Below are 65,088 nucleotides of genomic sequence, written 5' to 3'. Positions count from 1 at the left end.
TCTTTCATTCAGCTTGTATGTATATCTCTTGAATGTTTTGCCTAATTCCAGAGTTTTACCGCTATAGGAGTGATATATATATATATATATATATATATATATATATATATATATATATATATATAAAGTAGGAGGTCTCTTACTGTACTAGGTTAAAAAGAAAATGCCTTACTTTCAGGTACTGTTTATTGGTCATTTCACCTCAGCTGTGTTTTCAGGATCAAAGGATGTCACTGTCTACTAAGCATGTCAGTAATTCGGGGGCCTGCTTGAAAGAAGGGTGAAGAAGAGGAGAGGAGTATCACTCGAGGTGAAATGACCTGGCAAGTGAAGGACTGCGTACAAATAATATATACAAAGAGAGATTAATTTAACCTAGTACAGAACAAAATATGAAATACAAGTTTGTTATAATATGTGATTCTTTCGTAACTGCACATGAGACCTACAGCTAATGGAAGCGCAAGGCAGAAGATGTATGCAATTATTTTGTTAGGTATATAAGCACTTTACATTCTTTCTTCCCTATACTTCCCATGTTTAATTAAACGCAGCTATTATGCAGAAGACAGGTTTTCAGTTTTGAAAATAATACAAATACTAAATAATTGTAGTAACTTAGATACCAACTTTCTGTTCAATGTCATATGTTACTGCTTATTCCTTTCAAACATAAAGCACTGAAGGAAACAAGGAAATTATACCATACAAAAAATGGATGTTCTGCTCCTTGTAAAATGTTGAATACAGTATAATGACTAGTTTCACAGTCAATATTTATGGATACTTTCAAACTCCAAAATTAATTCACAAACAGCTTACGCCCAATTTAAAACCTGCCCTCAGAAGATCATAACCTTGTGCAATAACACACAAATTTCACCTAGTTTCTAAAGAAAGCTTACATTTGCCGTGCATTGAAACATGTATTCAAACATCAAGCATGTTCTTACTATTTACATATGTTCTTACTATTTACTATTTGCTGATGTGGGGCTTATTTTGTTACTGTAAAAGCATATTATTCTGGATTGTGTCAATTTGATATTTTATTATTTTAAATATATCCTACAATATGTTTCTAATTTTAAACATTGAAATGGATACAAAAAAATGTAATAACACACCCTATCACATCACTGGGTAATCTTAAAGTATGCCACATTCTATGTAATTTCTATGAACTCCATTTGCAAAATGTTCAATTTTCACACTAAGTCTTATAAGCCGTCAGAGAGTGTGGTTGTCATGGAAAAAACAGGTCCTTGTGAATCCATAATAAAAAGTGCTGGGGTTGTATGTTTACATAGAAAGCAATCTTAGCCTGAAATGCCCTCTACGGTCTTTACATGTGCTGTATTATCCTGATTAAGTATTGCTAGTTGAAAGTCATTTTCAACACTCTATTTCTTTGCAGTATGTACTTAACGTTTGTCTTTAAGGTTTCCTAATAACTATTATAGCTTCTGTGCAGGTAGATTGTGACTTGACTTTTAATAACGTATCTTAAATACCTACAGCCAAGGATATCTGTTGTATGGATAAGTTAAAATGACCCACATATTATTGCATGCTTTAATCAGTTACTGATACAATATTTGTATTTGGGAGAGTCATTTTCATTGGAACAAAATTGTTAAAAAGATCTACCAAGTATTAATTCTACTGTTAATGTTGATACAATGAATTGTTCTAAAGTTAGCTTTGCTAGTTCAGTGAAGTTCCAAGAGCTAGTTTTTAAACTCATTGAGCTGGTCGTACAAGAGACTACTGGTTTAAGTTATTTCAGCGAAGAGCTAGTTATTTCAGTTAAAAAGATTTGCAGAAACCAAAACACTTGTGTTTTTAATCCTCTATTCCTGCTGTTCAATTTCTCTACATTTTTGATCAGCTGTGTATTCTAGTTTACCCAGATTTCTTGAGTTATAGTTGGAAGGATATGAGGGTACCATATTTAATATCTGGCACGGATTGCTATTTTATCAAACCAAAACTGGATTTACTAATCTTTTCATTACATACCACCCCACAGTTGTGTTTGTTTTCTATCATCTGAATAGGCAGCCAGAATGTGGTGCTTGGATGCACTGGCCTCTTGAGTTTTCAGCAATAGCATCATCATTCTGTCAGTTTTAATGTCAGTGAAGTGCATGGTACCTTGAGACTGCAGAGGGAAAACATTGCAATTAATAATCTACCCATTTTAATAGATTTTGAGTTGGTCCTTGCTGGCAGGGATATGCATACAAAATAACACTTTGTGACTTCCATGTTTATTCAGTGACAGCATGATAGATCCAAAACCAATGAGTCATAATGGGATTGTAATTCTGATGTGACAGCTGTGTAAGTCATGTTGAAAATGAGCAGAGTCGTGCTGTTTGTTCTTGGAGTTTCAAGTGAGAAAATGGATGCTTCTCGTGTTTGGGTATTGACGACGGCAATATAATACCCAATAGGTCTTATTATTTTAAGACCGTGTTATAATTTGTGTCAGTTTATTAAAAGCTAGTTTTTTGTTTTCCACAAAAGACCTTTGTAGTTGGAAACTGAAGCACCATTCATAACATTTTCAACTGTATGCATTTTTTTTCCAACATTACATTAGTAAATTGTTTGAACTCTGCATTGCATATTCATGTTCCTATTTTGTCTGTGATGTTGCAGTCGGTTGCAGAAAATGTGTAAGAAAAGGAGTCATGACATTAGAACAGTATTTGATATGTTAATAACAGTATTTCTTTTTTATGTTTGATAGTCATGAAGTTGTTCAATACTGTTAATTAATGAACCGAACAGTTTGAAATAATGATTGGAATAAGGTTTAAAGATTATTAGATATCATGTATAAAAGTACATTTATATACAGTAAGCATGGATGTCCCCATATCTCACGCAAAGAAAGTATTTGTTCATGTTTTTTATTTTTAAAAAAGCATACTGTTAAAGTTGAATTTATTGCACATAGTCATGTATTAGATAAGAAACAAGTATACATACATTCAGTATCAGGAAACTACAGATACATTTAAAAAATATATTTTAATTTCATGATAAGCCAGCAGTTGTTGTACAACCAACAGGATAAAATGACCATTTAGTTATTTAATCCAAATCTCAGTTGTTTTCAGTCGTATTTCCCTCATGAAATACTTGTGTAGTGTGGAGTTTGGTTTAATTGATTACCTCTGTCCACTCATTGTAACAAGTGTGTACTGATGCACCGTCTTTGTTTACTGTGATCTGGCTCCAGCTCAGTTAATCTAGTCTATACTCTACATTTCTCCAGTAGAAATATGACGACACTAGAAAACAAGAGGTACAGTTTAACATGTCTCTGGATGAATTTGCAGCCTTCTGTGTATGAGGTGCTATAGCTTTAAATGCTTGAAAATGTCTTAATTTAACCAAATCACAGACTTGGGTTAATTGGCATAACCTGAAAGAAAAAGCAAGGGCATGCAGATTCTATATAGTTCACCCCTGCTTCCCCTTCTGGCATCTCAGTGGGTAGCAATAATCAGATAATGACGTGGTGCTATTATACTTTTACTTTCAATCGAACCATTTGCATCTTCTCCATGGACTACCTTCAATGATTCCTGTCTTTTTAGATGTTGAAGATATTGACAAGACAATGATCTTTCATTACTACACAAACTGTGTAGATATAACGTTTGTGAAATGATTTATGATTTTTGTTATATAAATTGCCAATGGAAATTGTGCAATGAGTCACATTGTTTTAGGTAATCCCATTAGTGTTCATTATATAGTTTATTAGTTGATAAAACATATCAAGGACATGAGTACATTTAAGATAAATGACAGAAAAATGACAAAAACATGACAGTGTGATGATTAATAGCGGGGCCTATTCATAATACTTTAACACTTGCTGTTTTTCTTATGTGTGCTACCTTTCTAGTCTGCCGTCAAAGAAACCAACAGGTGTCTAGAACAGTTTCAATACCAAACTTCATTTAATTCATCAAAAACGATTAAAAAAAATATTTGTCACACAAAAACACATTTCAATGGAAGTATAATACATTTAAGATTTTAATGGGAGTCCTGTTGTCAGGCAGTACATCTGTAATATACAGTTTCATTTTCATATATATATATATATATATATATATATATATATATATATATATATATATATATATATATATATATATATATATATCCTTTTACACTTTGATCATGCTTGCAATTATTCTGATTCTTGAGTTCTAGTTGCCTACCCTAGAGATATGTAACCCAAGTGCCAGTGCCATCTGCCACTTGGCATCAAATTGTCTTTTATTTTGCTGGCAGTCCTGTGCTGTGCACTAGATGGTGCTGGTGCTTTCTAGAGGCAACTAAAACTAAGAGCACGGCCTGAGTGAACTCAAAGAACCCAAAGAACCTTAACAGACTGAAAGTGATTGAAGCTAACAAAATAGTTCCATACATTTTCTCAGCCATGCATACCTATTCATTATATAGGTCTGAAATGTGCAGTTTTGAAAGAAATACATATGTTTTAGCAAGCATGTATTTTAATTTAAAAACATGATATCTGGTACAACACTAGGTTAAAGAAATCCCTGTGTGTAAGCCATGATTTTAGACTGTCTTGCACTTCCGGGTCATTTGCCCCCACTGCATTGCTGACTTCTTTCCTGTCAATAACCAATTAGCTGTTTCCCCTATTGACTGACATACTAGTCAGTGACATGCTTTGACCCAGAATACACAGCTGAGGTGAAATTGCCCAGTAACTGCAAGGATAACATTTTTTTTCAATGAAAAGGCAAATATAATTTTAAAAACAGCACACCTGAGACCTATTTAGCTAATACAAGTGCAAATCAGGTAAAGTTTGTTAGTTACAATTACTTTAAATAATAAAATTATAAAGTTAATTGTAAGATAAAAGACATGTATGCAGTACTAATCTTTTACCACTAATTACATCACAATAAGTAAACGTACAAAAATCATTGTATGAGCGAGGCAATTTAGGTAAACTATTAATTGTTTATACCACTCTTCTAAAGAATACCTCAACAAATGGTTACTCCATTATTAATCCCTTTAACTGTGGAATCTTAGGCCAGTGTACACAAGGTTTCTAGTTCTGCACATGGGCACTTTAAAATCAGTGTTGCATGCATGCAATCACTGACTTGTACTAAACTTGGCAATGTACTGTAGGAGGTTTTCACATTGATCTTATTGGAGGTTAAGGGGTTAAGTGACTAACCCTTCTTGAAGCCAGCTTCATTTTCTATATATAAATGGTGGAAATTCACCTGTGACCCATGTTATATGACATCACTGTTTCAGCAGCTGATTAATTATATGATTTACACTTTAAAATAAACCACAGTAAACAGAGGCCACCACAACCCAATTGCTTGTTTTACAACTAATATTTTCAGTACAGGGGAACAAAAATTTCAAATTAATTTTATGTTTGAAATGTTTCAGGTAGAGTAACCAACATTTCACTGATTGACCATGACATGTCTTTGTTATATTACAGTGAGTCCTGTATGTTTACTTTTTGATAAGAATATTGGTAGATGAATATCTTATCAAACTTTTTCCAAACACATTCTGAGAAACAGTTTGACATCCCCCCCCCCCCCCCCCCCCCCGCAGTATGCTCTAAGACTATATATTGAACTTCTTTCCCATAGTACCTGGGGGTATGTGGCCCAGCTGTACCCCTTTGTTAGTTACTATGGTTACCTTCTGCTGCTGGTGGCACCCATCTCCACTTATGATCTGAGACCCAACTGTAGTCCCTGATATAGCATCTACATTCAGCCAGAACATATGTCACACTTGCACTGAAACTAAAGCAGCTGATCAGGAGTAAAAACCCTGATCTTAGATCAAGTTTCTTTTTGTTTTGCTGGCAATACACTGCTGTACACTAGATAGTGTTGGGACTTGTTAATATAAAGGCCATTTGGCTGATCTAGCATACATTACATGGATATGACAGGCAGCTGGAAGTGAAGAGCAGCTCCTGAGCTTATTGTAAAAGCACACAAGGGAACAGTAAAAAAGAAAGAAAGAACATGTCATTTTAAGCTTCTCACTCTTTAACATAGCTTCAAACAAACCCTTCATGTGCCATATTGTACAGGACAGTAGTAATTCAAGCTATTGCTATATATATGTATTCTGTGTGTGGCTGGTTGGAATGTACTGATATCAGACAAGCAGAATCTGTAATCAACTTCCCAATGAAAGAAGAAAATGTATCAGTTTTTCTGTAACCTTTGAAGTCATTACTTCATGTACAGTATTTGATTGTGAACAAATTATATAAAGGTATATTTGTATAAAAGTGTTTATTTTCATATTATAAAATGTAGTATTGTGTATGGACAAAGAGAATTTTGTTTTTTAAAACGCTGTCTTTTTAAATAAATAAATAGACGTGTTTAAATAAGCTGAATATTATACAGTATGCACATCGTATACACGATGTGTTTGCAGACAGTGAATAGTTATTTTATCATTAAAAATCTGTGAAAGTAAAAGTAATTTTAAATGTATGGCACCGCAGATGCAAAATGTACAGTTCTCCAGCCAGTAGATACATCCTCAAGGAACATCTCTAAATTGCTATGATAATTGTGCATATCACACGGGCCATTAAGCTTAATTGCAAGCTGACACATTAAAATGAAAGTTGAACTCTTACATAACTACCTGTCCTTCCACTGAACTTAAAGAGCTAAAAAAAGTTACGAAAAACAATTCATTCAATTCTTGTATCCTGTATACTGTATAAGGTGAATAACATTGTGAAGTACAATGCAGCAGAGCTTTGATAATGGATGTGCATTAATGTACAGCCAGACCTGTCACGTCATGTAAATGTATGAATTATTTACATACACGTTTCAGATGTACTCGCATATATAAGGTTTTGATTGATTGATTGATTGATTGATAATAGGAATTCGCTGACATTATGAAATACAACAATATGCTGCTCAACAAAATCTAGGGATATTAGAATGTACTCTCTCCACAACTAAACTACTGTAGCCTTGAACTTATGGAGGCAGGTGTACCGTACTGCTAAACAATATACCTGCAGTTGGATTGTAAATGTGTGCAAACCACATTTAAAGGCAACCTGTTAACAAGATGGAAGTTCACAGGCGATAAGTCTACCCACCGAAACTGTTGGAATATGAGGTCTACCATGGAGGTCTATCGGGATGCTTCACTGTGGTGATACACAATCTCTGGGGGCATAAATTGTGGACGTGTCACTCACTGTGGCATGCAGACTTCTACCATGTATCCAGCTGCCATCAGAACTGACTTGAAATCAGACTTGTTTATTGCCATCATCAACAGATCAAATGGATTTCAACTGGGAATCCCTCCGATAGAATTGCGGGTTCTTCGACTCTAATGAGCATCTAATGAATTGGAAACGAGAGGCAGGTTTTAAATCATGAAGGTTGTTAATATATTATACCGTCAGGGAAATATGTGAAGTTGGTGAATTAATGAATAAGTAGCAGATTGGATTGTAGACTGGAGATGACAGCAGCCCCATTTTGATATTGGAAACAAGAGATTGAGATTGTGTTTTCCAGACTGGTTTCATGGTGCAGATGGAAAAGTGACATTTGCCACTGTGTGAATTACAAGAAAGTTCCCGAAGATCATTTTGAGGTCCTGTCATAGCCCTGGCAGCATTCTCTTGACCAGGCTGTCATCCATTGAATATCTAATGGCAACAGCTGTGACACACTTGTCTTGGAAGCAGGAGCCCAAGGACAAAGACTAATCATCTGTCTGTCACCATTTTCAGAGATTTGTTTACTGGAAGAAATGCAATATTATTTGGAATAACCCTAGATTGTTGTGGGGTAGTATATTACAAAGAAGCCCTATATATATATATACAGGATATGAAAACCTGCTTCTATTGCTTATATATAAATTTAGAATTTCTATTAATTTATGGAAAACAAAGAATTTTAGGAAAAACAATTTCTAGCAAGTTTTGCTTTTGTGGATGAGGGAAAAAAGTGACAATAAATAAATGTCTACAATTATTTATTTCAGCAATTTTTTTGCAAAACTCCAAAAATGCTAATTCAAAAGTATTCATACCCTTTGATGCTATGTTAGTATTGCCTACAGAAAAGTCTAGAAAATGCTGGATTGTAGGTGAACATTCTTAGAGTATAAAAGGGTTAGGCATAGGATGATTGCTGTCATTACCAATAAGTCAATATGGAAAAAAGTAAATAGCTATCTGAAGACCTTAGGCAGAAAATAGTTTATTATCATAAAGCTGGAGAAGGATACAAGAAGATTTCCAAGCATTTGAGTATCCCAATTTCAACTATTGTTTCTATTATAAAGAAGTACAAGACTCATGGTACTGTCACAACGCTCCCTGGGTCTGGAAGAAAGTTGTTTTGTGAGGAAGGTTAATAACAATTCAAGATACACATACTAAAAGATATTGGCCAATCATCTGAAACCCTCTGGTTTAAAGTGCAAATGGACATTCTAACACGACAACGATCCAAAGCACACATCAAAATCTACTTCAGAATGGTTAGAGAAGAATAAAATCAAGGCTCTGGAATGGCCTAGTCAGTCCTGATCTAAATTGGATTGAGAATCTTTGGTATGAGTTGAAGAAGGCTTCTGCACAAGAGAAGTCCTCGGAATTGGAATGAACTGGAACAATTTTGCGTTGAAGAATGGTCAAAAATCACTACAGAATCATGCCAAAAGCTCATTGATAAATATCATAATTGTTATTATTAGGTTATTATTGCTAAAGGTGCCTGAACTAGCTATTAATTTCAATTTCCTTGTCTGGGTATGAATGTTTTTGAATTGGCATTTTTTGAATTTTTCCCCAAAAATTACTGAAATAAATAATTGTAGGACATCCATTTCTTGTAACTTTTTTTCCTCATCCACAAATGCAAAACTTTTGCTACAGAAGATTTTTCCTATAATTATTTGTTTTTGAGAAATTTCTGGAAGTTATACATTTCCATTGGGGTATGTAAACTTTTGACTACAACTGTATGTGTGTGTACCTTTTATTACACACAATAAAATGTTGCATGTTTCAAAAGCTACTTTAATATGATAAGAAATGCAATAGAGTTATATATTATACACAGCACATAAGGTAAGCAACTGAGTATAACAAAGACATTGTGGACTTACTTGATTTATGAATCTTGTCTGATATCATTTGTAGAAAAAACATTTTTACAGCCCGTGGAAGATTTTTTAAATCACTGTAGTCCACAGAAATCCACGTGGAAGATGAAGAGCCGGTGTGAAAAAACAAACTGCAAATACTGTACTCTCAGTCAACCATTTAGTTTTTTCATACCATGACATTTAAAAGGCAATTTTGTTTTGGTCCTCCCTGTTGAAGAAGGTCAAATTTAGGTCAAATTTAGGCTTTGGACAACTATTATTGTTATTTTTTATTCTTATTCTCTCCTCAATTTAAAGTGAGGAAAATGGTATATGAATTTAAAAAGATCTACTATGTTATAAAAAATATAGTACATACTGTATGCGGAAATCAAAACTTAAGGGAGTAGCCACATGCGACCCATAACCTGCCTGGCAACAGACATGTCAAGATGAACTAATTGTGAGTGGTAGAGGCTAGCCGCAAGTTTGCATCGTGCAGCCAATACAAATACAGTAAAACTGGACAGACAGAGGGTGATTGCAGGTGGAAAACACACAGAATCCCACCCATTTTGAGGCTACATGTTAGCCAGTAGCAATAGAGTAGACCTTGGAAAGCATGAAGTAAGGTAAGCTTTTTTTACTTTTACAAAATTACGCGTAGGCTTAGCCTCCATAGCCTCTTATGACGAGCCACCACTGATATACTGTATATTAATTTGTGACTGTGTCAGTGCATAAGAAGTATAAATGATCCGGTAAACATAAATAATAATCACAACACTCATACTTTGACGGGATTTGTTTCATTATTAGGCTTGGCTGCATTTAGCAATAGCATCTGGTTGAATTTGTTTTCTGTGTTTGAAATGGATACGTTTCTTGCAAAAGAAAAACAAAGGAAGAAAACACAAGTCTACTGAAAGTGCAAAACAACAGAAAGTTATCAGATCTGTCAACTCTCCCTTATTTGACAGGATTCTTCCGTTTTTTGGACACTTCTCCCAGACAACTCCTGATGTTGTGCCAAATAGTGTCATCGGAAGAATAGTGTCTCATTTGTAGTCAGAACACATGTGCAGTCATGCAAATTCATTTGCACATGTCTAGAATATTTTTTCCTCCATCTTTGCCAAAAACTGTCACATTTCATTTTGAATCAGTACATGAAAATGGACGAACTGGTTTAAAAAAAAAAAATACATTTTTTAACTGAGAGTAAATACCCTAATAATTGTTGCAAAAATCAACAAAGAAGTTTAAAGATATGCTGACAAGTTCCCTTTGGAAAGTAACAAAGTACAGTTTGAAAACCTTTTTACAGAATCCACCAGATTAGTCTGCAGATTAGTTTTCCGTTTTTCTTTACCCGCCAGATTAGTCGGCCATTTTTCTTTTAACAATTTGACACCTTATTAGAATAGTCTTATTCTATATATGATCTGCTCATAAAGATATTGGGATTTCACTGTCTGCTGGGCTATTGGTTGTCACAGGTAACAATAGTAAAGTTCATAATTCAATTATCGGAAGCGATACTTAGACATTGTTGATTGGGAAACCCTTTTAATTAAGAAGAGGAAGGTACCGTCCACACAAACCAACAAATGCAGTTCTAGAAATTTGCACTATTATTAATTTAGATCATTGAAATAACATGAACATTAAGTTATTAGACTATTTGAATGCAAGAGTTGTCGCTGTATATAAAGCCCAGTTTTGTCAACTTTGTTTTACAGCAGTCCCTGACAATGATCGGAGCTTCCGATCAAACATTGGAAGGGATTTTAAAGGTTGTTTTTAGGATTTGTCCTACATTTGAGTAATTTGAAATATCACTATCATCATCATCATCATCTTCAGCCTTTTTCAATCCACTGCTGGATGAAGGCCTCCCCAAGAATCTTCCACAAAAGTCTGTCTGCTGCGTCCCTCATCCACCTTGCTCTGACATGTTTCCTAATTTCGTTTTGCCATCTTCCTGGAGGTCTCCTTCTTGGTCGCTTCATATCTCTTGGGATCCAGTCTAGTATCTCCTTGATCCAGCGATGGTCTGTTCTTCTTGCTACATGTCCAGCCCATTGCCATTTCAGTTTTTTCGTTCTTATAATAACATTGCATACTTTTGTTTGCGCTCTTATCCATTCCTTTCTTTTCCTGTCTCTCCTTGTTATTCCCAGCATGCATCTTTCCATACTCCAGCGTGGTTTCGTATTCGTAAGTTAGCACTGGCAGCACACATTGGTCGAAAACTTTTCTCTTGAGGCATAAGGGTAGTTTCCCTTTCAGAACCATGCTTAATCTTCCAAAGGCACTCCAGCCCATTTTTGCTCTTCTGTTGATTTCGCAAATTTGGTTCTACGTTGCTGAAACTAACTGTCCTAAGTATACGTAGTTATTGACTTCTTCAAGCTTGATCCCATTGACTTCAATTGTCTGTGGAGTGGTACATTTATTGAACATGACTTGAGTCTTCTTCAGGTTAATTTTCAAACCCGCTTTGATGCTAGCCTCGTGTAGTTCTTGTATTCTTGTTTGTAATTCTTCTGGGCACGTTGTAAATATGAGGATGTTGTCAGCAAATTGTAGGTGATTCAAGTAGGCTCCATTGATATTCAGCCCCTTATTTTCCCAATCCAGTGTTTTGAAAACGTCTTCTAGGGTGGCCGTGAAGAGCTTTGGGGAAATTGTATCTCCTTGACTAACTTCATGCCTAACCGGCCGCTGCCTTTGTCGGTGGCAATCCAGCCTCTGGGGAATGAGGGCAATGTTTTTGTCTGTGCTTTCATCATGGGGTGGGGGGGGGGGGGGGTTGGCCATAACTCACCACGCTGAGTATGTTACTCAAACTTTCACAGCATGGTTGAACCTGCCAGAGTCAGGGGACCTCACTGTACTTCGTCTTGAGAATCCGTTGTCACCCTCCTGCCACTGAGGCAGTGGAAGTTGGACTTTAGGAGGGAATTTGATATATATATATATATATATAAATACTGTAAATAGATAGATAGATAGATAGATAGATGGATAGATAGATAGATAGATAGACAGATAGATAGATAGATAAATAGATAGATATAGTATATAACAGAAAAAAACAAGCTAGCTGATGAAGGACTTATAGAACCTCTTTTTCATAAAATGAAATCTCTGCTCCCAACGTCTAAATCTGTAACTCTTGTATAAGAGCCTGTTGCTGGGTATCTCAACTTAAATACATCTTTACTTTAGGTCTACTGTTTAAATAAAACTATATTTGTGTCAGAGAGAACAATTTGTGCACCCTCAGCACATGATTACACACACTGAAAGGTAAATGTAGACAATATTTTGCTAAGCTAAAGAAGTAAAAACACTAATTAGCAGTACAATGTTCTTTGATATTCAAAAACAATGAATGCAACAAAATGAAAATATCAAATCAATATGATGGTTAATTATACAATCTATTGCCCATTGTTACTTTTGTCGTAATCTTCAGTGAGACACAATTGTGCTGGTGACACTATTTGGCAGGGAGACAGTATTTCGCACTAATATTGCCAAATACTACGAGGTGACACTATTTGGCATAACACTGGGACCGATTTGCTCCCATATTTTGCTCAAAACTCTACTGTTAAACCCCAAATATGTCTGCAAACCTTAACTTTCAGCAAAAGTCATGTAAGGCCATGTGGGTACTGCAATCTCCGTCTGTACAAGGTTTAGGACCCAGGGAGGCTCGTGGCAGGCATGCATTAAGTGCACAAGGCAAGCTCACATGCTTCACCATCTACGATGGCTTCGTGTGTGATAAACCTTCCCGGTAAAAAAAAAAATCCTTTTCATCCTTTTCATCTGAAATTACTGGATAGAATATAAAGTTTGTCTGGTTAGGCATTCAATTTGAGGCTCAATAATATTTGTTAAAGTTTGGTAACCACCAATTCACAAAAATAACGTGCAGCCAACATGTAGGTACAAGTTGAAAATATGAATAGTGATGACGCCGCGATAATAAATATACTACCTACTTACAGTTTCCCTTGAGTCACTGGCGAACACTGCAGCTTGGATGACCTGTTTTTCATTGTAGTAAATTACTGACAAAGAAAGAGGGCACTCGCGTTCAAGCGAAAACTCATGCTGTTTAATCAGTGGCGAAGCAAATATCACAGCCAAGTTGCCACAGACTGCGTTGTTGAAGAACAGACACATTGCTTCACAGATTCAGGTATGTCCTTTTTCTATGTATTTAAAGCTACTACACATTAATGCGATTGATATATTTAGAATATTTGGGAATATATTCAACACGCATTCATCTATGACTGTAAAATAAATAGTTGCTTCTTCTATGGTCTTATCGTCATTGCATGTTCTTTGAGTGTGATCACTGAATTGGTGAACACAACTAAGGGTAAGCAAATGATAAAATTCAAATTAATATCGGTTATTGTTTTAAGTGTTTAACACCAAAATAACCATATGGGTAATAAAAATAAAAATAAAAATAAAAAAGCGAGCTGCGATTGGCTTTAAAACCATCTTTAATTGCAAGTTATCTTTGCTAGTTGTATCATCTTCAAAAAGCCATTCCAATTAAAGGGAGAAACCTATTTTTACACTGAACTGTCTGTGCACTTTCCAAGGTGCTGAAACATCGCTCACTTGCAAAATGTGTTGAGAGGATAGGGGGACGCAATGAAACACTCTTGAATAAAATTGCTTTGATTGTTATTCACAACTAACAAGTTAATCACAAAAGATGGTAAGAATGATTATTTTTCTATATTGAAATGTAATCTTTTTTTTCGGACCTAATGCAAGTAAAATTACGTTTATTATTATTATTATTATTATTATTATTATTATTATTATTATTATTCTGTCTCCACAGCTGATATTTGCTTAAGGAACAGTAAATAATAATAATAATAGCAGCAAGTCCATTGTTTATATATATATATATATATATATATATATATATATATATATATATATATATATATATATGGAGTCGCAGTTATGATGGATGATATCTTCTTGTTCATTTGTTGTGTTTCTACACACTTTTTTACAAACACGAACTTAACAGTTATTCATAAAAACAGATGTTTTGCAGCATACATTCATTTTACATTATTTGAGAAATCCTTTAATTCGTGTACTGTACCTACGCTATTGTTGTTTCTTAAATCAGCGATTGTTATGGGAAATACAGTAAAAAGCTGTGTAATTCGAAAACCTTTGATGCAACCAATATACTGTATTGCACATCATGCATTTAAGGAACACTTTACGCTTATATATCATTAATGTATATTAAGTATGTTTCAACAATAATAACATTTTTTTTTTATTCCTATACAGGTATTTGAACCTAAACTTTGTTTTGAAAATGACCCTTTATAATAATAATAATAATAATAATAATCCTGGTCCCTTTTAAAAGTTGGATATTTTGAGCAGCAAACAAGAAACGCTACCAACCACAAGAAATGGATATGATCAGACAAGGGTCGTCGTAGACATGATTTGGATTGCATCATATAAGAAAATGATTTTAATTGTGGTGTTGTTATTCCCTGCATTCCTTTTTCAAACTGTTTTCCCTCATAACAATATTTATGAAAGGTCGCTGTTGACGATGGCCTCTTCCCAGCGCGCTGTTGCTAGATTAGACGGGGATATAATTATCGGAGCCCTTTTCTCCGTCCATCACCAACCTCCGGCTGAAAAAGTCCCAGAGAGGAAATGTGGGGAAGTCAGAGAGCAGTATGGTATCCAAAGGGTGGAAGCCATGTTCCATACATTGGACAGGATCAATTCTGACCCTACCCTTCTGCCAAACATCACCCTGGGTTGTGAGATCAGAGACTCTTGCTGGCACTCTTCGGTGGCTCTGGAACAAAGTATTGAATTCATAAGGGACTCCCTTATCTCAATTCGGGATGAAAACGATGGATCCAGATGGTGTCTTGATGGGTCAACCTCATACCTCCCCCCAAGAACGAAGAAGCCGATTGCTGGAGTCATTGGGCCAGGCTCTAGTTCTGTGGCTATCCAAGTCCAGAATCTACTGCAGCTCTTCAACATTCCTCAGATTGCTTACTCTGCAACCAGTATTGACCTGAGTGACAAAACCCTCTTCCAGTACTTCCTAAGGGTTGTGCCCTCTGATACTCTTCAGGCACGGGCCATACTGGACATTGTCAAACGCTACAATTGGACCTATGTGTCTGCAGTCCACACTGAAGGTAAGATCAGCCAAAAATATTAGTATTTTAGTAAACGTACTGTTTTTTTTATGAAATGTATCAAGATTATTAGTCATGTATAAAGAATAATCTAAAACGCCCTTTTAAACAGGTGGGTTAATTGCAAGACCCATTGCTAAGGGTTCTTCACAGTGCCCTAATGGGTTTCCATAAAAGGGATAGGTAAAATAGCTTGTTCTTTGGCAATACTTTTGTTCCCGAAGAGAAACTTAAGGAATTTCGTAAATCACACCAAGGTCAATCAGTTGCTTAAATGGTTTTCTATGGTCATCAATTTCTAGTTTTAAATGAACGGTACAGGGGTCCTCATTTGAATTGGCAAGTATATTATAACACTTAAACTGGTCACAAATGTCTACAGCTTGGCATATATTCCAAAAATCGTTAAGATATTATTATTATTATTATTATTATTATTATTATTATTATTATTATTATTAATAAAAAGTAAAGTTATACAAATAAACATTTGATAGCTTCTTCTTTCAGTTGTTTTCAGACACGTTAAGCAGGGTTGTTTAGGAATATTTTGAGTTCAAGATAGTAAAAAAAAAAGTGTCATTCATTAACCAGTATGTGCGTTGTGCCTAGATATTAAAGTACAATAGGGTTACATTCATAAAACAAATCAAGAGTATCTCAATGAATGGTAAATGTTAACCTTAAACCCATCGATTAAAATATAAAACATAATTCCTCCCACAACTACAACAGCCGTAATTATGTTAGCAATTTTTAAATTGCCCGTACTTTATTGATTAATGAATGTTTAATGTATTGATACTGAAATAATATATTTTAGTACTGAGTTGTTAATGTCTTATTTTTAGGGCTTGCTACACTATAATCATAACTGCATGATGGAAAGCCAGTTAACTGATTCAAGTCAGCTGAAGAAGAAATGATTGAATGGCTCAGTATACTGTAGTGCATGCCAAGCAAAAGACACCTTTGGCAGAATTCTATAAATAAGAACCACTGGAATACATCCACCTCTAAGTGTACTGAAACCAGACATCTCTGTGAGCTCAATCACCCATCCTCCAAGGATGTTTTTAATAAAGTGCTCCACATTTGCTTGTTAGCACTTTCTAAGTTAAGGTCTACAGAATGCTAATTTTGAAACTCTACAAAGAAATAGTATTTTGGACTACAGCATTTACTTAAAGTATGTATAAAGAAACAAATTACCACTGGGCTTGCAAATGGGATAATGTGAAATCGTTGTGTCATCTTCAAAAGTTCCAATTACATGATTAAAAAAGAAATCTTCATGAACCTGGTATTGCGTTGTCCAGGGTGCTGAAACACCTTTTTTGTTTTGTTCTTGACAGAAACATCAGCATTCATTATACCTAAACAACTACACTTATTAACTAATACACAGTAAATGTACAGCAGTCTGTCATTATACAAATATATTTAATGGACTACATATACATAGATGTATGCAACACATCATCTTTAATATTAAATCATTTACATAAATAATGGGTCCAAGTTATTTAATCCAATGCCCAGAAACAGAAAAGTCTGATACTGTATTGTTTTACGAATGTAGAAAAAAATGCATTCATGTATATAACCTGCATATTATGTTCGATTAAGTGCATTAGGAGCCTATGTGTTACCTTGAGGTAAGAATTGGGATTTATATAACCTTTACTGGTGCTTTTCATGACAGAGGCCATAAGAGTGAGTTTCACAATGGAATCTTATATTTAAGCTAAGTTCAAGGTGTTCCTTATTCAAAACTGCATCAAAACATTATATTAATTTTGTGCAGCATTCACTACCTTATTGCAATCCAAACATTTATTTAAGCACATTTAATTTTCAACACAGCTCTTGTGTGAAATTTCCTGATGAGCATTTGAACAAGAAAACTTTCCTGCATTCTGTATTTCCATAGACTGTAGGAGGCAATCAGTTGTTCTCACCTGTATAATGTCACCTGCTATCTTGTTTAGTGGAGGTTTGGCAGTACAGAAAGACAAATATTGTACAGCACAGCCCCAATTTCACTCTGTGGGTATTGTTGGTGCAACGTATAACTGAAAGTGACAGCTGGCAGCTTGGTAAGGCTTAGATGGCCAAACTACTGTTGTTTTTTTCTCTTACAGATGGGATACTAGCATGGGTGCATGAATGCGCTTGCTCGTGTGGATTTTCATTGCTCAGTACTCAAGAGCCCTCAATGTAGCACAAAGCAGATGATAAAAATACAAGAAAGTGACAGTTGATATATAAGACCACTGGTCCCAAATCAAACTCCCAGGAATCGTATTGTTTTAGGATTCATTTATTGACACCACTTACAATTCAAGCAGATACTGTAAAACTAAAAATGTAGTGTACTGGCACTAAAGTCCCCTGAGAAATAATTTCTTTTTAGAGTATGATATAAACATCATATTTGCATTAAAAATAGCTAAATGAGTCAGTGTTTACCTAGCATAATAGCATTTTTATTTTTATTTACATGGCATAATAGCATCAAGACACCAACCATGTGCTAACAAGAGATTATCACACACTTAGGGCATACAAGATACAACGCCATGCATAATTGTATAAATATGCAATATATGCTTTCTAAAAATGAGTACATACTCTAATAGTAAACATGCATGTTGACAAATATATCTATTTTATAGGATAAAAGATGTAAAGATTACATTATATTAAATTATTTATACTGTATATGTAAATAAAGATCAGTGTTTTCTTAACAATTACTGTAATTTAATTGGACTCCATTCAATTTGAAAAAATGGTTTCATGTAAACTCTTTTGCATGTGACTTCTTTTTGTTATCATTTATACTACGATACGAGGTAGGACCTCATCAAAGTTCTGATATTATATTTATGATTGTAATAGTAAAGAATGACTATTACATTATTTTCAGTCACGCTATTAGTAGGGCATTTGTGAATTAAATTAGAAAAGTGAAATGAAGGTCGATAACAAGTTGTTTTAAACGTATCGAGCCGACTCATGTGTTGTCTTTAAACTACAGAATGAGTACGACTATATTTCTAGTTATGTTTGAGTTTTTGTACTGTTACTAAAAATGTCTATTATCTCAAGTAATTGCTTTTCTGTGTGCTAATTGGGACATTTTTCATTTTCATATATAATGATTAGTTAACATTTTCAGCTTGAAATTATAAACGTTATATTTGGTCGAGTCCAATATGCAAAATTCATCATCAGTAATAATAATAATATGCATTGTGACATACACCCTGTTCAAACTACATAAATGAAGAGCAATCAACATTGCTTTTTGCAGGTAGTGTCAATAGTGTAAGTGTTTTATTTCATTTGACACCAGCTGTAGAAATGTATTTAAACCAGCAGGGTCACAAAATCAGGTTTAGTTGTATTTGGTGCCTGTGCACTGCCTTCCTTTATAGTCTAACCAACTGTGCAGTCGACTTCATCAGAAAATACTGATGTCCATTTTGATTTGGTGAGCTTATGAGAGAGTTACCGTATAATGCATTACATTACATTTCCAATCAGCTATAGTAAGAGGGGGGCTTTTGACAGAGAGGCAATTTCTGTGATTTAAAGTCTACTTCAACAATGTAAACTAAAAAGGCAAAAAAAAAAAGAGATACATTTTAATAATAAATGTATACTCAGTGTGTTCAGCAATATATGTACAGATTCTGATAGGGTTACTGTTTGAGGGAGTTGTACAACAATGTGATGCTAATATACTGTTAGGCTGGAGATACACAAGATGTTTTTTAAGCAATTGTTTGCTTGTGTATCTCTGGCCTTAGTTCAACAACTCCAGGTGCACGGTGCCTGTTTTCTGAAAGTGCAATGATCCTCTTCCACAATTTAATACATTGGCCTTACTTGTGTATAAGATGTCATAATCAGTTCATTGTCTCTAGTACTGTTAGTTTTATAGTAGACTCACAGACCTCCAAACCAGTTGGGTCCAGACCCTGGTCAGATAAGTGATTTACTCAAAGTACACAATCAGTATCATGCTTAAGAAGTCCTTGTCTAGTCTTTGTTTAATGTTTTTGATGCTCTTTCAACTATGGGGTCAGGATTAGAGAGAGCATACTGTAACAACAAAAAAATCAGTAACTAGCACTTGTATTCTCATTATAATGTGGACAAACTGCACGGTCTGTTAACTATGGTTCCCTACCACAGTGTTATAAAGGCGGAGCATTGTACAAATATAAATTGGAATATAGTTGTTCATATGTGGAAATCACCATAACTGTATGTTTCCTTCATTGGAATACAGGAAATAATTTATTTCATAAGCAATTACAATTGAATTAATAGTGCTGTTTCCAAGACCTGATCAGAACTGAATCTTTTCAGGCTTTGTGTCATTTAAAAACACCTGCTGTTTCATGATATGGAAACTGTCTTAAAAATGAAGAATAGAAAAGTCAGCTGCTTGTTAGATTTATCCGCCAGAGACTCATTAGGAATATAATAATAATAATAATATTATGCTATTTTGTTTGATTGCATCTCTGTAAGTACACCAAGTAGAAGACTGATCTGCTGTTATGTGTATTTATTTGCTAATTGGCTACTGTCTATTACTGTAGTTCCAAAATACATCGAGGGCTCTCATTGAATCAGTGACCGTCTAAGATTAAAGGAGTTTAAAGGACATATTGCTTAAATTCCATTTAGAAGTTAACTGCATTAATAAGTTCTTGCCTCCTGATAATAAAACCATACAGGATTTATTGTCCTCAGATGAATATTGTGCACAATTAACTGAAACCAATGAGTCTAACCTGTATTGTTTTAATATAAAGTTTAAATGTAGTCAATATCTATTAATAGTTAATATTGATAATTGTTAGCTGATTAATCTCTATTTCCGATCATCTGTGCAACAATTCGAGGTTGTGTTGTGTTTGCTACCACTCTGTCTTGGATTTTATCCACTTGGAAGACTATTATTGTTCCATGCATCCTGTAGTTATCGCTTATTTAAAGTATAAAAATAAGTTCCTTAGAATATTTTTAGTATGACATTCTACAGGATTGTGTAAATCTGAAGTTTGTTTTATCATCAGGACCCTTTTAGCTGAGTCAAGAGCATCTTTGTGACCAAAGCTATATCTGTTTTATGCAATGCAAGAACCCCTACGAATCTACCATCATTTGAATTCGACTACCTCAAGGGTGAAGCAGTTGTTATCTGTACAAGCCATTATACATTTGCTGCAAACTGCATAACTGGGTTTGACAGACAGTGCCAGATGGGTGCCCAATTAAACAATCTTAAACAATGTTGTAGAAAACCTTGCAATTAGAAAGTGGACAAGCTAACGAGGTGCTATGGAGCAAAAAAAATAAGTGAGCTTTTCTGCAGTCAGAATGAGGTCATCATGGTTTGTCACATTCAAACCTGGTTAACATTTTCAGTATATATTTTAAATAGTTAGCACATAAAATGTTCTTTAGACATAATTAACATTAGTTAAAGTGTCTGTAATAGTACAGGTAATGCACTATTTAAAGTGTCATTAATTACAATGTACTTACACATGCACATTGAACTAGTGAGCACCCCAGCATAACTTTATGTTGACTTTGTAATCCCAGTGTAGGACATCTTTCATTTGGAATGTGACCTTCCTTAGGACAGTCTTTTTAACTGAAATCTACAGGGAAAAGCTCATGATTTGAATGTTTTTATGCAACACCAGGGCTATCAAGGTGTTCAGGCAAGAATTTTATTTTATTAATTTACTTATTAGGAATGTTTAAATCTGAATTTAAACAAATGCAGGCAATAAAAACGTTTATTATAAATATCATATGGGAGATACTGAAATTGAAGAAGGAATCTATGAAAAAGACCTAGGAGTTTATGTTGACTCAAAAATGTCTTCATCTAGACAATGTGGGGAAGCTATAAAAAAGGCCAACAAGATGCTCGGATATATTGTGAAAAGTGTTGAATTTAAATCAAGGGATGTAATGTTAAAACTTTTCAATGCATTAGTAAGACCTCACCTAGAATATTGTGTTCAGTTCTGGTCACCTCGTTACAAAAAGGATATTACTGCTCTAGAAAGAGTGCAAAGAAGAGCGACCAGAATTATCCTGGGTTTAAAAGGCATGTCGTATGCAGACAGGCTAAAATAATTGAATCTATTCAGTCTTGAACAAAGAAGACTATGAAGTGATCTGATTCAAGCATTCAAAATTCTAAAAGGTATTAACAATGTCAACCCAGGGGACTTTTTTGACCTGAAAAAATAAACAAGGACCAGGGGTCACAAATGCAGATTAGATAAAGGGGCATTCAAAACAGAAAATAGGAGGCACTTTTTTACACAGAGAAATGTGGGAGTCTGGAACGAACTCCCCAGTAATGTTGTTGAAGCTGACACCCTGGGATCCTTCAAGAAGCTGCTTGATGAGATTCTGGGATCAATAAGCTACTAACAACCAAACGAGCAAACTAATACTAATGAATATAACCTCTAATTTGTATATTAATGAGCCATATTCTCAAGCCGTGGCATTTTGGTAAGTGCATTGCCAGTTTACTCCTTGTGTGTCTCCCTGCCCTGTTGAGGCTGCCTCCTCGCTGTCCTTCCTGCTTGCATTAAACCCCAAGGGAACTCACTTCTCAGAGACATACGTGATGCAGTTGCAATTGTTTCTGAAAACATACCTAGCTTCAAGCTGACTGCACATTACTTTGAGATACAAGCAGCGAAGATCCTTTAAGAATGGGAATTGTTTTGCTACTGCTTTATGAATGCAACCGAGTTGTTTGGGATTCTTCCATTTATCCTTTTTAATGTATCAAGTTGCTAAGGGGAAAAAGCCATCGTTATTATGAAAATATAATTGGGCATTGGGGGCTCAGTTTTATCCTGTCCCTTTGGGCACAGTTGTCATGCTCAGGGGCATGCTGAAGCAGCGAAACCCAATCTTCTGTCCTGCCAAATCCGTTAGGCCAAAAAATCCCACTGATTTTTTCTTTACATTGAATTTGTTTTAGATGGATCATTTGTAAGCTTTTGTCTTTCATAGACTACAGTGCTCCCGAAAACAAATCTATAGTCTGAATACCATTTCAGAGGTAAAATCAATATATTGGATCATTAATGTCCTTGTGTAACAATAGCGCTGTGGAAGAAGCTGTAAATGTAAAATGAAGTTCAAGGCTGTTTCATTTTCCTTTTCATTCGTAGCAATCTTTTTCTGTTCAGTTTCTGAGCACAATATCCTCACAAAATAAAGTCATTACAAACTAGGTAATTTTATATGTAACTTCCAGTGTTTGTCTCCGGCTGACAAGCACCCTGAGACATCCTTATGATCCAAAATGTTCTGGATGATTTTAATCCATTCCAACAGTGGGAAATTGGAGACAGATGTCCATGTTAGGAGAATTCAAAAGCCTTAATTTAAACTTGATATTCAAACAATAAGATTAATTAGTTTCAGTTAATTGTGCAAATTAATCATCTGAGGACAATGAATACTGTATGGTTTAATATGTGATGCAGGTATTAAGCTTTCTCTTTAGTTGTCTTTAGGCAAAATCATCATGTTTTATGTGTTTTGTTATCAGTAGGCAAGATAACATTAATGGAGATAACTTATAAGTGGGGGATAAAGGACATGGGATCAATGCATTTTTACATTACATGTGCAGCTGAGGAGGAATGTGTTAGAAAAAGCAAATAAAATGTATTTTTTTCCTCAGGCTAGTATTGGTCATAATACAGGTGTATCCCATTTATAAGCCACATCAGCTTTTTGGAGATATACATTTATGAAAAAATAATTTTTATTATGTATTCAATTTACATCATATAACAAACGTTTATACTGGAGAAGGTTTGGTCAGAAGCAAAGATGAAAAGTATACTTTTAAACATCTTAGTTTTTGTTTTGTTTTTCCTTAGGAAACTATGGGGAGAGTGGAATGGAAGTTTTCAAGGAGCTCGCCACCCAGGATGGTCTGTGCATTGCCTACTCTGATAAAATCTACAGCAACGCTGGGGAGAAACACTTTGACAGACTGCTGCGGAAGTTGAGAGAGAGGTTACCTAAGGCCAGAGTCGTTGTGTGTTTCTGTGAAGGAATGACAGTGAGAGGGCTGCTCATGGCCATGAGGAGACTGGGGGTGGCTGGAGAGTTTCTACTAATTGGGAGGTAAGGCATATATGGCTGAATTGTACTCCTGAAGGCATTTGACTGTGTTGGCTTTTTTTAATATATTCTCTAGAGTGCATAAATTAAGTGAAACATGATATGATATTAATTCACTGCCATCCTGCCTCCCCTAAACCCCAACAGTTTTTTTTTTAATGAAGCACGGAACACAGTAGTGTAATGACTTACTATTCCCAGTGTCATGTGATTTTTTAAATTTTTTTTGTGATTAACAATGAAGGAGTCGCTGACCCCTGTAGGAGTAAGCATGAATTCAACTGTTCTAGGTTTAGTTGATGTCCTGGTTAATAATAATAATAATAATAATAATAATAATAATAATAATAATAATAATAATAATAATCTTTATTTTATATAGCACAATTCATGCAACACATCTCAAAACGCTTTTACAGTCCAAGAATAATAATACATAATCATAAATAATCACAGCAGACTATACACGTAATAAAAACACAATAATACATAATCATAAGTAATCACAGCAAGCTATATACGTTAAAAGAAAACACACAAAAGTACTGTGCAAACTCATAAAAAGCCAGTTCCTTACACAGGCTGAAATGCCAATTAAAAAAAAAAAAAAAAGTGTTTTTAAGTGTCTTTTAAAAATATCCACATTCTTTGAATCCTTAATTATCTGTGGAAGACCATTCCAACACTTAGGTGCATAGCAACAGAAAGCCTTATCTCCCATAGACCGGAGGTTTATGGGACTCTTAAGAGCCCAGCATCAGCAGATCGCATGTTTCGCACAGGAGTATATTCAATTAATATATCGGGGCTGGAACCTGGTGTCAAACCATTCAAGGCCTTATATGTTAAGAGTAACATTTTAAAATCAATCCTGAACTTAACCGGTAGCCAATGCAGGGATGCCAAAACAGGTGTTATATGTTCAAATGATTTAGATCTAGTTAGGACTCGAGCCTACTGTACTGTAGCCTATTAAGAGCATGTTTTGAGGCACCAGCAAGCAAGGCATTGCAGTAATCAAGTCGAGAGGAGACAAAGGTACGCATGAGTCTCTCCGCATCTGTCATCAGTGCCATTCATGCAGTGTAAAGCACTGCTCATCCCTGCAGGTGAAACACAGTACTGGGACACCACCATGAAAACCAGCACTCAAACCTTTAGGGGGTGGTGTAAGGATATGTGCAAAGTGATTTATGGGTGCAAACCCTCCATAATGCTGCCGTAAATTGTGTTTAGTAGCCATAAGGTCTGTGCTCATTGAGACTCTCATTATCATAATTGCGGATCATTATTTGTGCATGTTGAGTAATTTGCATTGCTCTTAAGCTTACATGGAGCGCAGTGCAAAATAATTGCCTGGCCGCAATGCAATTTGAATTTTGCATCTGCAATTATTTGCACTGTGCCTATACTCACATCACCCCCTTAACCTGAACATATCTAAATATTTGTTTTGAGCACTTATTTATTTTAAAATCGTCTCATATATGTAATCTTTGCTTTGTGATTTATAATAAGTTAGTATGTCTTGTGTAGGGCGTCTGTCTATTATTATAACAGAAAACATACTCACAGTTTGAGCTGAGATGACAACTGTTATATCAATGTATAAACTTATAGGATAACATGGTAAAAATAAGCCAAATATAATATAATCAATTTTTTTTTTAACCTTAGAAGCCTATTTTATGCCGATTTACTAATAAAATATAGTTCTTGGTACCTTAATTTATATCTGCATTACTTGAGAGCTGTAACGAACAAATGTTCAGGGGGAAGGCTGAAAGTAAGGCTTGCAGAATAAACAAGATTTCAATTTCAACAGCTGGTATTTTTATCCACTCGTAGGTGTTTTTTAATGTGGTTCATTAGAATTGAATCACGATGTGCTAAACGTGTATTAGCATTGTAAGGCTCAAAATTAATTTACATTTCTCATTAAAAGTGCAGTGTCTCCTTCATTCCAAACATACATTTTGAAAAACATATTTATCAATTACTAGTAGGCTGTTGAATAAAACAGTGTTTTGTACAATGTAATCAAGATTTGATTTCGATTACACGAGAGTAGATGTTAAAACTTCATGCTGATTTGAACTCGGCTCTTGCCAAGATAAGCACCAACTAAGACATAGCTTTACAGTAAACTAATGTGATCCATCTGTGTCTCCATCCATTTGCGCTTCCTTCCATATGATGATGTAGATATCCTTCTGTCTGGTGTTGATGGCTGAAGTGTAATACTGGCTCCAGGGATCAGCTTATTTTGCCTCCCTAGCGCATCAGCACACACAACGGCTGCGATGCTGGCTCTGGGGATCAACCACAGTGCGGTCTCCCCAGCGCATCAGCATGACAACTGTCTGGATTGAGCTAAGTAGGGTACATCTCTTGGGTCTTCAAGTGGGCACCTTCCATCCTCAGTGTTTCGTCGACTAGCCCACGACACCTCAAGAGGGCTCGACGGTGATTTTGGCGTCCCAAAAAGGAGATGTACCACACAATTGAACAGAAATTCACACACAAAATATCTATAAAAGTCTACTGCTGATTCCCCTTTTTTATAGGTTCAGCCAGTCTTGCTGTGAAATATAATGACAAGTAACTGAAGGGGAATAATTGTGCCAGAACTATTTTGAGAATTATAAATGTGGTCCAGTTTGCATTTTAGTTGAGAAGCAGCATTGTACAACAAGTAATAAAAATAAACTTAAGTAGTTCTCTTCAGGTTTTTTTTAATGTTAAAAGATATTGGTCATGCGATACTTAAGGAGTATGAGTCACTGTTCTGTGATGTGCTGTGTGGAATGTCGACTTCCAGCAGCATTAATACGACCTGTCATATTCTTGCTGATTTTTTTTTATTATTAAAAGCTGTAAAAGCTGCCTTCATAACTAAGAATGTATGATGGCAGAAGCTAGGGCTCTTCTTCAATCACAAGGCAAATCCAGTCATTATAAAAAGGATTTTAACCACTGAGGAGTATGGGCATCAGTATTTACAGTGTTATAGGTCTATGGAGCAAAGGTTATTCTTTGATTCCAGAAGGCTTAAAATTGTATACCATTGTCTGTTCTGAGGGCATTGGTTTAACTGACTTGCTTGTAGGAATGCAATCCTAGCTGCAGTCCAATAGTAGGTAAAGTCTTATGTCGGTTCAGTCCTAATTGGTGGTTTGGTTGGATCCCAAGGGTTGGAAGAGAGTGATTGGGAAATGAAGCATTCAAATGTTGACTGCCATGGGAAGGGAAAGCCTGGATTCAGGAGATTTTAAATCTAGATACACAACAGAGTGAGCTATTGTGAATAAACATTTAATTATCATAATTGTCTGATAAAAGATAAGCATGTGCCACTTTTTCAGGGTTCGTTGTTAACCTGCTTCAGTTTAAAAGGGAAGGCTACTGAACAGATTGCTTGCCGGTTTAAATACTAATCTCAAAAATCAAGTGCCTTTCAAAACGAGGACTGTTAAATATGCTGTTGATTGTTTCAACAGCACCCACTTTAGAAAAGTACCGTTTGATACATTAAGTGGTGGAGGTACTCATCATTACTCCATCATACGTAATATGTGCTATTGGTCACATGCAGTCGTAGATTTTACACTGATGCCACACATCATTATGTCACTGTGCTCGTATTTATTTATTTATTTGGCAGACACCTTTATCCAAGGTGACTGTTAAATGATATATAAACACATTCTACTTTGAAACTCAGTTTGAAAGATTGTAGTCCCTGCCAAGAATCGGTGTAACCTATTGAGCCAGGGCAGAGATAGCCAGTTGCTGCAGTTCCAGGTTTTGCAACGCAGCCATTGACTTGAATGAAGATGACATGTGAAGCAGTTGCACTGATCTGATTGGCTATAGGTTGGGGCATGTGGAGGCTGACGTCTAAGAAATGTGTCTGGTGTAATCTGATAGGTTGCCACTGTGCTAGGCAACGTTTCATTGACTGAACACACTATTCAATCGTACACAATTGTTTTTCTATTTACATCTACTTGCAGAATAGGCCATATCAAAGTGTTACAGAAAAAATGCATTACTTCTGTCTAAAAGTCCTGACCATTAAGACTAAAACGTGATGCGAAAAGCTTTCAATTCTATTAAATAAAACTAAAGTTAACACATAAATTAGTAAATCTCTGAATACATAAAACTATCTACACTAATATACCCATTTATATCAGTGTGGCGGCAAAAAAGAATGTATAAACATTTTTTTTTTTTAAGTTTGTTTGTTTTGATGATTCTGAAAGTAATGTGAACCTTGCAGTTTCTTAACTTACTTGTAGATTTCCAAATGTTCCAGGAAACTGTCTTAACAATCATATCACCCACAGTACAAATAATGGATGAGATTAGGGTTGCATTTATTGAGTAAGGAAAAGTGATTGTAGTGTAACAATCAAATGTATAATACATGATTAAATAATTACAAGAATACAGTCTTCTGACAAAACACGTGAAGGAGTAAGAGAAGAAGCATGAATAAAACATAAAAGCACATACATAAAACATTTTTGAAACATTAAAAGGATAAGTGATGAGTTATGGTACTGAATATAGATCTTGGTATAAAATTAATGTCAGAGCTGGGTAGTAAATGAAAGTAAATAACCCTCAAGGAAAACACTATCCTGATTTGGTTTGCAAAACTTTCTTATTATGCTTACAATTTGAATTTATTTATTTATTTATTTATTTTTTAGTTACCAAACTGAACAGTGCTGTATGGTGTTAGAAATATGCCACCATTTAAAAAACATAACATGAAATGTATGCAGCTGTTATCCTACATCAAAACATAAAAAAGAAAACTAAACAAAATGTTTTTAAAAAACATTGCGCACATTCAGTAATATTTAGGCAATTTACGCCATATTGGATTATCAATTTAAAGTGATGTTGGTCGTGTCATAGTGATTGTACATTAAGCTTAATTTAGTGGTCTAATGTAGCTACATAACCATAACATGCTATATGCAGAATACAGTATTTGGCCTAAATATTTATTTACATAAACATCATCAAACTTAATAACAGCATTCAATTTGCTCCATGCAAATATGAGCCAATTACATTTAATTGCTATTGATCATTTACTTTGGCTGCTTTACATGTTGTTGGAGAGCATTTGTTTAATCATTTCATTTAATTCATAAAGTTTACATTTTCCTCTAAGAAAGAGTCACACACATTATGGTAAATGTGTATTGTTTTCTTTTCAAAGCTATTATTAAAACAAATGTTCAATCATTCCGTTCACACTTCTACTCACATGTTACTTCTGGGAGATTTACAAGAACTCAGATTCCCAGAAGCCTCGTGCTTTAGCTCTTCTTCTTTGTACCACAACCAATCACTGCCTTTCCTACGACTCGCATGTTTTCAAAGTGTCTGCTTTTCTTCCTTATCCTTTTTCGACTTAAATGGTATAAACAACCCCCCCCCCCCCCCCACACACCTTTCATAAGCTTAAGTGCTTATTTTTGCTATTCCCTTGATCAATGTGAAGTGGGCGTTTCAGTTTTTATTCCTGTGAAATATATAAAGAGCAAACCCTTACACTCTCTATGGGGAAAAATCCAACAAAAATGTATAGTGATTACCCAAATCACACATTTCTAATCCATCCCTGGTTGCAGGGGAAAAAAAAAACTTTTGTGGTGATCACTTCATTTAAAAGCAGTGTGGAGTAGTGGTTAGGGCTCTGGATTCTTAACCGGAGGGTCATGGGTTCAATCCCAGGTGGGGACACTGCTTTACCTAGATATGTAAAAAATAATGTGATATCTTGTAACAACTGGATAAGGGCGTCTGCTAAGAAATAAATAATAATAATAATAAAACACATAATATAATGCTAATATTAAATCTAAAAAAATAATGAAAATATTTCCATAGAACAGGTAACACTATTTAACCATAACAAAAATACACATTTAAAAATTACACTTTGCAAAACACAAATACACTTGTCTAATACTGGCAGACACTTTTAAGCTGATTGACCATATTCCAGAAACTATATCCATATGGCATTTTGCATGAGAATGTATACGGCGCCAGTTGCAATGCATTTACCAGCGCTGTAATGCAAGTTTATGAATCCATTGAATAGGGTTTCTTGCAGTGGAATCTGTGCAAAACGGTTTATATATGTTAGTGCATAGTAGTCACTTATTATTAAAGCAAGTGTATTCCCTTTCAATGCCGCAAATGGCTTTGAACCAGGATTCTAATCAATAGTCCATGAACGCTGGAGCTGTCACACTGTTGGCATGGATGTTATGGGTCAAGAAGGCACAAGATATTCATGCCTGTTACTACAAGGTATTGCCATACAGAGGATGTTATCTGAATCTTGACATCTGCTATTTGGAGGTGTCACATGGGGTCCTTAAAAGGCATTTGTGATGGGGTGAGAATGCATTTCCACATAATTGCTTTGTATTTAAGTACAGATAATGCATGCCTGGATTTTGCAGTGTGCAACTGGTCCCAGAGAATGCATAAGTGAATAATGGAATCCCTATAGAGCCATAGCAAATCTATACACAAGCAATTCGGCTAAAGGTTCATACAGTACCTATGGATTCCTTGATGGATTCCTTGACCTATACTGGTATGCATAGTTCAAGTAATCCATGTTCATACTGTACACCCCTAAAAAAAACACAATGTACAGCAATACATGGAAAAACATATAATATACAAGAGGCTTACTGGTCCAGTGGTTAAAGATAGGGGCTTATTACCAAGAGGTTCCCAGTTAAATTCCAGCTCAGCCACTGACTCACTGTGTGTGACCCTCCAGAGCAGGTCACTTAACCTCCTTGTGCTCCGTCCTTCGGATGAAAAGTTAAACAGAGGTCCTATTGTAAGTGACTCTGCAGCAGCAGTTGTGATACATAGTTCACCACCTAGTCTCTGTAAATCACTTTGGATAAAAGCGTCTGCTAAATGACCAGTTAATAATATATAGGTTTGCACACTGGAACTCTGGCCCTACGTCTTAATATAACTGCTTTATTGGTTTTAGAACTGAAGTCAGCCAAAGGTTGATCAAGGCTGAGTGTCTTTGTGGACAGCAGGGTGGAAGGAGAGGGGATAAAAGTCATATTTGTGGGTACCAAACACCTATTATTGTTTCATGTAGTGTCAGCTAAGTCAATTAAACAAAAATGCTTTTATCGAAAAGTTTTCATTAGTAATTACACCATCAATAAATGCTACACCACGTCCCTGTAATAAATAATGCAGTGTTTGTCATGAAAAACTAAAAACTCTATAACATTTATCAAAGGGATTTTACCAAGTTTTAATATTTAATTTCTTAAAGCCTGCTTGGCACAGTTAATCATCACTTTAGTTTTAATGCAAGCATGTAAGACAAATACTTTTAAATTTTAATACGGTTTAGGATCTGTATTTAAGAAATTAGGATTAGAAAGCATCAGAGAACAGGTATTTAATTGTCAATAAATGCTCCCCTAAATACCACGTGTTAATTTTAGGAATGATACATACAAAATGTATAGTTTGTGTTCCTGCATCTTTTTTATAAACAATTTTCCCAGCCTGTGACGACTAATCCCACAATCCACCAACTCAAGCGGTGGGATGGTGGTCACACACTCTAGGTTACGAAGCATTTTATTATTATTATTATTATTATTATTATTATTATTATTATTATTATTATTATATGAAATTTGAACATTTAACCTGTATATTATTGAAATCTGAAGTGACGCCCCTGCTTAAAATCCAGAGCAACAAACTTGGTAATAATACTCTTGTACAGTACCTTTCACTGTCGTCCCACCGGGCCTTAAAGAACAAGAACTTCACTTCATAAAACAAGCCATCAACAAGTCAGCTGTGCCAGCCATCACAAGATCAACTGCATTCACCACAGGGGCATGCCAGTAAATCAGGGGATGTAGGCATCTTGGACCTGGGCTCTAATGCATTTTAAAATCTTAAGATACAGAGAGATGTTTTTCTTTACATTTTCTTTACTGGATATCTTCACGTTTAACCTTTAGCAAAGAGTTTGCAGCACAGCATTGATTAAGTATACAAACACTACTCCTGTGTTATAAGTGGAATCAGCATCTAGGATAAGAAGTACATAAACTAAGGGAAACTGGTCCACGATTTAGCCTTTTTGCTGCGATATGTGAAACAGGCTGGGCGCAAGCTGACTACTATGCACTTCCCTAGCAAGCGTCTTAACCACTGAATGTCTTTTTTTTTCAAACTCATGTTTCTCACCTGCAGGGTACAACAGTAAGACTAAAAGTAGTTAATCATACAGCACAGCCCCAACCATTAATGCATGACTCAATATTCATTTTATGAATGTTATACGCTTCCTACTCATTCCTCTCAGATAGGCTATATAAATCTGCCAATATACAAAGATTAAAGTCACTTTTACAGGAAACCTTAAGGCATACTTTCAAACGCATTTACTACAGTCTAATCAATTAACTGCTATTTAAAAAAATATATATTAAAGTTACAAAATATGAAACAAACGATGTTATAAAGGTAAGGTAGCACACTATGACAGTAGCATTATTATTCCTGAAAAAAGAAATACACTTGACCCCGTCGTTTTAACTTTAACATGGGTTTGTCATATACTTGTACTTGCTAGAACCAAAGTCATTGTATTTTTTATCTTGCTCTTAATTGTATTATTACTTGTACTGTGATTCTTGAAATGTATTGATATAATGTGATATCTTGTAACAACTGTAAGTCGCCCTGGATAAGGGCGTCTGCTAAGAAATAAATAATAATAACACAACAAACTTCTATATACCGCATCAATGGAAGTCATTTTATTGTAATTAAGGAGGGTCTATGCTAATATATCAGATGTCACACATCATAAGAACTGTACTAGAATTAAACTTGCATTGCAATGAAAATGGTGTTTACAGCTACTTTGTAAGATTTTACAATACTATTACAGAAATGTTCCAATTTTTTTTAACCTAGTCGTAGCCCTCTGGGTTTAGAACAGATGTAACTGAAGCTTTCTACTTGTCATCTTTGCTTTTTTTTATCCCCAATCATGGTTAAATGGAAATATTTGCTAAATGTTTCCCTTAAGATTCCCTCATAGCACAATTATAATTATATTGAAGTTTATACCATTAATTATATTGAAGTTTATATTTTTAACTATGTATTAATATATGTTTTGTTACATCTGTATCAATAGCTTCAATGTGCTTTGAACCTCATTCAAGTAAAAACGAAATGTGTCTTGTAAAAGATGTATGCTTCTTAATTCCAAACCAATTAAATTTTATGTTCTATAACTATTATAATAGAAGTACATAAAATACTTTCCAACATCAGGATTAGATGTTATGATCTTAGAAACTGCAAGCAAAAGCTTTGGCTTGCTGCTGCAATTTCAGTGTTTTTTTTCAGTGACAGACTGGAGGTGTGTACGTCTCAACTAACACATTTGTAATTTGTATTGATATATCAATGTACTGATATAATGACAGTGCTCTGGGAAGTCTGTTGTGAAAAGCCTGAGAATGTAGTGTTGTTAATCATGGCAGTATACTCATACAACTCTGTGCCCACTTCCCATGTTGGGATTTTTTTTATTTTATTTTTTACCCTGATATTCGTTTATTTTGATGTTGTGCGATAAGCATTTCTCAACACAAGATTTGCAACACAATTACAAAAGATCAGAAGTATATTTTCAGTGATGATTCTTCAATTTGTCCATGGAATTTGGAGCATTTCGATGAATAGCACGATGTTTATCAAGCCAGAGTGACACTGACACGAATAGCACGATGTTTATCAAGCCAGAGTGACACTGACACGAATAGCATGATGTTTATCAAGCCAGAGTGACACTGAAACGAATAGCACGATGTTTATCAAGCCAGAGTGACACTGACACGAATAGCACGATGTTTATCAAGCCAGAGTGACACTGACATGAATAGCACGATGTTTATCAAGCCAGAGTGACACTGACATGAATAGCACGATATTTATCAAGCCAGAGTGACACTGACACGAATAGCACAATGTTTATCAACCCAGAGTGACACTGAAACGAATAGCATGATGTTTATCAAGCCAGAGTGACACTGACATGAATAGCACGATGTTTATCAAGCCAGAGTGACACTGAAACGAATAGCATGATGTTTATCAAGCCAGAGTGACACCTGAAACGAATAGCATGATGTTTATCAAGCCAGAGTGACACTGACACGAATACCACAATGTTTATCAAGCCAGAGTGACACTGAAACGAATAGCACGATGTTTATCAACCCAGAGTGACACTGACACGAATAGCACGATGGTCTACACACACACACACACACACACAGCCAGCACTGGGCCAATGTGGGCAACCAGCACCCGGCCAATGTGAGCAACCAGCGTGCAAATCCACGCGGGGCACACACCGCCTGCCAGTTATGGACCAATATTTCAGCTCGTGCTGGGCCATTTCTGGGCCAACGTGGACATTTTTGCTGGGAAACAAGTACTCAGGTTTCTTACCTGAAACATTTTTAGTATTTAAACAGCATACCCGAGTTCCCGCCATTCGAATTTTTGGAATTTTATAATTTTTTAATTTTTTGGAAATAGTATTGCAGTTTTCTAAACTGTGATGCGCACTTTGAACCCCAAAGAGAGAACGCTGCCTCGCCAGAGTCCCCGAGAGAGAGCGCCGCATCGCTGGAGCCCCCGAGAGAGAATGCCGCGTTGCTAGAGTCCCAGAGAGAGAGTGCCAAGTCACCAGAGCCCCCGAGAGAGAGTGCCGCATCGCTGGAGTCCTCGAGAGAGAGCGCCGTGTCGCCGGAGCACCTGAGAGAGAGCGCCACGTCGCCAGAGTCCCCGAGAGAGAGCACCACGTCGCTGGAGCCCCCGAGAGAGAGCGCCGCATCGCTGGAGCCCCCGAGAGAGAGCGCCACATCACCAGAGCCCCTGAGAGAGTCCAGCACCGCCGCCTGAGAGAGAGAGTACCCCGCGCTGTGGCTGCAGCACCCAGCCATCGCCAAACAGCATCCAGGTGCTGAGGTTGCTGTTAGGGCTGTACGAGCTAGCCTCTGCCTCGTTGTGTGGAGAGGGGCAGCGGTCCAAGGAAGCCCGGACCCAGGAGGGACTGCCATCCAGGACTGGCACAAGGCCGCCCTGGAATCCCGTGAAAGTGGTCCAGGCCGGGAAGTGTTTGAGCGGGGGGCAGTGTAGTGTCGGGCCTCGGAATACCACCAAGTGGGACTTTTGTGTGCTGCATTGAACTTGCGGGGGGGACTGGGACTATTACTTATTTTGTAAATAGTGTATTTCTGTGTGTGTGAGAGTATTCCGATCCACCAGAGAGAGGCTGCCCCATGCTGCCTGAGAGAGGCTGCCCCACGCTGCCAGAGAGAGGCTACCCAGCATCGCCAGAGTGCCCGAGAGAGAGCTCTGCATCGCCAGAGTCCCCGAGAGAGAACGCTGTGTCGCCAGAGTCCCAGAGAGAGAGCACTGCATCGCCAGAGTTCCTGAGAGAGAATGCTGCGTCGCCAGAGTCACCAAGAGAGAACGCTGCCTCGCCAGAGTCCCCGAGAGAGAGCGCCGCATCACTGGAGCCCCCGAGAGAGAATGCCGCGTTGCTAGAGTCCCCGAGAGAGAGTGCCAAGTCACCAGAGCCCCCGAGAGAGAGTGCCGCATCGCTGGAGTCCTCGAGAGAGAGCGCCGCGTCGCCGGAGCACCTGAGAGAGAGCGCCACGTCGCCAGAGTCCCCGAGAGAGAGCACCACGTCGCTGGAGCCCCCGAGAGAGAGCACCACATCGCTGGAGCCCCCGAGAGAGAGCGCCGCATCGCTGGAGCCCCCGAGAGAGAGCGCCACATCACCAGAGCCCCTGAGAGAGTCCAGCACCGCCGCCTGAGAGAGAGAGTACCCCGCGCTGTGGCTGCAGCACCCAGCCATCGCCAAACAGCATCCAGGTGCTGAGGTTGCTGTTAGGGCTGTACGAGCTAGCCTCTGCCTCGTTGTGTGGAGAGGGGCAGCGGTCCAAGGAAGCCCGGACCCAGGAGGGACTGCCATCCAGGACTGGCACAAGGCCGCCCTGGAATCCCGTGAAAGTGGTCCAGGCCGGGAAGTGTTTTAGCGGGGGGCAGTGAAGTGTCGGGCCTCGGAGTACCACCAAGTGGGACTTTTGTGTGCTGTATTGAACTTGCGGGGGGACCGGCACTATTACTTCTCTTCTAAATAGTGTATATCTGTGTGTGCACTGTCCTGTCTTCCCCGTCGTTTGTGTGTGTCACCCTGCGTGAGTCTGTGAGTGGAAGCACGTTTCGTGTCTAGGCAGTGCTGGTGTGCTGTATGACTGGGGGGTCTGTGTTGGCTGCACTGTGATTTGTGTTCGGTTCCGCCAGTCAGCGATTGGTCAATGTGTATGCAAATGTGCCCTTGTGTGTGTGAGCCAATAGGGCTCGAGGGTGGGGGGGATCTCTATTTAGGATTTGCCTGCGAGGAGCTTGGGTTGTGTTGTGGGTGTGTTGTTGGTGTTGCCTAACTGAGCTTTACCCTTCTTCCTGCTGTTCCAGTTCAATAAAAAGTGTTTTTTACTGCTTTGAACTACTTACTCCCTGCTTCTCTTCATTTATACGCCTCCACTACACTATTATGATTGGTGGAGTGGCCAGGAAAAGGCGGGTACAGAGAATCTGCGAATCAGTGCTCGTTTTTTTTCCTAATGAGCGGAATATAGGTGGTTTGTCTTCATCTCTGTCATGATATTTATTTATTTTTTGTTTGTTTTGAATCAAATTTGATTACACAGAGTGGGGCCCACACTGTCACACGCATCAGCCCAGCTATGGTGATTGTAAGCTGGTACACCCGTGTGGGTTTTACATGGTGCCCGCTCTATGCCAGCATGGGCCCAGTGAGTACATCTTTGCTGGGTTGTGTGTATTTAAAGTTACGGCCAATCCAACACAAACCTTAGGTTGAGGGTTAGGTTATTGTTATGAAATAAACTTCGTTTTAGTACCTAAATGTATCATCCTTATCATGTGATCGGCCTGTAGCATATAATGATGACGTCTATTACGACTTGTGCACGCAGCACTACCCTGCGTGAGCTACCCTGTGTGAGTTACGCTGTGGGAGACGTCGTTCTGCAGCAATACCCCTCTCCATCTATTGGACAGAAAATACTAAACAAAAATACAATTGGTACAAATTAATTTATTCTTCACCAAAACTAGCCAATCAATACTTTGCATAGACGAAAGCAACCAATCCTGTACCTGCAACTGAGAGACAATCACAGACTTCAACAACAACAAAGCGGGACGCGGACAGTTCAGTAATATTGTTCAATTCTTATATACCTTTGACAGAAGGATGAAACATCGTGAGTTAGAAAGCATTTTAGAGTGCCATTTAATGAGAGATTGTAAGTAGTTCAGACTCCACTGTACACGAACTGTTCAGTAATTGCTTCGTTCATTCCTCAGGCAATGTCATGATTATAAATAGAGGTTTTAAACCCTAACAAGTTAATACAAAATAAACGTCGATGTACTAAGTAAAAACTATTTTTTTCTCTCTTTTCTATGTATGTCATCCTTGTTCTTTATTTTAAAAATGTTCGTGACTATTTATTTTTTTAGAACGTCTTACTCAGCGGAAAGGTACCCGACGAATCAGTACAAGTTCAAGGTAAAGCTAGGTTTTAAGTTATTTTATTTTATTTATTAATTTTATTAAGAAAACAATGGCAAAATAGTTTTCTAATAGCGATAGTGACTTCTCGATGATGGCTCTACCGTGTAGCTGACTTGACTTTCGTTACGTTAGCGCCCTCGGCTTCGGCTCGGGACTCGTAACTAGACTCAAGCCATCATCGACGGGCACTATCGTTTAATTATTAGTGATTTATTTTTTTATCAGCTTGTTTTGTCACAACATGTAAGATTAAAAAAAAAAAAAAAAAAGATTATACTCCATGCTTAGGGCGTGGTAATGTGAGAGTAATGGTTAGAAATGGAACCACCATGACAGATTTGTGAGCTAGTTTTTCCCCTAGTTTAAGTCTGTATTTCAAACAGGTTTATTTGTAGCTTTTATTGTTGTTGTGGACTGTTTGGCTGTCAGTGCAGATGCTGTTATGTCTCGATGGCAGCGCGCTGCGTTTATTCATTTTTAGAAAGTGAAGCGGTGGTGCAATTTGATTGCAGTTTTCTAATGTGACAGTGTAGGTGCTGTGAAATAAAAACACTTTAGTCACTCAGGTTTTAACTAAATGAACTGTTCTAATTACTTCACTTTGAAAATGCTTCAAACATATACGCCGGTCTGTTTCAGTACTTGTTAGAGGGTGTTATATCTTTTATTCATAAATAATACATGTAAGAAGAATTTGCTAACACTAATTGTTACACAAAGCCACCATGTCCTGAATATGTATTCTGTAGCCTCTGATCCTTATTGTGTCCATTAGTCTATGGCTTTTTAATCTTTTTCATCTTGTAAACATCTATCGATCACCTTCCAAACATGCTGCTTGATGCAGGGTTCATTACTTGCCAGCCTCCGTCTCATGGTACCATGCATTTCAAGGCTTTTTCTTTCTCAAATCAAAACACTGTCGGTCATTCTAATGCTAATGCAAACCTTCCTTGAAGTGCAAGCAGAGGCTGTTAATTAAGCAAATGCAGGAGAAATTAATGAACCAGGTGTGTTTTCATTTCCTTGCATTTGAAACCTTGAAAACAAGCACAATAAAATAAATGATCAAAAGAATGCGTAGATAGATCTTTATATTCTATAAATCCCTTTGTGATTGTAAAGCAGTGCACTCAAAGTAGAGCCCTGAAGGGTCCACATTGTCTTATCTATTAACGAAATAAATTAGATGGAATTTAGAAGCTTGCTAGGTTGGAATCCAGGTTGCCTGTCTTGGCTGGATGCACATAAGGAGCCCTACATTTCCTTTGGTATTCACGTAAATTGGGGAAGGGAAATAAGAAATAATGGATACATCTGAATTGTCTGGGCTTTTAGAATTCAGTGTGAAACATTTTGTTATGATACTAGTGTTACAATTCAATTTATTTAAATTATGTTGCAATTCTTTTTTATTATTATTATGCCTACTCTAACAGTCTGTTATTTTGTGTGGGTGTCTGAAAAACAAAACAAAAAAAAAAACACCAGACTGAAGCTGAAAGTAAGCTTTCACAAAAAACAACACTAATCAAATCAAACAAAATATAATCAAATAAACATTTTCATATGTATGAAACTGTATGAAACTAGCACCAAACTACTCAGAACAATAACTGATCTGCTGCTGCAACTATGCTTTGTTACTTTCTAGATTTCCCTTAAAAAAAAAAATAGTATTATGTCGAACCTCGGTTCCTGCAAGCAGGGGCTTCTCACATGCGGAGGTGGGACGCAAACCCGGGACCTCCCACCTTTTAAGTTTTGCATTCTTCATCTGAGGAAAAGTTTATTACAGTTTTTTTTTTAGTCAGTCCGTTCACTAGACAATTAACTATATGTTAATATTTGACCAGTAGTAACAGTTGTGCTACAGTGCTATTATCTTTTAAAAGACACGATATCTGAATCAGTCAAACCTTTGCCATATTTTGCCATTTTTGATACTCTAGTGTGTTGCTGAAAGTTAGTAATTTTCTAGTAATTAGTGTTAACTACAAAAGAGCCTTTATATATATATATATATATATTGGACAGCTTCTGGCTTGAACTGAGATGCACTTTACCAACAACCATCTGCGATGATTGTGGGGGAGGAAATCTTTATTATTTTGAAATGCATGGTTTCCAATTCTTCGCTGTCAGCTGTATAATAGAATCTGCTAAAATGTCTTTGAAAAAAAAGATTTTTTGAATGGCCCCATGTCTCATATTTAATTATTTCCGACAATTACTAGAGACAAAATCTCTATAACTAATCCAACAGTAGTCATTGGTGTCATTCTAAGTACTGTACCGGTAGCTGTTAAAAATCAACTAGACATATTTCCTCAGCCATAGACTGGAATGGATTTAATCAAGCCGTTTCAGAACAAAAACATATTCTGTAACCGTTAGAAGCACCACTTATGCACCGCTTTGGTACAACAAACCTTCAAATCATTGTGAGAGTAAATCCGTGTTGTACCAGGTAGAATCGACTGAGCAACATTGTAAATACAGTAAATAAACAAATAAATAAATAAAACTTTGTTCGAAATGTCCACTATATACCCACTCAATCTTTACAATATTTCATATTACTCTCAACTAATTTTCTGGTTGACAAAAAAAATAAATGTATATTAAAAAGTTATTCCTATTTGTTAATGGAATGTAAAATGCTTCCATACTATTAAACAAAATTGATAGCAACTTGTATGTGTCATCATTTTATTTTACCATATCAAAGAAGCCATTTACAAGTTACCCTGCCTTTACAGTTTTGCGTAACTTTGAAACATTTCAAAGCTGTTATTATAATTTACATTAACTTTAAAAAAATGCATAAGTATGCCTGATTAACCTTGGGGACAATTTTTTTCCCCTCAGCTTATTGATTGGAAGACTACTAACCAATGAGATTGAAAACCCATATACGGTAGTAAACTCACGGCTGTCATCAAAGCTTACAGAGGTGTTAATATTAAATGGTTATAAAATTGTGTAGTCTTTACATCATATTCATGAAATTTAAACCAGGTCTAATTATTAACACACTATTTACTGAACACATTGTAAAAAGCAACACTCTTTTATGTAAAATGAGTGAATCTATTTTTTTTAAACCCATGGTTTCCAATTGTCAGCTGCAGTGGTCCAGATAAGCTGCGTACCTGCCTTTTTTACACAGTAAAAAATCAGAAATACGCACTAAATTTAAATTTCATGCGTAAAAATATGCATAGCAGTTTTGCTGCACAGCTTGTCTTCCACCCCGCCCCCCCCCCCCCCGAACTTTGTTTGCAGCGTGTCGAAATTAGTTCATTTTTAAATGTCTTACTGTTTTGTAACTCGTCTGGAGAGGCAGAAATAACCTGTGTTGACTAAGTGTCTTGACTTTATATTATATTATTATCATAAAACGGATAAAACCAAATATACATAATGAAAAGGCTAACTTAATTAACCAAGTTTATTATACAACGAATATATGTGTTGTTCAGGAAGGTTAGGAGCCTGCACTCTCCATCTTAAAAAATACGTTATGACTGCTGCCATAATGCTGTGTCCTATCAGCTGCTTTCTGACTTTTTCTTTGCGCCCAAATAAGACCAATTTGAAATCTGGCTTATTTGTGGACTCTTTTAGAGCCAACGCAGCTGTTCTGCCGCTTCATAAATCTAATTTTAATATTACAGGCTTAATTTACAAATGAGCCCCACCTACAATTTGCCCATGCATATAATTAAGGCTTGACACGCCTTAAAGTGCATGGCTAATGAGCGGCGGAGCGCATTTTCGTTGTGCTAACTTGTCATGATACATACATGGAAATTTTAAGACTGGCATAAACTCGGCGCCATGGCCTTAATGCCATTGCAAACGCTTGATACATGACCCCTCTGTGTTTTTTCTGTTTATGGCTTGTGGCATATAGATAAAAAGAACAGTAAAATGGCTAATAAGCCATTCATTCTGGTGCTTGACTTGAGGTGAATATACGTTTTTTAATAGTAACTGAGCCACGACAACAGGGGCACCCTTTCTGCCCCGGACAATATGCAGTTGCATGGGCTGCATGTGGCTAAAACCGCTGCTGATCATGTGTGACCTGTTATCTATCTAAGTAGTTAATTCAACCTTTGCAGTAAGATCATGAGCAAAGCCATTCAAAACCACTAATGACTTCCAATAATGACATGTTCCTGGCACAACTAAAGACTGCACACTCTTTCAGAACAACGTACATATTATACATATCTTTAACTAGAACATTATAAAAATGTAATGCCGTTTTCTACTGCATTTTGCAACTAAACCAAGAACTACACATATTTTGTATACAGTTTAATTATTACAATGTAGTAAAGTTATATACCATATCCATCCGCAACTTGGAGGTTTCACATTAGTTATTAGCTTTCCTAGTACTGTAGTTCTTGTCAAAAAAAAAAAATAGTTATCATGTAGAAATGAATGCATTGAATGGTGGTTGTATAAATATTACTATTAGGATTAAAGGTAATTAGGTAACGTATGTTTTCAGAATTTGAAGCTGTGATAAAAAAATAAAAATAAAAGAGGAGCCTTGTTCTTTAATTTGTCTGTAAAGTCAAAAACACATATTATAGATGGATCTGTGGATCTGTACGTGGACACATACAGTATTCTATTATAGCTTTTAACAACTCAGCATGTATTGTCTGTAGGGACTACAGCTGGCTTCCAACACCTACCTCTCCGTACTCGCATTTGTTTTCTGTTAAAAGAACACACAATGGTGTTGTACAGTATTTACAGGACTTTATGGTAAAGGAATACTGCAGCTACCAGTCTCTGCTCTAACCGAGGAGTTTAAGTGCGCCAAGGTCAGACTGGAAATGACATTAGTAGAGTCACGCGATAAATGCGTAAGGGAGGCAGCACCTGTGTTGAAAACTGGAAGAAAGTGGGCGGCAAAGAAAGCTGTGGAAGATGCAAAGGCTGCCCTTCGAATTGGTGATATCATGGGGCAGGTTCAGCATGGAAGAGGGGGTCTTGGTTTCAGTTCAGCTCCTCCTACATGGCACAAGGCAGCCCCAGCTCAAAGGAGGAAGCTGGTAGTCAACGAGGTGCAAAAGCAGGAGGAGAGGATGAGGTGTATAAAGGCCATTTCCCAGGCCAAGCAGGGAGAATGGATGAGATGGGAGAGTGTGGAACAACGCAAGATTGGCTGGCAAGACCTATGGTCAATGGAACAGAGCAGGATCAGTTTCCTCATCAGGTCAACATATGATGTTCTTCCATCACCACAGAACCTAAACCTCTGGGTAGGAGAGGATCCCTCATGTCCTTTGTGTTCATCACCTGCAACATTAAGGCACATTTTGACAGGATGTAAGGTGGCTCTTAGCCAAGGACGGTTTACTTGGCGCCATGACCAAGTGCTGCGATGTTTGGCCTTAGCATTGGAAGACAAGCGTAACATGACCAATAAGTTGCCACCTGTTCCATCAAAACATTACACACAAAAGCCAACATTCCTCCGCCCAGGAGAGCAACCACCAAGAAAAGGTGTTAAAACCAATCCTCGCCCAGGACAACTGGAAGCTGCTAGAGACTGGAAAATGCTGGCAGATGTTGGTCAACGGCTTATTTTTCCACCTGAGATTGCCACCACTAACCTTCGACCAGATATTGTCTTGTGGTCTGGATCAGCACGCCTTGTTCACCTGGTAGAGTTAACAGTGCCATGGGAGGATGCTGTAGATGAGGCGTATGAGAGGAAGAAACTGCGGTATGCTCAACTAGCCACTGAAGCGGAACAGCGAGGATGGAGAGTTCGGGTTTACCCAGTGGAAGTGGGTTGTCGAGGATTTGTGGCACACTCTACAACCCGGTTCCTCAGAGACATCGGATTCAGTGGCCAAGAGTTGCGTCGCACAGTGAAGAACTTATCTGAAGCAGCAGAGAGGAGCAGCAACTGGCTGTGGTTGAGACGGAAAGATTCTGGCTGGGGATCTCAAGCACAATAGAAAGAAAGAAACGCTGATGTACAGGTAAGTAAGCTGGGCTGAGTTGAGTGGGGGACGGAGGGGGGTGATGCTGGGACGCCAGAATCACCGTCGAGCCCTCTTGAGGTGTCGTGGGCTAGTCGACGAAACACTGAGGATGGAAGGTGCCCACTTGAAAACCCCAGAGATGTACCCTACTTAGCTCAATCCAGACGGTTGTCATGCTGATGCGCTGGGGAGGCCGCACTGTGGTTGATCCCCGGAGCCAGGATCGCAGCCGTTGTGTGTGCTGATGCGCCAGGGAGGCAAAATAAGCTGATCCCTGGAGCCAGCATTACACTTCAGCCATTAACACCAGACAGAAGGATATCTACATCATCATATGGAAGGAAACGTAAATGGATGGAGACACATATGGATCACATTAGTTTACTGTAAAGCTACGTCTTAGTTGGTGCTTATCTTGGCGAGAGCCGAGTTCAAATCAGCATGAAGTTTTAACATCTACTCTCGTGTAATGAAAATCTTAAAGCTTATGCACCATATTGCTTACAAGGTGAAACAAATATTTAGTTTACTGGGAATAAGACAATATTTTTTTGTTTTGTTTTTGATTTTTGATTTTTAAAATGTTGGTGTTAAAAAATAAATCTCATTGATGGCCTATGGGGAATGTAGAATCTAATCGATATTTCATAAAATAAAATTGGTTATATATTATACACTGCCAAGAAAATAAGTCATTTTTATATTTACTACAGTGTCCCGGTATTATATGGAAGGTGTGGCAAAAGTATACTACGTATTAAGCTGACTAATTATAAGGGACCAAATGGGAGGTGAAAAATACTGGTCAGAAGTAATTGTGTGAAATTTAAGTGTAAGCATATGAAACATATATTGAAATATCTTAAACAAATCTACATAGTGAGTGTAATTATAGCCAGATCATTTTTCTTTTTTAAGTCCCCTGTACTGTACCACCCAGATTCAATTTCCATATTATGGCTTAGGCCTAGTATTCCCAACAAATGTTGTTCCAGGAAAAACCTGGGGGAGAAATAACATGCTCTTAATTAGGGGTGTTGAAGCAGCAACACAGTGACTAATACACAAGATAAAACATTTTAAAAGAGAGAAATATAAACTAGGTCTACAGCATTGGGTCCTATGTTATTTTAGGACATCACAAAGTGGAGCATAATAAATTAATAAAACATCTTTGATGGCCTAGATTCTAGTGGGTATTCATTGTGACTTAATAAACAGCTGTCTTCTAGTGTAGGGAAAAGGACATTTTAATTCATATATTTAAAAAAAATTAATCATGGTGAGTTAAGCTTGCAATATCTTTCACTTTTATGGAAATGGGTCACTTGAGTTTGGTAGTTATGCTGTAAAGCTACTTTTTCTGTTTTCCCAAGGACACACACTATAGTACGTTGTCACGGATGGTGAGTAGTGATGGGGAAATGATGTCTCACGCACACAGGTAGTCTGGTTTAACCCACATTAGTTTAATATGGTGAAAAAGTGTATAATACAGTCCAACCACAATTTTGACAAAAGTGAAAGTTCCTAGGTTGTTGCAGCTGTAGGACTGGCAGAAAGGAAAATACCCTCTGTGAGACTGGGCTGGGAGAATCTGTTTTCCCTGCCAACACCTTTACTGCATAAGGCACAAGGGCTGCCTTCCAACAAGATTATTGGCATTTAAAATGGCCTTATGAGCTGCATTAAAAAAAATCTAAGGTTCAGCAGTGGTGTGTTTGAAGTAAGAAATAACAGTTTCTCAGGTGCATTTATTTCCTTCATAACTTTTTTATTCACCTCAGTAATCCTGAGGAAGATGCAGGCATATTCTTTCAGAGAGCAATTGAAATGAAATGGTCCCTAACTCAATTAAATTAGACAGATGATAGTGTATCTTTAAATAAATTGACTTGATGTATTTACTGGACTTAAATTTGGTGTTGCGCCTTCATTCAGAATGCTTACAAATCTACCATCTATTATTACAGTATAATCTCATTGTATAGTAATTGGTTCACCTCTGACTCATGAGAATAAGCTGTTAATTAAAAGTGTTTAAAGATAGGAGTCCCTATCATATTGTAAACGTCATAGATAAACTGCATTGTGACATCTGACCTTCTGTATCTATTAACGTATTAAGTGAGAATGTAATCTCTAGATGTTTCCTTGGTAACAGCTATAGAATACTGTAAACCACTTCATCATATCTGCAATCTTTTATAGTCAGCAATTTTGCAAACTCAAAATTAGATGCCATAGAATTTAACGATGAAGGGCAAGCAGTATAGTGTATATAGACTAAATTGTGCAATCATCAGTCATTTACGTTAACAGGTAAATGGACACTGCAAAATGAACTAAAATAAACTCCATACAAATAAAAGGAGGTTTATAGTAACCGTTGAGAATTAAACTCAGGTTGATTGATCCATATTTGATTGTGTATCAATTACTGTGTGATTTATACAATTTACTTCAAAAGAAATGATCAAATGACAAGCAATTTTTTTTAAGAAAACCAGTTGATCTATAAAGAAAATAGCCAGATTTCTTTTCAGCAGCTTGTTTTTGTCTTGAGACATTTTTATTTAACATCAATGTTATTGAGCTATTTTGGATTAGTCAGGACTGGGATTAAAGATGCTGGAGTTTTGACACTAAAGTGATACATTAAACATAAGAAGAAATAAATGATCTTACTTTCTTTTATGTAGCTTTAGTGCCGTTGCATTTTCTGCAGTAGCAATTCTGTCCCCTAATGGCTAAACATTACCCTCCACATTCTGGATTTATTGACTCATCTAAATGGGCAGACGCAGCAACCTCAGAGCCATGAGCAGAAACATCAGGATTAAAGAGAAGCCTATCGGGTGCTGTTGTGTCTGATACGTTTACTGTCAATTATCCCCATTAGGGACATGTGCTTTCATGTTGGGACCCACTTCTGGATCATTTCCACATAAATTGTTGTTTTGGGCATAGAGCCCTTTAGTGTTATTACATTTTACATATTATGCACAGGGGCACAGGACAAGCACATTACAGAAGTAAGCTGAACTGACCCCCTGGGAGCTTGTACTTTCTTTCTGCTGAGCGAAGGAGACAGACAAGCAATTTTAGCACTGTGGTTGTGGTTAGGCTTAGAGGTCTATAGATATTGTAAAAGAAGAGGGAAAAGGATAGTTCTGAGGTCCCCTCTGGTGATACAGATGCTCTTCATATCCTCTCCTGGGTGTTTTCTTTAATGATAATTATTTCCCAAACTAGTATATGAACACAGCTAAAACCAGGTGTGTGATGGACGCGTTTGCAGTGACGAAGACACTCTCCACCTTATTCCTGAAGAAAAACTTAGAAGCAATAATTGTTTTGAGACCTTTCTTTAGAAGTGTAAAATTTAAACAATAAATATAACCTGCAATGTGCATTGTGATATACAAGTGTAACCCCCTTGCCAAACCAGGTTTTGGGGGCTTACCTGTGTTTTTGCAAGTAATATTATTTAGTTTAGTTAGATTAGCTAACAAACTGATTTAAAAGCCTTCAGTGGGAATTTGTACTGTTGCAAAATCTATTTCACACTGAAGTGAAGAAAATCAAAATATATATTTTTTCAACCAATGTTACTACATTTCTTTTTTCGACTACTATTGGGAGTACTGTGTTTTACTTCCACATATTCACCAGACGTGAATGATATCGTTTTAGACTAAAAAGGTCTGAAAAAACTCAAGGAGCCACATTAAGGAGATTTATTGTTCCACTTTATTTCCGGATTTGTTTTGTAAAACAGCCATTTTTTGGAACGGGACTGTTATAAATGTATTGGGACTGATATTATATTGTGGGATCCCAGGCTTAACTGAGGCTTTTAGTCTAAAAGTGGTACCACTATAAATATATAAGTACATACATTTGACAGGAATTTTCTCACTGTGTATTGTTTTTTTCAGCAGTATTACTGAGAAAGGGAAATTGTGATTTGTGTTTTATTATTCAATTGCATTACTATGTGTTGCAAATTAACCATTTCTTTCTCCCATGATCCTGGTGAATAAACACAGTATTTTGCCTTGAAAAATGTTTGAGATTTAATTTGAACTATAAAGTGAAAGAGCAGGAATATTTAAAACTGTTAAGACTAGATGTATATGTGAGTAGCCGAGGGTTGACATCCCCAGACCAGATAGCTGACAGAAACAACACACAGGCAGGTACTCGGGTGAAAGGTGCGTTCTTATATTTTTCTGGTGGCTTAAAAAAAAGTACCTGACAAGGAAAATGTAAGCAACTGCATACAGTATGTTACATAAAGTGCTGTTCAAGGACAGTACATTAGGAAATGATGCCTAATCTTTCACAGCTAACATTCTGAACTGTAATAAGGACCCCCTAAATCATTTCTTGCATTTGTTTGAAAGCTTTGCACATGAAAGACCCTAAAGGTGTCCTGGGTATTAGAAGTCCTCATCGTGTTTAGTCTCTACCACTAAGAGTATCCTTTTGGTCTTGCAGTGATGGCTGGGCAGACAGGGATGAGGTGGTTGAAGGCTACGAGCAGGAGGCTGTGGGCGGTATCACGATGAAGCTAAAGTCACCGGAGGTCATGTCCTTTGATGACTACTTCCTGAAGCTGCGACTTGACACAAATACCCGAAATCCCTGGTTTGCTGAATTCTGGCAGTACCGTTTTCAGTGCCGCATCCCCGGAAACCCAATGGAAAACCAACATTACAGAAAGATTTGCACAGGTAAAATGAATAAACAAATAAACAAATAATGATAATAATTTAGACATTCATTGTTTCAAAACTGCTGAACCTGTTTTCCACATGTTCTCTCCAAAATACATTGTGCATCTTTATGAAAACAGTTCACAAGACATTATGCCCTACTTTGTCTACTGGAAATCCAAAGAGAATGTCAGCAAGTGTTGGTAGATTCAAATAGGCCCCAGTAGAAAACATCTGGTAGAAAGAAATAATGGGCCCTAAATCCCCTAACATTATCAAACAAAAAAACATTTTTTAAAACCTGTTTTGATGAGTTTTCTGAGCACTCAATATGCCCTAATTCATGTTGATATTATTACCACTTGGTAAAAGTCGATATGTATGTCCTATATTAAAACATTTGTCTTATTTTAATTGAGCCAAGAACAATTGCGCAAAACATCAGAATGTGCAACTATGACGTTAAATATGAACGTGAAAAAATTAAGAACAATTTAAATTTTAACAACTTTAGAAGCAAATTGTTATAAACTATTTGCTTTCATTTCATATTTAATTTTATTGCTGAGAAGTATAAAGGCAGCAAACTAAAACAAATCAGTAATTTGTTGAACTTTTTCACATGCATATTTAGCATTTTAAAGTCATTTGTTTTACATTCTTAATGTAATTGAGTATAGTACATGAATATCCATAGATCTATGTTTTTATGCAGCGAGAGTATATAGTATGGCTTAATTTTACTTCCGTACTAATAAACTGAGTGTCTATTTGTTATAAAACAAAAATGTAAAAAATACCCCAGCAAACTTTTAACCCACTTAAGCACTGGTCACCACCAAGTGGAATAAATAAACAGTACAGTCACACCACTCAACCTTTGTATTTTTTTGTATTTGTTCAGAACCTCAACAAAACTTCCAGTAGCTGTTTTGGTGAAATCTTCTTATTTGTAGTCACTGTACATGCAGATACATCCTTGCACTCTTGAAACGTTTCAGCTGTAAGGGATTGTCGACAAAAAACAAACAAAAAAACACCCACACTAGATTCCTGAATGAAAAAAAAAGTATTTTGGAAATAATCTCTTTCATTTAATAGAGGGTGTCACGGATAGCTTGGTGGTGACGTCAGACCAAGAAGAAATACTTGTACGTGTTTATTGCAAAATAAAGGTTTAAACACAAAACAAACTTTACAAAAGAAAACAGACAATGCAAAACACAGTGAACAAACAAGCATCGTGCTGGTCCAAAACCAGCACGAGTAGCAATTGTTTATATTTCTTTTCACTCACGTCTCTCACTCGTTCTTACTCCCTGAACACCCAACCTAGACTGATGGTTCCTGCCTCTTTTATGCAGCGGTGCCTGAGCTCGATTGCTTGTCAGTCATTTAATCGGACTGAGGCACATTCTACACGTGAAGTGATTTGGCAGGGGAGGCAATTAACCGTTCCCTGCTGACCTAAAACAACAGTGCACAGATACATACATTTAAATCATAATAACACATCAAATGGCAGCGGAAAGGCTGACACCAGTGCAAGGTCCTCCTTTATTGTCAACGCTGGCACAGGAAAGGCTGACAGCGGTGTGGTACACTTTGGCAGCGGAAATGCTGCCTACTTTGAACATGTAGCAAACAGTGGCAATGCTGACAGCAAACAAGGCTAGCTCCTCCAGCAAAGGCAATGGCAGTGCTGGCAGCGGCAATGCTGACAGCGGAAATGCTGACAGCAGCAAGGCTAACTCCTCCAGCAAAGGCAATGTTGGCAGAGGAAATGCTGCCAGTGACAATGCTGGCAGTGGCAATGCTGACAGCGCCAAGGCTGGCACCTCCAGCAAAGGCAATCCTGGCAATGCTGGCAGCAGCAATGCCAGCAGCGGCAAGGCTGGCTCCTCCAGCAAAGGCAACCCTGGCAGCGGAAATGCTGCCAGTGGCAATGCTGACAACGGCAATGCTGTCAGCGGCAAAGCTGGCTCCTCCAGCAGGGGCAAACCTGACAGCGGACATGCTGCCTCCTCTGGACATGTAGCCAGCAGTGTCAATGCTGGCAGCGGCAATGCTGTTAGTGGAAATGCTGACAGCTGCAAGGCTGGCTCCTCCAGCACTGAAAGACCCCCAGGCAGTGTCGAACAGGCATCTCTGGGCGGTGACGAACAGGCATCCCTGGGTGGTGACAAACAGGCATCCCTGGGCGGTGACAGACAGTCTACCCTGGGCGTTGTAGACGGCAGCCCCAGGCGTTGCAGGACAGGGCAGGAGCTGACCCTCGGGAGGCGACGGCAGGAGCCGACTGTCCAGAGGCGACGGCAGGCGCTGACCCTCGGGAGGCGACGGAGGGAGTTGATCCTCGATGGTGGAGGCTGGAGCAACAGGTAGTCTCCCTCTGGTGGTGGAGGCGGGAGCTGTAACTAGTCTCCCTCTGGTGGAGGCAGCGGCAATACTGACCTGCCGCTGTTCTCCCTCCCCCTCCCCCTGGAGGGGGCAGTTGACCAGGAAGTGCCCACACTCCCCGCAGGCGGGGCACCAACTTAAGACCTCGAAAAGACAGAGGTAGGCATCCCAGTGGCCCTCTGGCAGTGGTTCATCCTCCATTCCTGGGAGGGGACAGTTGGTCGTGAAGTGCCCCCACTCTCTGCAGGCAGGGCACCCACTCGAGATCTCTCAGTGGTGCTGGAGGCTCCGGCTCCCCCCTTGTGAGAGCTGGGTGCTCGGGCTCCCGCCTCATGGGCGTTGGATGCTCAGGCTTCCTCCTTTTTGGGCGCTGGATGCTCGGGCTCCCCCCTCGTGGGCACTGGACGCTTGGGCTCCCCTCTTTTGGGCGCTGGAGGCTCGGGCTTCCTTTTTCCCCTCCAACCCCTCTTGCTGGCTTTGGACGTCCTTGCATTTTCCTCTGGCATCAGGGACAGTGGATCATCCAGGTTCGTATATAGATACCAGAGGAGCATCTCGAAGAAGTCCTGCAGTGTTGCCAGGTTGTGCCACTTCTCCCACGCATTCCAACGGTCCCCATCCCTCTGTTCCATAATGTTAATGGCCATTGGGACTGTCTGCTCGGGTTCCCCTTTGTTCTTGAGGAACCACTCCATTAGGGTGATTGTGTCCACTTCTATTCTCCACACACAAAAAAAAGAAAGAAAATTTGTTCCTGCAGTAGTTCTCCTGGCCTGCATCTGTGGAGGCGCTGTTTCCCACTTCTTGACACCATATGTCCACCACAGAGGGGTAAGAATGTTTTGTTTTTCCCTGTATTCCATTTTCCATGAGAATGAACACAGATAATGAACTAAATATCAGTCTCTGGTTTCTTTTCAGCTGAATAGCTAGCAATGTTCAATCCCTGATTCATTTTCAAAAATGGGGATCATTCCACAGCTGGGGCCCAGCTGTATCCTTTTAGAAAGGGAATGATTTATGTTTCCTGCAAAGAAACATTTGTGCACCTGTAATAGAAAGTTAATACTGTACTGTTACCATGTCTACAGTTTTTATGTTTCTTTTGATACATTTGCACAGCAGGATCTGATGTCGATGCCAAAGGTGATTTAATATGACATTGATAGCTCATGGTTCAAGATCTGGATCTGTTTTAATGGTCTAAACAGTGGTACCATTCAACTCTTCAATAATTCTGTTGGGGTGATTTATTGAACCCCCCGTATTAACAATACAAGAGAAACACTGGTAAGAGGCCCAGTTATATGAGTTTAAAGTTACAAGAATGTTTTAGGTGTCATGCTTTTAAATTTTATTCAGTTTAAAAGGCCACTCCTAGGTACTGTAATTGTTTACTGCATTCTACTATAGCTTTCTTGCCATTCTATGAACTATATAGGCACACTAGTGTGGCCCTGGAAAGTAAAAACTAAAATTAAATAACAGAAAAATTATTATTAAAAAATAGATCATTAAAAAATAATCTTCAGAGAGGATATTTTTTACCATGGGCCTAAATGTTAAACTCCAATATGTAAAAACAAATATAATTTTAAAACGATTCTATTTGTTCCTGACTGTAGTCCAAGTTCACTGGGGGTAGGTTGACTTTGATCCAAGTACGAGATGACTTTGGTACGTGATGACTTTTGTGTGAGTTGGTTGGTTGATTTTGTGGCAAGTCGGCCATTACATGTTTCATATGGATACATTTGTCTACCTCTAGAATTGCTTGTGAGGATGTGTGTTTTTGAAATATTTTACATTGCAAATGGTCTCATTTTGTTCCAGGCAATGAGAGTTTAGAAGAAAACTATGTACAGGACAGCAAGATGGGATTTGTTATTAATGCCATTTACGCTATGGCTCACGGCCTGCATGACATGCAACAGAATCTATGCCCAGGCCACACAGGGCTGTGCGAAGCTATGAATCCCATTGATGGCAGCAAGCTGTTGGGGTTTCTGTTGAAGACTTCATTCCTTGGTGTTTCTGAAGAGGAAATTTATTTTGATGAAAATGGAGACACTCCCGGCAGGTAATGTATCACTATCTTTATTGTATTACCAGAATTATCAGAGATTAAGGGATGGTTTGGGAAGTAATAAACCCAGCTCTGTATTTCTGGAAGTTCATGTGGAAGTAATTATTGCGATTACATGTCGATGAAGATCGTATTTTGCATATTTATTTATTGAATGCATTTTAGTCTTTACAATCTTCCTTAAAAATAAGTTTATTTGCTTTTTGCAGGCCAGTGTGGGGCATTTTAATAATATATTTATTCATGTACAGTATAAACAAATTGGCTCTGTTAGCAGAAGTGTGTTGCATCATGCAGCATTTGGAAAAAGTAAATTTATCCCCACATTTAACTAAATACGTGGAAAAAGGCCAAACTGTTTGCAGGCAGTGAATTCAAAACTGAAATGCTGGAATATCAAATAATCTACAACATATGGATTGGATTTTAGATAAGAACATGCCAATGAACATCTAATTTTAGTCCACCAAATGATCTCCATAAGCCCCAATAGTCCTGAAAGTCACACCCTCCAATACAGTATATATATATACATATTTGAAAAGGATTCTCAACTTCCTACTTCAGGTGCCTGTGGAGTGTATGTTAAAATTACCAGCAAATCACATGAAACAGCTGCTTCTCTTATCACCTCCTCCACCTTGCAGCAGATGCTCACTTCTCAGGGCCTAGCCATAGCTTATAAGGCTCCCTACCGCATTCTTTTGGTGGCTGCATGAAGACTGAGAAGACAAGTGGTCCAAGATCTGGTAACTGTATTATGAAATCTTGACAAAGTTATTTTTCAGCTTTATTTCTTGAATGTGTAGGCCAGTGGCTGAAGATATTCAGTAGAATGTCAAATCTAAACTAACTTGGACTAGTAAGGATTTTTAATAAGTTTGACGTTTTGAACACATATGTATTACCTTTGCTCCATTTTCATTAAGTATAAACAAGAGCTTATGCTGTTAGCTGGTTCAGAGCATATTGCTATAGATGAACATTGGGGGGCTAACACCCACTAAGAGAACCCTTGTCTGAGCACTGCATCTATATTAAACAAACACACACTTAATGCTGAAGGTATACCGAGTCACCGAACATATGTTGCACATCTTGCTGGTGCTATTCTAGCAGAGGTCACAGGTGTACTGGTGTTTTTAATATCCAACAAGGTCACACTAAGTTACATGCTCAGTAGAAGGTAACTCTCCCACATCCCGACACATCTGTCTGCCCCACATGCACTGAACTGCGTCATCATTGGTTTCTAAGATGTATCCTGAATTGTTAGCAGGACATATTGGTGTTAGCATTATCTCCATTGCTGGAGATATTCATCAGGCAGCAGGCAATTCGCCAGCCTTTCTTTTTTGGAGGTTAAACCCACCACACAACGTAGTGCAATTGGCAGTCTGCTCGAGTGAGGTCCAGGACGGAATGGCAAGGTGTGTTCAGGTCAGAATTGAGGCGTGCTGTGAGGGCACGAGGGGAAGAGGGGAAGCTCTCATGGTGTCTGCCAGCAAGGTGCCTACTTACCTGTTTCTCATGTGTTATTAAATGGCAATACACATTAACGGCAGAAGCGTTTGAAGGCTTGAAGCCTCTGCAAGTGGAGCCTTTTGTGCTTGTTGAAGCAGGAGTCTCATCAGCAATCAGTTATCTCAAGTGTCATTTCCAGACTTGCATGCTTTTGCTACACACATTTTTACAGTAATTTACACTGGACATGCGATATGTTCTGCTCAGCATACCCTTACATTCTCCCAAACTCTTTGTCGTCTTATATTTCTTACATTTCTGTACATGTGTTATCAGGATCATAAAAAAAATATGATTCAGAATTGTATTTGGGTCATTTAATAGTGGCTGTCCCTGGGTGGTGTGTGGTATGTAAACAAATACACTGAGTCGTTCAAGGTGCAATCAAAGTTTATATTCAGTTCAAGTGAAGACACAACATGAGCACAGCCCCACACAAAACAGTTCCCACAGTCTCGATCACCAGTATATACAAAAGTAAAGTATCCCAGGGGGAAGGAAGTGTTTGCCTCCTGATGCAGTTTCACCCCGAACTCAGTTGCCTGCTCCTGGTAGTGATGTTGCTGTATTGCTCTCCGCCCTCCTCGGTTCCATAGACAGCTGCTCCGTCCCGCTACTCCTTGGAGAACTAGGTCCAAACACATGTCGGTTTACAACAATAATACTACTGCAGACACTTCCAGGTTGCGCTCCTCCCCGCCTCGTCTCCCAATCACCATCAATGGTCAACCCGCTGACAGTTCCCTTTTATGATCCAAGCCACGGCCCGTCAATCCTTTGACGGATGCGCAACTCGAAACACCTGTGTGAATGCCCTTACCAAGATGGCCACCACAAGCCGACTATACTTAAGGTATGTTCCATCTTGGTGCAGATCTGTTTGATGATCACTCTAGTGCCACCACCTGTCAGGAGGCCAGGTTACCCCACCTCCTTACCTTTAGCCTGCTATAGTGGCCTTATCGGATTCTGTGTTTAGACCTAGTTTCTTTTTTTGGTCTCTTCTCAGTTGTTTATTTGCTACAGCTAAACAGATGGTGTGTCTCTATCCATAACACTTTTGCTGTTGTTTCTGTTCCCACTTGTCCAGCAGCAGTTAGCACACCAGATTCTAAGTGAGCTTGGCTTCACTTAGTCAGCCTGGTATGCTAAGATGTCAGGTGTGATCTTATCAAGCAGGCTTTTTGATATCTCTGTCTGGAATGACAACTTGCTTTGTTTACATGAATGTGTCCTGACTCTAACAGTGGCCAGAAATCTGTTTCAGGTATGAAATCATGAATCTTCAAAACGTGGAACCTGGCCGGTTCGACTATATGAATGTCGGCTCCTGGCATGAAGGGATCCTGAATATTGATGACTACCGGATTCAGATGAACAGGAGTGGGATGGTGCGCTCTGTGTGCAGTGAACCCTGCTTAAAGGGACAAATAAAGGTGACTGCGACCACTGATTGAACAATCCGCAATGCAAACGTCCACTGCAACCAGTCACTGTACTTTATAACAAGGCTACAAATACACTGTAATTCAGCTATATGGCAATATTACGCTACCCAAATAAGTTCCTATAAAAAAATATTGCTGTTTGCATTTTGCATTATTTAGTCACACATGAATTAACTTGCTCATTAAAATTAACAGGGTTGCACACATTCAGAGTGTTATTGTAATACATGAAGGGAGGCACACCAGTAATTTGCTGCTTCTGAAAGTTGATGCTTATATTAATGGATTAACCTGTTACATTTTATCTGTATGGCCTTTATAAAAGTTGTTGTATACAGATGTAAAAGCATAGGAAACGGTGCACAGTAAGATGTGATTTCATAGCCCAATTTAATTTAACTAAACTTCCACTGAATGTTGGAATGTTGTTGTTTATATTGCAGGTGATCCGAAAGGGCGAGGTGAGCTGCTGCTGGATTTGCACTGCATGTAAGGAAAATGAATTTGTACAAGATGAGTTTACCTGTAAGGCCTGCGACCTGGGATGGTGGCCAAACGAGGAGCTGACAGGTAATGCACAATAGAACAATCACCATCTATTTCTGTCCCCCTAATACATTATACCTATATAATAGCTAATATAATACAATGAAACCGGCCTTTATACACATCAAAAGAGCACTAGGGACTGCTACTTCTTTTAAGTTCACTTATCCTGTTCATGGTGCAGTTTACTGTACAACGAATCCTGTTATTCCCACCTGTGCTGCTATTTTATTTGATATGTCTTTACCCTTAACTAGGTCTAAAGACAAAGAACAAAAATTACATTTAAATTCGGAAAGAACATGCTGTATGTCACAGTGTTGTAGATCATAGCTGATTTCAGACTCAAAATGAATTTATTTTTAGTTGAACTGAAAACCTACTTTGATAGCTTACAATCAGTCCACCCAGCCAGGTGCATGCAATGGATATTAAGCCAACCAGGATACGTAATGATGCCATGCTGTTTTAAAACTGAATCCAGTAAGGTTGAGTCAAATATGGGCTAACCTCTTTATAGCCAGTTGCACAGACGCTGTATCATACCTGCCAACTGCTCTGCTGTTATCTGTATGTGCCCAAACACACTATTGTAATTGTTGGACATGTTAAGCTTCAAATCAACATTACTAGTCCTATATATAAATTGAACCAGCTTTTGTATCTTACACTATTATTCTGACGAACATTATTTGTTGGCATGTTTACGTTCTTATTTTACATAAAATAAACTTTTAACGATTGAAAAATCCATTCTTGGAATGTTTCTGTAACCAGCTATTTATCGTTTTCCAGGCTGCGAACAAATTATTGTAAGGCACCTCGAATGGAGTACTGCAGAGTCCATAGTGGCAGTGGTTTTCTCGTGCCTGGGAATCTTGGTCACAATGTTCGTCACCTTTATCTTTGTGCTGTACAGAGACACTCCGGTGGTCAAATCCTCCAGCCGAGAGCTCTGCTACATCATACTGGCAGGGATTTTCCTGGGCTACATCTGTCCCTTCATACTGATTGCGAGGCCCACCGTGGGATCCTGCTACCTTCAGCGACTCATGGTGGGACTCTCCTCATCCATGTGCTACTCAGCTCTGGTGACCAAAACCAACCGAATCGCCCGGATCCTGGCAGGCAGCAAGAAAAAGATCTGCACCAGAAAACCAAGGTTCATGAGCGCTTGGGCTCAGGTTGTCATTGCGTCTCTCCTAGTCAGTGTGCAGCTTACGCTGGAGGTGACCCTTGTCATCATGGAGCCTCCCATGCCAGTCCTGTCTTACCCCAGCATCAAGGAAGTCTTCTTGATCTGTAACACCAGCAACTTGGGAATGGTGGCCCCTCTTGGATACAACGGGCTGCTCATCATGAGCTGCACTTACTATGCATTCAAGACCAGAAACGTCCCTGCCAACTTTAATGAGGCCAAATACATAGCTTTCACCATGTACACAACCTGCATCATATGGCTGGCCTTTGTGCCTATATATTTTGGCAGCAACTACAAAATTATCACCACCTGTTTCTCTGTGAGTCTGAGCGTGACAGTGGCACTGGGGTGCATGTTCACTCCCAAGATGTACATTATCATTGCAAAGCCAGAGAGGAACGTCCGAAGTGCGTTTACCACCTCCGATGTCGTGCGCATGCACGTGGGTGATGGAAAAGTTGCCTGTAGGAACAATGGTTTACTAAATATGTTCAGGAGGAAGAAAAACATTACTGGAAATTCTAAGTAAGTTGCAACATTTCAATGTTCATGTGCAGTACAGTTTATTTTGTATCTACTAAGTTGTCTTTTAATTTTAAAGGCTGCTTATCCATTCCTTTGTAACCAAGCAGTTGATAACCAGTCTTGTGACAGCTGATTAATTAAAATCGATTATAGTGGATCTTGATGAATCTCTGCAGCAGTGCACTTCAGATTATAAAACTAAAAGAAAATCAGTAAAGTGCACACACTTCAGCTATTTGCCTTGTTTGAAGAAAGCAACATTTTTGTGTACTTTACATTGTTTTTATTCCAAACATAGCTGTGATTTGTTATTCTCAGTAGGTTGTTATACTGTAGGTATTTGTAAGGTAAAAAATACTCCATGTACCACTGACAAAATGTTGCTATGATCTTGAAATTGTGAACTACCTAATGAGTAGACCATATGCATCTAATTAATTACTTTTTAGCATAAATATCCAATTATTCTCACAAATCACATGAGATGAAATACAAAAAAAAAATGTAAAGATTGTATGTATAAAGGTATGTAAGAAGCCCAAGGGATTATATATTTTGCAAATGTACTTAAATACCAGATAGTTTGGCTAGAAAGGCATCTATTTTGGACCTGTGCAGCAGACTACATTGTCCTTTTGTTCTACACTGTATTAAGTCGTAAGTCCCTTCACTGTAAAGACCAGTCTATCTCAAAAACAAACAGAGGAAATGTAGTGTGTAACATGGAACAGGTTTCTTCAAGATGTATAATCGAATAGGCATTTGGGGGGACATGAACCAAGCGTTTGTGGCGGCATTAAGGCCATAGCGCCGAGTTTACTCCGGCCTTAAAATTGCCCCGTATGTATCACGGCACTTTTGGCAAGTTAAGGCCCTGTTAGCACTGCCAAAATGCGCTTCGCCACTCATTAGCCATGAACTTTAAGGCGTGTCAAACCTTAATTATATGCATGGGCAAATTGTAGGTGGGGCTCATTTGTAAATTAAGTCTGTGATATTAAAATGAGATTTATGATGCGGCAGAACAGCTGCGCCGGTGTTCAGCTACCGCTCAGGATGAGCTACCTACACAAAGTATGCATGCCCACACAAAATTTGCATTCGCTGTGATATTTTTTTGACTAATTCCCTCTTCAATACACGCCCAGCTACCATTTTCGGTAAGTTATAATATATTAGCTTATAACTTTGTACAAGTATCAAATACGGTCAATATTGCTATTAACTATAGATAGGAAAGCATGTATGGGCTATCCAAAACCGGTCTAGCATGAAAAAGTGCACCCCATGAGATAGTACACACCCTCAGATCCACGGTCTTTAACTCGCAGGCGCATCGCAAAGCATCACATGATTTATAGTATTAAAAATCCTTTAAAAAAGCATATTTGGTTCATAAAAATGTATATACACTATAGACTGCAAGCTTCTCAGGGTATAGTTTACTGCCTTTGAATGAACTTCTGCTATACTTCAATCAGCGTAGCTCATTCTGAGGGTAGCGCAGTTTTTCAGACTAGTCTGACAATCTGAGCTACCGGGTAGCTCATCCTAAGCGGGTAGCTCAGATTGTCAGAACATCGGCCCAAAAAGGGTCCACCAATAAGACCGATTTTCAAATTGGTCTTATTTGGGCACAAAGAAAAAGTCAGAAAGCAGCTGACAGGAAAGAGCATATGGCATCAGTCATAGGGCCTGTGGCGGAGTGTCCCGCCCCTATTTATTATTATTTGTATTTTTGTTAGCGGCGCGGATAAAAGCGCAGCGTCTTTTATTATTATATTTAAAAACCCCGTGAGGATGCATGGCTGATCAGCTACTGATTATTTAACTAGCTGACAGTCATGCATCCTTACCAAACGCGTGCAGACTCTGGCCGAGGGATAATAAGATAATTAACAACTAGTTAATCCCTCGGCCAGAGTATATAAACCTGCAGCTCTCTGCACTCGAGGTTGGGTGTACAGAGGAGAGTACGGCGAGCGGAGAGAGCGAGTCACATTTAAAAAAACAATTGCTAAGACACTTACTTGTTTGTTTGTTGATTCGTTTGGCCCTCGTGCCCTTTTGTTTTGTATTTTGTTGTTTTGTTTAAATCTTTTGTTTGTTTATTAAATACGCTGAACGCAACATCAGCCAAAAACCAAGGCTGAAACATTTTAACATTTAGTCTAGCTACTGAGTCAACTCTTAAAAAATGTACACTGTAACTCAATTCGCTATTGAAACAATCTTTAAAAATGTAATAAACTTCTGCTGGAAACAAGACTGCAAAAAAAAAGCAACAAGCAGACAAAATTGATTTTTTTTAAAACAACATTGAATGACAAATTCAGTTTTGTAAACCTTTAAAACGTATGTGGACACATCAGTTACAATGACTGTGTAATTTGTAGCCTATTTTGCTGCCTCTAATCCCAAAATATTAAACATGGGAGAAACGTTAACTGCAAACCTGAAATGACAAAACCGAAGCTTTTGTGTTTTTCCTTATACACACTACATTTCTAGTAGTATGTAGAAATGTCATTGTACAGTATGAGGAATTCACCAATCATGAAGCAGGTATTTGTTGACCCTGTTGCCGTAGTAACCAAATGCATGGCATTGAGCCAGACCATGTACAGCTACTGTAGCGCTGCTTCCTACTTGATAAAAGAATGAAATCAACAGTGAAGGTGAAGAGTACCTATGTAAAATAACTGTAAGGAAAATAAAATGCACATTTTTCTTACGACTGAGAGTACAGGCTCCTAACCTTCCTGAACAACCCAGGAACAGATTATTATGATGTTTTTATCCGTCGTATAATAATAACATAATATAAAGTCAAGACACTTAAGCTTTTTTCACACCACACCAGCCAACCCCGGGTCGCGTCACCATGGGGCGGCCCTGGGGTTGTCTACTGTCTGCGGGGTGAGATTCATCCCGGGGTTGGACACGATCATTTTACACTACATATTTTCATCCTAGGAAGCGCTGATGCGTGACCCTTGCCCCTCAACGTTTGTTTTGTGGCTTCTGCCGTGTGCGTTATCAACCCGAGGTGAGCATAACCCTGTTGCAATCACATTTCATTTTTCAACCCAGGGTTGACAGTTTCACCCTGGGTTGAAACTGGCAATGTGAATGCACTTGCCTGTTCGCCTCTTTAGTCAACATGGGTCATTGCCTCTCCAAATGACCCACCTATTGTTCAATTGAGGTAGCCCATTTGGAGGGGAAGCGCTATTTTTCAGATTAGTCTGTTAATCTGTGCTACCGGTAACTCATTTTGGGGGTTTCGGAAAAACGGTGTGGCAGAATTTTCGCATTTAAATGTATCATCTTACGCCATGTCTCATTAATTTTGGGCCAGTTAATACATTCAGGATGGGGTAAAATTTGTGCCGCGGCAGAGCGCTACTTTACACTTGCCAATTTAGCGCTGCGTCGGTCGATCTTGATACATGTCCCCCTTGGTTATGAGGTTATGCTGGCTAAATAAATAAACATGTCCCAATGGGTTGCAAAAATGCTTCTAATTCTTAGGTATAGTGGCTGATCTGTATAAAAAAAGAGACTAATATTGTCAGTGACACTAATAATCAAGGATTGTTTTTCATAATTACAGTATTTACTGTTATCCAGGTTTTTTTTCTTTCGTTTAATAAAGAGTAAATCCGGACACAATGGATAAATTATTAAAAACGCAATTTGTGGCGCCGATATTATTTTAATACATTTTCACACTGTAATTAACAAAAAGTAATCAGATAATTCCTCAGGAAAGGATAATTAGTAGACACTCATTTTCATTTAAATATGCAAATAGCTAATCATTATTATATTAAGCTAACATATTGCAAGAAAGCAGCCAGGCAAATCTAATAAACCTTAACCTGACCTGTCAATTACCTAAAAAGTTATGATACTCTATGAATATACGTTTTTTTAATAAAAAATAATAGCAGTCCCACTTTTTTTGCTGAACATAACCATTATCTGTGAAAGCTAACGATAGAAACTCCAGCTACTGATTTTGTGATGATGGTTTTCTTAGCCATTGTAAGAATATATTTTTTAGCCAGAGTATGTGAAATGTACCCATTGAATTCAATTAACTCTTTATCTGGGAAAATGATAAACAAACTCAATATGTATCAATATGATCTGATTTGATTAAGTTAACCCATCTGTGATGATGTAGTCATTTATTCTGAATAATAATTTATACACATGTGTGCATTCATTGAATGCCAATTCATTTTCTTTAAATTATTTTTTCCCTGCTAAAAAGTCCTTAATGTATTTAAATATTTAGAGTCTGTTTACCCAGTAATATAATCACAGACAAACAAACTAAAAGCAATCACTGCCAATCAATGAATGTATCTTGCAAAGATGGCTGTGATTAACTTGAATGTCTTTCAGTGGCTGTTATGTAACATTTAAACATCAGTAACTGCTTACTCTTTGAAGAAGGTGAGACGTACCCTCCCAGAGGGCCAGCCCTAGGAACATTTTGAAAACAAGGCTTGAAATGTTTTACTTTGGTGAATTCTGTAGCATGTTTCATTATTTTACTTCATAAAAAAAAAAAAAAAACAGTTTTCACTCAACAATGTACAGTATGTGTTTTCATTTTGATAAAAGAGTATTAAGAAATGCCACAACTTATATTTTTTATCCATACTTATGGTATCTGTCCAAAATATTTTAGTCATTCATAATTTGACCATTGTAGTAAAAGACACAATACTCTCAGAACATTGTATTTTATTTATTAAACAAGTGTAACATATTGTGCAATTTGAACCCCTTGAAAAAATAGACAAGATAAATCAATGTCAGCAGATAAACTGAAACAATCATTTCTAGTAAGAGGACCAGGGTTAACTGACACATTATAACCCTCCTGGGGTCCGTATTAGTTCATAACACTAAATTAAAAGAAAGACAAAAAAAATATATTCTTCTGAGATTTGTGTGCTTTTTTGATACCGGTTCATTTTGCGAATGGATAAACTTCTGTGGACATTAAGGCTATTGCATAAAACCACAAAAGGCATTGGGTGGGGAATATAAACAAAACATCCCAGTAAATGGACAGCCTTTTCTTAGACCATCACCACTACTTCAAAAACAGTACTGCATTATCGTAAACCAGCTTAGTGATTGTGTCAGAAATAGAACGGGAAGTAGAGGTGGTAAAATTATGCAACGGAAGCTCACCAGTAAGACAGGAGACCATTGCAACATTATCAAGCATGCTGTTTTTTTTTTAATTATTCTTTTGTCTAAATCTTTGTGAATAGCTCCCAAATAGCACCAAATGAATAAAAAACAAACTACAGTATTTGCTATTTAAACCCCTTCCAGTGCTTTTTACACACCGTGACAAGTAAATTAGCCACACTATAAGCATACCATTTATGATATTGTTTAAATATAACTGGTAGCCATTTTTTACATGAACCAGAAATGCTATTTTGCCTCTACTTTTCTGGGTTCCTGTGAAATAACATAGTCATCTTTATTTTGTTCATAGTTCTAATGGAAAGTCTGTGTCATGGTCTGAACCAGGTGCAAGACAGCCACCAAAGGGGGAGCACATGTGGCACAGGCTGTCGGTCCATGTGAAGAGACAGGAGGCAGGATCGAATCAGACAGCAGTCATCAAACCCCTAACTAAATCCTACCAGAACAAGAGCCTCAACTTCTCAGACATGAGCACCAAGACCTTGTACAACGTGGCCGAAGAAGATGAGAGCGACCCTATCAGGTACACCAGGCCCAACAGCCCTTCCATGATGGTGCACAGGCGAATTCCCTCTATGGAGTCACTAAATGAAGGGGAACAACCCCAGCTGTACACACCAGAGCATATGCAGAATACCTTCCTTCCCCAGCAAGTCATGATGGACCAGCTTGTCAGTACCTACAACACAAGCATCCCGGACCTGAACTCCATGATTACCCTTCCGGGACCTGGGAATGGAGTGAGGCCTGTCTACCAGCCCCACCTCATGCAACAGCAGGTCTTTCCTCTTCAGATGACCACCTTCAGTGAGGAGCCGGTTTCCCCAGTTGAGGAGATGGAGAGTGAGCATTTCAACCTCATTCAAGGCTACATGTATGACAATGCAGAGATCCGTGAGGAGGAGGAGCTGGTGCAAAGCAAACTGACACTGGATGACTCCCCGGCCCTGACGCCCCCCTCCCCTTTCAGAGATTCGATGGGCTCAGGCAGCTCGGTTCCAAGCTCTCCCGTGTCTGAATCAGTGCTTTGCACACCTCCAAATGTGACATACGCAGCCGTCATTCTAAGGGACTATAAGCAAAGCTCTTCTACACTTTAAGACAGTGCAGCAAAACTGGGACACAATAAATCCAAGCCAAGTCAGAACCTTTTGAGCGAACAAGGCCGAAGCAAAAAATAAGGCAAATGAAAGGTCAACCGATGATTGACATTTTTAAAGGTCTGTTTATGCCTTTTTACTTTGGTAGATTTAAAAATAAATAAGAAAACAAAGAGAAAAAAACACTTTTAATAGCTTATGTAACAATAAAGGACAAAGCACAAAATAAATCAGATACTGATGTGTATAGTTTTTCTTTTCTTTTTTTTTTTTTTTACAATATTAAAGAGTGCACAGCAATCCTTTTTCAATCTGATGCCCCTGGAGAAAATGCAAACTGAAATTAATGGCTGGAAGAGAATGCATTTGTGTGTGCGGTGAAAGCAGGCAGCAGAAAGTACTGGGGAGTGACAAAAGACAAGTCTTTATATAGCTGCAACCTTGAACAGAGGCGAAATATCAAACACCCGTGGCAGACTCTAATTGTAGGGCAGACTACTCAGTAAAATCTTTTGCATCAAGGGGGCGATTCTATTTTCAAGAATTCCAAGATAAAAAAAACCCTACCCCCAATAAAATGTAAAATAAATCTCCCTAACCCCTGTTCTGGATTAGTGACGTACCACTGTACTTGTGAGATGGCCTTTTTAGCTTTTCAGAGATACGAAGATACTTTGTAAGAATAGAGGGATAGAGTATACCTCACTCCATCATCACCTGTCCCAATATGTAACGGAAGATTGAGTACCCTGCACATGACACCCAGTACAGAGCTTGAGCTGTGACTGTTTTCTAATAAAAAAAGTATGAGATGTCATAATAATATTTTATGTAATACCAGGAATCTGGAAGAAAATGACATGTAT

At 38.0% G+C, this 65,088-nt stretch overlaps 1 protein-coding gene across 3 annotated transcripts; it reads left to right on the top strand.

Moving 5' to 3' along the window:
- Positions 1-13,267: 13,267 nt before the first annotated feature.
- On the top strand, positions 13,268-64,455 carry LOC117411081 (metabotropic glutamate receptor 1-like). Of its 3 annotated transcripts, none has more exons than XM_034018157.3 (10): positions 13,268-13,429; positions 13,848-13,966; positions 14,569-15,455; positions 23,414-23,663; positions 47,931-48,166; positions 52,382-52,628; positions 55,426-55,594; positions 56,050-56,176; positions 56,948-57,878; positions 63,447-63,705. In XM_034018157.3, exons 3-10 carry the CDS (start codon positions 14,729-14,731, stop codon positions 63,553-63,555), a joined length of 2,796 nt encoding a protein of 931 aa, XP_033874048.1. In that variant the 5' UTR covers positions 13,268-13,429; positions 13,848-13,966; positions 14,569-14,728; the 3' UTR covers positions 63,556-63,705. The 3 variants fall into 3 exon arrangements, with proteins under 3 accessions (XP_033874048.1, XP_033874045.2, XP_033874047.2); XM_034018154.3 differs by having other exon boundaries at positions 13,275-13,429; positions 63,412-64,455; XM_034018156.3 differs by lacking the exon at positions 13,848-13,966 and having other exon boundaries at positions 13,275-13,429; positions 63,412-64,455.
- The last annotated feature ends 633 nt before the right edge of the window (positions 64,456-65,088 follow it).

The sequence above is a fragment of the Acipenser ruthenus genome, chromosome 6 (assembly GCF_902713425.1).
Source record: "Acipenser ruthenus chromosome 6, fAciRut3.2 maternal haplotype, whole genome shotgun sequence".
In the NCBI taxonomy this organism is placed as follows: Eukaryota; Metazoa; Chordata; class Actinopteri; order Acipenseriformes; family Acipenseridae; genus Acipenser; species Acipenser ruthenus.
The sequence above is the reverse complement of the archived record's forward strand: the minus strand, read 5'-3'. Positions and strand labels throughout refer to the sequence as shown.

Bases quoted from the DNA above. Each gene is read 5' to 3' on its own strand.
- LOC117411081 (XM_034018156.3), top strand. From the start codon at position 14,729: ATGATTTGGATTGCATCATATAAGAAAATGATTTTAATTGTGGTGTTG. The intron at 55,595-56,049 runs GTGACTGCGACC...TTTATATTGCAG, and splicing joins GCTTAAAGGGACAAATAAAG to GTGATCCGAAAGGGCGAGGT. The intron at 56,177-56,947 runs GTAATGCACAAT...ATCGTTTTCCAG, and splicing joins GCCAAACGAGGAGCTGACAG to GCTGCGAACAAATTATTGTA.